The sequence below is a fragment of the Kogia breviceps genome, chromosome 5, assembly GCF_026419965.1.
Source record: "Kogia breviceps isolate mKogBre1 chromosome 5, mKogBre1 haplotype 1, whole genome shotgun sequence".
NCBI classification, from domain to species: domain Eukaryota; kingdom Metazoa; phylum Chordata; class Mammalia; order Artiodactyla; family Physeteridae; genus Kogia; species Kogia breviceps.
Genome location: NC_081314.1, coordinates 25,648,992 through 25,721,080, shown reverse-complemented (window position 1 = coordinate 25,721,080; position 72,089 = coordinate 25,648,992).

Genomic DNA, 72,089 nt, shown 5'->3' with positions numbered 1-72,089 from the left:
TGCCCCGGAAAGGAACTCTGGCACTTGAACTTTTCAAGTGAGCTTTGCCGGCCTCTCCATGAGAGTGTAACCACAAAAAAACACCTTGAAGCTACCTGCGAATGCACAGCTTAGGAGGAAATCTTTACCCGCATGCTACGAATTTGATCTCTTGATGGTACCACGGAAAGGAACACTGGCACTTGTACTTCTCAAGTTAACTTAGCCGGCATCCCCACGAGACTCTATCCACAAAATGAACACCTTCAAGCTGCCTGTGAATGCACAGCTTAGGAGGAAAGCAGTACCCACATGCTACGAATTTGATCTCTTGATGGTGCCCCGGAAAGTTACTCTGGCACTGGTACTGCTCAAGTGAGCTTAGCTGGCATTTCCACGAGACTCTAACCACAAAAGGAACACCTTGAACCTGCCTGCGAATGCACAGTTTAGGAGGAAACCTTACCCGCCTGCTACGAATTTGATGTCTTGAAGGTGCCCCGGAAAGTAACTCTGGCACTTGTACTTCCCAAGTGAGCTTAGCCTGCACCCCAAGAGACTCTATCGACAAAATTCTCACCTTCAACCTGCCTGCGAATGCACAGTGTAGGAGGAAAGCTTTACCCGCCTGCTAAGAATTTGATCTCTTGATGCTGCCCCGGAAAGGAACTCTGGCACTTGTACTTCCCAAGTGAGCTTAGCCGGCATCCCCACGAGACTCTATCCACAAAATGATCACCTTCAACCTGCCTGCGAATGCACAGTGTAGGAGGAAACCTTACCCGCCTACTACGAATTTGGTGTCTTGAAGGTGCCCCGGAAAGTAACTCTGGCACTTGTACTTCCCAAGTGAGCTTAGCCGGCATCCCCACGAGACTCTATCCACAAAATGAACACCTTCAACCTCCCTGCGAATGCACAGTGTAGGAGGAAATCTTTACCCGCATACTACGAATTTGATGCTTTGATGGTGCCCCGGAAATGAACTCTGGCACTTGAACTTCTCAAGTGAGCTTCGACGGCCTCTCCACGAGAGTTTAACCACAAAACAACACCTTGGAGCTACCTGCGAATGCACAGCTTAGGAGGAAAGCTTTACCCGCATGCTACGAATTTGATCTCTTGATGGTGCCCCGGAAAGGAACTCTGGCACTTGTACTTCTCAAGTTAACTTAGCCGGCATCCCCACGAGACTCTATCCAAAAAATGAACACCTTCAAGCTGGCTGCGAATGCACAGCTTAGGAGGAAAGCAGTACCCACATGTTACGAATTTGATCTCTTGATGGTGCCCCGGAAAGGAACTCTGGCACTTGTACTTCTCAAGTGAGCTTAGCCGGCCTCTCCACGAGAGTGTAACCACAAAATCACACCTTGAATCTGCCTGCGAAAGCACAGGTTAGGAGGAAAGCTTTACACGCATGCTACGAATTTGTTCTCTTGATGGTGCCCCGGAAAGGAACTCTGGCACTTGAACTTCTCAAGTGAGCTTAGCCGGCCTCTCCACGAGAGTGTAATCACAAACAAAACACCTTGAAGCTACCTGTGAATGCACAGCTTAGGAAGAAAGCTATACCCGCATGCTACGAATTTGATCACTTGATGGTGCCCCGGAAAGGAACTCTGGCACTTGTACTTCCCAAGTTAACTTAGCCGGCATCTCCACGAGACTCTATCCAAAAAATGAACACCTTCAAGCTGGCTGCGAATGCACAGCTTAGGAGGAAAGCAGTACCCGCATGCTACGAATTTGATCTCTTGATGGTGCCCCGGAAAGTAACTCTGGCACTGGTACTGCTCAAGTGAGCTTAGCTGGCATTTCCACGAGAGTCTAACCACAAAAGGAACACCTTGAACCTGCCTGCGAATGCACAGTTTAGGAGGAAACCTTACCCGCCTGATACGAATTTGATGTCTTGAAGGTGCCCCGGAAAGTAACTCTGGCACTTGAACTTCTCAAGTGTGCTTCGCCGGCCTCTCCACGAGAGTGTAACCACAAAACAACACCTTGAAGCTACCTGCGAATGCACAGATTAGGAAGAAACCTTTACCCGCATGCTACGAATTTGATCTCTTGATGGTGCCCCGGAAAGGAACTCTGGCACTTGTACTTCCCAAGTGAACTTAGCCGGCATCCCCACGAGACTCTATCCAAAAAATGAACACCTTCAAGCTGGCTGCGAATGCACAGCTTAGGAGGAAAGCAGTACCCGCATGCTACGAATTTGATCTCTTGATGGTGACCCGGAAAGGAACTCTGTCACTTGTACTTCTCAAGTGAGCTTAGCTGGCATTTCCACGAGAGTCTAACCACAAAAGGAACACCTTGAACCTGCCTGCGAATGCACAGTGTAGGAGGAAAGCTTTCACCGCATGCTACGAATTTGATCACTTGATAGTGCCCCGGAAAGGAACTCTGGCACTTGTACTTCTCAAGTGAGCCTTGCTGGGCTCTCCACGAGAGTGTAACCACAAAAACACACCTTGAAGCTGCCTGCGAATGCACAGGTTAGGAGGAAAGCTTTACCCGCATGCTACGAATTTGATCCCTTGATGGTGCCCCGGAAAGGAACTCTGGCACTTGTACTTCTCAAGTGACCTTAGCCGGCCTCTCCACGAGAGTGTAACCACAAAAAAACACCTTGAAGCATCCTGCGAATGCACAGATTAGGAGGAAAGCTTTACCCGCATGCTACGAATTTCGTCTCTTGATGGTGCCCCGGAAAGGAACTCTGGCACTTGTACTACCCAAGTTAACTTAGCCGGCATCCCCACGAGACTCTATCCAAAAAATGAACACCTTCAAGCTGCCGGCGAATGCACAGCTTTGGAGGAAAGCTGTACCCGCATGCTACGAATTTGATCTCTTGATGGTGCCCCGGAAAGGAACTCTGGCACGTGTACTTCTCAAGTGAGCTTAGCCGGCCTCTCCACGAGAGTGTAACCACAAAACAACACCTTGAAGTTACCTGCGAATGCACAGCCTAGGAGGAAAGCTTTACCCGCATGCTACGAATTTGATCCCTTGATGGTGCCCCGGAAAGGAACTCTGGCACTTGTACTTCTCAAGTTAACTCAGCCGGCATCCCCACGAGACTCTATCCAAAAAATGAACACCTTCAAGCTGGCTGCGAATGCACAGCTTAGGAGGAAAGCAGTACCTGCATGCTACGAATTTGATATCTTTAAGGTGCACCGGAAAGGAACTCTGGCACTTGTACTTCTCAAGTGAGCTTAGCTGGCTTCTCCACGAGAGTGTAACCACAAAAACACACCTTGAAACTGCCTGCGAATGCACAGGATAGGAGGAAAGCTTTACCCGCATGCTACGAATTTGATCTCTTGATGGTGCCCCAGAAAGGAACTCTGGCACTTGTACTTCTCAAGTGAGCTTAGCCGGCCTCTCCACGAGAGTGTAACCACAAAAAAACACCTTGAAGCTGCCTGCGAATGCACAGATTAGCAGGAAAGCTTTACCCGCATGCTACGAATTTGATCTCTTGATGGTGCCCCGGAACGGAACTCTGGCACTTGTACTTCCCAAGTGAGCTTAGCCGGCATCCCCACGAGACTCTATCCACAAAATGATCACCTTCAACCTGCCTGCGAACGCACAGTGTAGGAGGAAAGCTTTACCCGCATCCTACGAATTTGATGTCTTGAAGGTGCCCCGGAAAGGAACTCTGGCACTTGAACTTCTCAAGTGAGAGTCACCGGCCTCTCCACAAGAGTGTAACCACAAAACAACACCTTGAAGCTACCTGTGAATGCACAGCTTAGGAAGAAAGCTTTACCCGCATGCTACGAATTTGATCTCTTGATGGTGCCCCGGAAAGGAACTCTGGCACTTGTACTTCCCAAGTTAACTTAGCCGGCATCTCCACGAGACTCTATCCAAAAAATGAACACCTTCAAGCTGGCTGCGAATGCACAGCTTAGGAGGAAAGCAGTACCCGCATGCTACGAATTTGATCTCTTGATGGTGCCCCGGAAAGTTACTCTGGCACTGGTCCTGCTCAAGTGAGCTTAGCTGGCATTTCCACGAGAGTCTAACCACAAAAGGAACACCTTGAACCTGCCTGCAAATGCACAGTTTAGGAGGAAACCTTACCCGCCTGCTACGAATTTGATGTCTTGAAGGTGCCCCGGAAAGGAACTCTGGCACTTGTACTTCTCAAGTGAGCTTAGCTGGCATTTCCACGAGAGTCTAACCACAAAAGGAACACCTTGAACCTGCCTGCGAATGCACAGTGTAGGAGGAAAGCTTTACCCGCATGCTACGAATTTGATCACTTGATAGTGCCCCGGAAAGGAACTCTGGCACTTGTACTTCTCAAGTGAACCTTGCTGGGCTCTCCACGAGAGTTTAACCACAAAAACACACCTTGAAGCTGCCTGCGAATGCACAGGTTAGGAGGAAAGCTTTACCCGCATGCTACGAATTTGATCCCTTGATGGTGCCCCGGAAAGGAACTCTGGCACTTGTACTTCTCAAGTGACCTTAGCCGGCCTCTCCACGAGAGTGTAACCACAAAAAAACACCTTGAAGAATCCTGCGAATGCACAGATTAGGAGGAAAGCTTTACCCGCATGCTACGAATTTGGTCTCTTGATGGTGCCCCGGAAAGCAACTCTGGCACTTGTAGTACCCAGGTTAACTTAGCCGGCATCCCAACGAGACTCTATCCAAAAAATGAACACCTTCAAGCTGCCGGCGAATGCACAGCTTAGGAGGAAAGCTGTACCCGCATGCTACGAATTTGATCTCTTGATGGTGCCCCGGAAAGGAACTCTGGCACGTGTACTTCTCAAGTGAGCTTAGCCGGCCTCTCCACGAGAGTGTAACCACAAAACAACACCTTGAAGTTACCTGCGAATGCACAGCCTAGGAGGAAAGCTTTACCCGCATGCTACGAATTTGATCTCTTGATGGTGCCCCGGAAAGGAACTCTGGCACTTGTACTTCTCACGTTAACTTAGCCGGCATCCCCACGAGACTCTATCCAAAAAATGAACACGTTCAAGCTGGCTGCGAATGCACAGCTTAGGAGGAAAGCAGTACCCGCATGCTACGAATTTGATATCTTTAAGGTGCACCGGAAAGGAACTCTGGCACTTGTACTTCTCAAGTGAGCTTAGCTGGCTTCTCCACGAGAGTGTAACCTCAAAAACACACCTTGAAGCTGCCTGCGAATGCACAGGATAGGAGGAAAGCTTTACCCGCATGCTACGAATTTGATCTCTTGATGGTGCCCCAGAAAGGAACTCTGGCACTTGTACTTCTCAAGTGAGCTTAGCCGGCCTCTCCACGAGAGTGTAACCACAAAAAAACACCTTGAAGCTGCCTGCGAATGCACAGATTAGCAGGAAAGCTTTACCCGCATGCTACGAATTTGATCTCTTGATGGTGCCCCGGAACGGAACTCTGGCACTTGTACTTCCCAAGTGAGCTTAGCCGGCATCCCCACGAGACTCTATCCACAAAATGATCACCTTCAACCTGCCTGCGAATGCACAGTGTAGGAGGAAAGCTTTACCCGCATGCTACGAATTTGATGTCTTGAAGGTGCCCCGGAAAGGAACTCTGGCACTTGAACTTCTCAAGTGAGAGTCGCCGGCCTCTCCACAAGAGTGTAACCACAAAACAACACCTTGAAGCTACCTGTGAATGCACAGCTTAGGAAGAAAGCTTTACCCGCATGCTACGAATTTGATCTCTTGATGGTGCCCCGGAAAGGAACTCTGGCACTTGTACTTCCCAAGTTAACTTAGCCGACATCTCCACGAGACTCTATCCAAAAAATGAACACCTTCAAGCTGGCTGCGAATGCACAGCTTAGGAGGAAAGCAGTACCCGCATGCTACGAATTTGATCTCTTGATGGTGCCCCGGAAAGTTACTCTGGCACTGGTCCTGCTCAAATGAGCTTAGCTGGCATTTCCACGAGAGTCTAACCACAAAAGGAACACCTTGAACCTGCCTGCAAATGCACAGTTTAGGAGGAAACCTTACCCGCCTGCTACGAATTTGATGGCTTGAAGGTGCCCCGGAAAGGAACTCTGGCACTTGAACTTCTCAAGTGTGCTTCGCCGGCCTCTCCACGAGAGTGTAACCACAAAACAACACCTTGAAGCTACCAGCGAATGCACAGATTAGGAAGAAACCTTTACCCGCATGCTACGAATTTGATCTCTTGATGGTGCCCCGGAAAGGAACTCTGGCACTTGTACTTCCCAAGTGAACTTAGCCGGCATCCCCACGAGACTCTATCCAAAAAATGAACACCTTCAAGCTGGCTGCGAATGCACAGCTTAGGAGGAAAGCAGTACCCGCATGCTACGAATTTGATCTGTTGATGGTGCCCCGGAAAGTTACTCTGGCACTGGTACTGCTCAAGTGAGCTTAGCTGGCATTTCCACGAGAGTCTAACCACAAAAGGAACACCTTGAACCTGCCTGCGAATGCAAAGTGTAGGAGGAAAGCTTTACCCGCATGCTACGAATTTGATCACTTGATAGTGCCCCGGAAAGGAACTCTGGCACTTGTACTTCTCAAGTGAGCCTAGCTGGCCTCTCCACGAGAGTTTAACCACAAAAACACACCTTGAAGCTGCCTGCGAATGCACAGGTTAGGAGGAAAGCTTTACCCGCATGCTACGAATTTGATCCCTTCATGGTGCCCCGGAAAGGAACTCTGGAACTTGTACTTCTCAAGTGAGCTTAGCCGGCCTCTCCACGAGAGTGTAACCACAAAAAAACACCTTGAAGCTGCCTGCGAATGCACAGATTAGGAGGAAAGCTTTACCCGCATGCTATGAATTTGATCTCTTGATGGTGCCCCGGAAAGGAACTCTGGCACTTGTACTACCCAAGTTAACTTAGCCGGCATCCCCACGAGACTCTATCCAAAAAATGAACACCTTCAAGCTGCCTGCGAATGCACAGCTTAGGAGGAAAGCTGTACCCGCATGCTACGAATTTGATCTCTTGATGGTGCCCCGGAAAGGAACTCTGGCACTTGTACTTCTCAAGTGAGCTTAGCCGGCATCCCCACGAGACTCTATTCACAAAATGATCACCTTCCACCTGCCTGCGAATGCACAGTGTAGGAGGAAAGCTTTACCCGCATGCTACGAATTTGATGTCTTGAAGGTGCCCCGGAAAGGAACTCTGGCACTTGAACTTTTCAAGTGAGCTTTGCCGGCCTCTCCATGAGAGTGTAACCACAAAAAAACACCTTGAAGCTACCTGCGAATGCACAGCTTAGGAGGAAATCTTTACCCGCATGCTACGAATTTGATCTCTTGATGGTACCACGGAAAGGAACACTGGCACTTGTACTTCTCAAGTTAACTTAGCCGGCATCCCCACGAGACTCTTTCCAGAAAATCAACACCTTCAAGCTGCCTGCGAATGCACAGCTTAGGAGAAAAGCAGTACCCGCATGCTACGAATTTGATCTCTTGATGGTGCCCCGGAAAGGAACTCTGGCACTTGTACTTCTCAAGTGAGCTTCGCCGGCCTCTCCACGAGACTGTAATCACAAGAACACACCTTGAAGATGCCTGCGAATGCACAGGTTAGGAGGAAAGCTTTACCCGCATGCTACGAATTTCATCTCTTGATGGTGCCCCGGAACGGAACTCTGGCACTGGTACTGCTCAAGTGAGCTTAGCTGGCATTTCCACGAGAGTCTAACCACAAAAGGAACACCTTGAACCTGCCTGCGAATGCACAGTTTAGGAGGAAACCTTACCCGCCTGCTACGAATTTGATGGCTTGAAGGTGCCCCGGAAAGTAACTCTGGCACTTGTACTTCCCAAGTGAGATTAGCCGGCATCCCCACGAGACTCTATTCACAAAATGATCACCTTCAACCTGCCTGCGAATGCACAGTGTAGGAGGAAAGCTTTACACGCATGCTACGAATTTGATGTCTTGAAGGTGCCCCGGAAAGGAACTCTGGCACTTGAACTTTTCAAGTGAGCTTTGCCGGCCTCTCCATGAGTGTGTAACCACAAAAAAACACCTTGAAGCTACCTGCGAATGCACAGCTTAGGAGGAAATCTTTACCCGCATGCTACGAATTTGATCTCTTGATGGTGCCACGGAAAGGAACACTGGCACTTGTACTTCTCAAGTTAACTTAGCCGGCATCCCCACGAGACTCTTTCCAGAAAATCAACACCTTCAAGCTGCCTGCGAATGCACAGCTTAGGAGAAAAGCAGTACCCGCATGCTACGAATTTGATCCCTTGATGGTGCCCCGGAAAGGAACTCTGGCACTTGTACTTCCCAAGTTAACTTAGCCGACATCTCCACGAGACTCTATCCAAAAAATGAACACCTTCAAGCTGGCTGCGAATGCACAGCTTAGGAGGAAAGCAGTACCCGCATGCTACGAATTTGATCTCTTGATGGTGCCCCGGAAAGTTACTCTGGCACTGGTCCTGCTCAAATGAGCTTAGCTGGCATTTCCACGAGAGTCTAACCACAAAAGGAACACCTTGAACCTGCCTGCAAATGCACAGTTTAGGAGGAAACCTTACCCGCCTGCTACGAATTTGATGGCTTGAAGGTGCCCCGGAAAGGAACTCTGGCACTTGAACTTCTCAAGTGTGCTTCGCCGGCCTCTCCACGAGAGTGTAACCACAAAACAACACCTTGAAGCTACCAGCGAATGCACAGATTAGGAAGAAACCTTTACCCGCATGCTACGAATTTGATCTCTTGATGGTGCACCGGAAAGGAACTCTGGCACTTGTACTTCCCAAGTGAACTTAGCCGGCATCCCCACGAGACTCTATCCAAAAAATGAACACCTTCAAGCTGGCTGCGAATGCACAGCTTAGGAGGAAAGCAGTACCCGCATGCTACGAATTTGATCTCTTGATGGTGCCCCGGAAAGTTACTCTGGCACTGGTACTGCTCAAGTGAGCTTAGCTGGCATTTCCACGAGAGTCTAACCACAAAAGGAACACCTTGAACCTGCCTGCGAATGCAAAGTGTAGGAGGAAAGCTTTACCCGCATGCTACGAATTTGATCACTTGATAGTGCCCCGGAAAGGAACTCTGGCACTTGTACTTCTCAAGTGAGCCTAGCTGGCCTCTCCACGAGAGTTTAACCACAAAAACACACCTTGAAGCTGCCTGCGAATGCACAGGTTAGGAGGAAAGCTTTACCCGCATGCTACGAATTTGATCCCTTCATGGTGCCCCGGAAAGGAACTCTGGAACTTGTACTTCTCAAGTGAGCTTAGCCGGCCTCTCCACGAGAGTGTAACCACAAAAAAACACCTTGAAGCTGCCTGCGAATGCACAGATTAGGAGGAAAGCTTTACCCGCATGCTATGAATTTGATCTCTTGATGGTGCCCCGGAAAGGAACTCTGGCACTTGTACTACCCAAGTTAACTTAGCCGGCATCCCCACGAGACTCTATCCAAAAAATGAACACCTTCAAGCTGCCTGCGAATGCACAGCTTAGGAGGAAAGCTGTACCCGCATGCTACGAATTTGATCTCTTGATGGTGCCCCGGAAAGGAACTCTGGCACTTGTACTTCTCAAGTGAGCTTAGCCGGCCTCTCCACGAGAGTGTAACCACAAAACAACACATTGAAGTTACCTGCGAATGCACAGCTTAGGAGGAAAGCTTTACCCGCATGCTACGAATTTGATCTCTTGATGGTGCCCCGGAAAGGAACTCTGGCACTTGTACTTCTCAAGTTAACTTAGCTGGCATCCCCATGAGACTCTATCCAAAAAATGAACACCTTCAAGCTGCCTGCAAATGCACAGCTTAGGAGGAAAGCAGTACCCGCATGCTACGAATTTGATATCTTTATGGTGCCCCGGAAAGGAACTCTGGCACTTGTACTTATCAAGTGAGCTTAGCTGGCTTCTCCACGAGAGTGTAACCACAAAAACACACCTTGAAGCTGCCTGCGAATGCACAGGATAGGAGGAAAGCTTTACCCGCATGCTACGAATTTGATCTCTTGATGGTGCCCCGGAAAGGAACTCTGGCACTTGTACTTCTCAAGTGAGCTTAGCCGGCCTCTCCACGAGAGTGTAAACACAAAAAAACACCTTGAAGCTGCCTGCGAATGCACAGATTAGCAGGAAAGCTTTACCCGCATGCTACGAATTTGATCTCTTGATGGTGCCCCGGAACGGAACTTTGGCACTTGTACTTCCCAAGTGAGCTTAGCCGGCATCCCCACGAGACTCTATCCACAAAATGATCACCTTCAACCTGCCTGCGAATGCACAGTGTAGGAGGAAAGCTTTACCCGCATGCTACGAATTTGATGTCTTGAAGGTGCCCCGGAAAGGAACTCTGGCACTTGAACTTTTCAAGTGAGAGTCGCCGGCCTCTCCACAAGAGTGTAACCACAAAACAACACCTTGAAGCTACCTGTGAATGCACAGCTTAGGAAGAAAGCTTTACCCGCATGCTACGAATTTGATCTCTTGATGGTGCCCCAGAAAGGAACTCTGGCACTTGTACTTCCCAAGTTAACTTAGCCGGCATCTCCACGAGACTCTATCCAAAAAATGAACACCTTCAAGCTGGCTGCGAATGCACAGCTTAGGAGGAAAGCATTACCCGCATGCTACGAATTTGATCTCTTGATGGTGCCCCGGAAAGTTACTCTGGCACTGGTCCTGCTCAAGTGAGCTTAGCTGGCATTTCCACGAGAGCCTAACCACAAAAGGAACACCTTGAACCTGCCTGCAAATGCACAGTTTAGGTGGAAACCTTACCCGCCTGCTACGAATTTGATGTCTTGAAGGTGCCCCGGAAAGGAACTCTGGCACTTGAACTTCTCAAGTGTGCTTCGCCGGCCTCTCCACGAGAGTGTAACCACAAAACAACACCTTGAAGCTACCTGCGAATGCACAGATTAGGAAGAAACCTTTACCCGCATGCTACGAATTTGATCTCTTGATGGTGCCCCGGAAAGGAACTCTGGCACTTGTACTTCCCAAGTGCACTTAGCCGGCATCCCCACGAGACTCTATCCAAAAAATGAACACCTTCAAGCTGGCTGCGAATGCACAGCTTAGGAGGAAAGCAGTACCCGCATGCTACGAATTTGATCTCTTGATGGTGCCCCGGAAAGTTACTCTGGCACTGGTACTGCTCAAGTGAGCTTAGCTGGCATTTCCACGAGAGTCTAACCACAAAAGGAACACTTTGAACCTGCCTGCGAATGCAAAGTGTAGGAGGAAAGCTTTACCCGCATGCTACGAATTTGATCACTTGATAGTGCCCCGGAAAGGAACTCTGGCACTTGTACTTCTCAAGTGAGCCTAGCTGGCCTCTCCACGAGAGTTTAACCACAAAAACACACCTTGAAGCTGCCTGCGAATGCACAGGTTAGGAGGAAAGCTTTACCCGCATGCTACGAATTTGATCCCTTCATGGTGCCCCGGAAAGGAACTCTGGAACTTGTACTTCCCAAGTGAGCTTAGCCGGCATCCCCACGAGACTCTATTCACAAAATGATCACCTTCCACCTGCCTGCGAATGCACAGTGTAGGAGGAAAGCTTTACCCGCATGCTACGAATTTGATGTCTTGAAGGTGCCCCGGAAAGGAACTCTGGCACTTGAACTTTTCAAGTGAGCTTTGCCGGCCTCTCCATGAGAGTGTAACCACAAAAAAACACCTTGAAGCTACCTGCGAATGCACAGCTTAGGAGGAAATCTTTACCCGCATGCTACGAATTTGATCTCTTGATGGTACCACGGAAAGGAACACTGGCACTTGTACTTCTCAAGTTAACTTAGCCGGCATCCCCACGAGACTCTTTCCAGAAAATCAACACCTTCAAGCTGCCTGCGAATGCACAGCTTAGGAGAAAAGCAGTACCCGCATGCTACGAATTTGATCTCTTGATGGTGCCCCGGAAAGGAACTCTGGCACTTGTACTTCTCAAGTGAGCTTCGCCGGCCTCTCCACGAGACTGTAATCACAAGAACACACCTTGAAGATGCCTGCGAATGCACAGGTTAGGAGGAAAGCTTTACCCGCATGCTACGAATTTCATCTATTGATGGTGCCCCGGAACGGAACTCTGGCACTGGTACTGCTCAAGTGAGCTTAGCTGGCATTTCCACGAGAGTCTAACCACAAAAGGAACACCTTGAACCTGCCTGCGAATGCACAGTTTAGGAGGAAACCTTACCCGCCTGCTACGAATTTGATGGCTTGAAGGTGCCCCGGAAAGGAACTCTGGCACTTGAACTTCTCAAGTGTGCTTCGCCGGCCTCTCCACGAGAGTGTAACCACAAAACAACACCTTGAAGCTACCAGCGAATGCACAGATTAGGAAGAAACCTTTACCCGCATGCTACGAATTTGATCTCTTGATGGTGCCCCGGAAAGGAACTCTGGCACTTGTACTTCCCAAGTGAACTTAGCCGGCATCCCCACGAGACTCTATCCAAAAAATGAACACCTTCAAGCTGGCTGCGAATGCACAGCTTAGGAGGAAAGCAGTACCCGCATGCTACGAATTTGATCTCTTGATGGTGCCCCGGAAAGTTACTCTGGCACTGGTACTGCTCAAGTGAGCTTAGCTGGCATTTCCACGAGAGTCTAACCACAAAAGGAACACCTTGAACCTGCCTGCGAATGCAAAGTGTAGGAGGAAAGCTTTACCCGCATGCTACGAATTTGATCACTTGATAGTGCCCCGGAAAGGAACTCTGGCACTTGTACTTCTCAAGTGAGCCTAGCTGGCCTCTCCACGAGAGTTTAACCACAAAAACACACCTTGAAGCTGCCTGCGAATGCACAGGTTAGGAGGAAAGCTTTACCCGCATGCTACGAATTTGATCCCTTCATGGTGCCCCGGAAAGGAACTCTGGAACTTGTACTTCTCAAGTGAGCTTAGCCGGCCTCTCCACGAGAGTGTAACCACAAAAAAACACCTTGAAGCTGCCTGCGAATGCACAGATTAGGAGGAAAGCTTTACCCGCATGCTATGAATTTGATCTCTTGATGGTGCCCCGGAAAGGAACTCTGGCACTTGTACTACCCAAGTTAACTTAGCCGGCATCCCCACGAGACTCTATCCAAAAAATGAACACCTTCAAGCTGCCTGCGAATGCACAGCTTAGGAGGAAAGCTGTACCCGCATGCTACGAATTTGATCTCTTGATGGTGCCCCGGAAAGGAACTCTGGCACTTGTACTTCTCAAGTGAGCTTAGCCGGCCTCTCCACGAGAGTGTAACCACAAAACAACACATTGAAGTTACCTGCGAATGCACAGCTTAGGAGGAAAGCTTTACCCGCATGCTACGAATTTGATCTCTTGATGGTGCCCCGGAAAGGAACTCTGGCACTTGTACTTCTCAAGTTAACTTAGCTGGCATCCCCACGAGACTCTATCCAAAAAATGAACACCTTCAAGCTGCCTGCAAATGCACAGCTTAGGAGGAAAGCAGTACCCGCATGCTACGAATTTGATATCTTTATGGTGCCCCGGAAAGGAACTCTGGCACTTGTACTTATCAAGTGAGCTTAGCTGGCTTCTCCACGAGAGTGTAACCACAAAAACACACCTTGAAGCTGCCTGCGAATGCACAGGATAGGAGGAAAGCTTTACCCGCATGCTACGAATTTGATCTCTTGATGGTGCCCCGGAAAGGAACTCTGGCACTTGTACTTCTCAAGTGAGCTTAGCCGGCCTCTCCACGAGAGTGTAAACACAAAAAAACACCTTGAAGCTGCCTGCGAATGCACAGATTAGCAGGAAAGCTTTACCCGCATGCTACGAATTTGATCTCTTGATGGTGCCCCGGAACGGAACTTTGGCACTTGTACTTCCCAAGTGAGCTTAGCCGGCATCCCCACGAGACTCTATCCACAAAATGATCACCTTCAACCTGCCTGCGAATGCACAGTGTAGGAGGAAAGCTTTACCCGCATGCTACGAATTTGATGTCTTGAAGGTGCCCCGGAAAGGAACTCTGGCACTTGAACTTTTCAAGTGAGAGTCGCCGGCCTCTCCACAAGAGTGTAACCACAAAACAACACCTTGAAGCTACCTGTGAATGCACAGCTTAGGAAGAAAGCTTTACCCGCATGCTACGAATTTGATCTCTTGATGGTGCCCCAGAAAGGAACTCTGGCACTTGTACTTCCCAAGTTAACTTAGCCGGCATCTCCACGAGACTCTATCCAAAAAATGAACACCTTCAAGCTGGCTGCGAATGCACAGCTTAGGAGGAAAGCAGTACCCGCATGCTACGAATTTGATCTCTTGATGGTGCCCCGGAAAGTTACTCTGGCACTGGTCCTGCTCAAGTGAGCTTAGCTGGCATTTCCACGACAGCCTAACCACAAAAGGAACACCTTGAACCTGCCTGCAAATGCACAGTTTAGGTGGAAACCTTACCCGCCTGCTACGAATTTGATGTCTTGAAGGTGCCCCGGAAAGGAACTCTGGCACTTGAACTTCTCAAGTGTGCTTCGCCGGCCTCTCCACGAGAGTGTAACCACAAAACAACACCTTGAAGCTACCTGCGAATGCACAGATTAGGAAGAAACCTTTACCCGCATGCTACGAATTTGATCTCTTGATGGTGCCCCGGAAAGGAACTCTGGCACTTTTACTTCCCAAGTGCACTTAGCCGGCATCCCCACGAGACTCTATCCAAAAAATGAACACCTTCAAGCTGGCTGCGAATGCACAGCTTAGGAGGAAAGCAGTACCCGCATGCTACGAATTTGATCTCTTGATGGTGCCCCGGAAAGTTACTCTGGCACTGGTACTGCTCAAGTGAGCTTAGCTGGCATTTCCACGAGAGTCTAACCACAAAAGGAACACTTTGAACCTGCCTGCGAATGCAAAGTGTAGGAGGAAAGCTTTACCCGCATGCTACGAATTTGATCACTTGATAGTGCCCCGGAAAGGAACTCTGGCACTTGTACTTCTCAAGTGAGCCTAGCTGGCCTCTCCACGAGAGTTTAACCACAAAAACACACCTTGAAGCTGCCTGCGAATGCACAGGTTAGGAGGAAAGCTTTACCCGCATGCTACGAATTTGATCCCTTCATGGTGCCCCGGAAAGGAACTCTGGAACTTGTACTTCCCAAGTGAGCTTAGCCGGCATCCCCACGAGACTCTATTCACAAAATGATCACCTTCCACCTGCCTGCGAATGCACAGTGTAGGAGGAAAGCTTTACCCGCATGCTACGAATTTGATGTCTTGAAGGTGCCCCGGAAAGGAACTCTGGCACTTGAACTTTTCAAGTGAGCTTTGCCGGCCTCTCCATGAGAGTGTAACCACAAAAAAACACCTTGAAGCTACCTGCGAATGCACAGCTTAGGAGGAAATCTTTACCCGCATGCTACGAATTTGATCTCTTGATGGTACCACGGAAAGGAACACTGGCACTTGTACTTCTCAAGTTAACTTAGCCGGCATCCCCACGAGACTCTTTCCAGAAAATCAACACCTTCAAGCTGCCTGCGAATGCACAGCTTAGGAGAAAAGCAGTACCCGCATGCTACGAATTTGATCTCTTGATGGTGCCCCGGAAAGGAACTCTGGCACTTGTACTTCTCAAGTGAGCTTCGCCGGCCTCTCCACGAGACTGTAATCACAAGAACACACCTTGAAGATGCCTGCGAATGCACAGGTTAGGAGGAAAGCTTTACCCGCATGCTACGAATTTCATCTCTTGATGGTGCCCCGGAACGGAACTCTGGCACTGGTACTGCTCAAGTGAGCTTAGCTGGCATTTCCACGAGAGTCTAACCACAAAAGGAACACCTTGAACCTGCCTGCGAATGCACAGTTTAGGAGGAAACCTTACCCGCCTGCTACGAATTTGATGGCTTGAAGGTGCCCCGGAAAGTAACTCTGGCACTTGTACTTCCCAAGTGAGATTAGCCGGCATCCCCACGAGACTCTATTCACAAAATGATCACCTTCAACCTGCCTGCGAATGCACAGTGTAGGAGGAAAGCTTTACACGCATGCTACGAATTTGATGTCTTGAAGGTGCCCCGGAAAGGAACTCTGGCACTTGAACTTTTCAAGTGAGCTTTGCCGGCCTCTCCATGAGTGTGTAACCACAAAAAAACACCTTGAAGCTACCTGCGAATGCACAGCTTAGGAGGAAATCTTTACCCGCATGCTACGAATTTGATCTCTTGATGGTGCCACGGAAAGGAACACTGGCACTTGTACTTCTCAAGTTAACTTAGCCGGCATCCCCACGAGACTCTTTCCAGAAAATCAACACCTTCAAGCTGCCTGCGAATGCACAGCTTAGGAGAAAAGCAGTACCCGCATGCTACGAATTTGATCTCTTGATGGTGCCCCGGAAAGGAACTCTGGCACTTGTACTTCTCAAGTGAGCTTAGCTGGCCTCTACACGAGACTGTAACCACAAGAACACACCTTGAAGATGCCTGCGAATGCACAGGTTAGGAGGAAAGCTTTACCCGCATGCTACGAATTTCATCTCTTGATGGTGCCCCGGAACGGAACTCTGGCACTTGTACTTCCCAAGTGAGCTTACCCGGCATCCCCACGAGACTCTATCCACAAAATGACCACCTTCAACCTGCCTGCGAATGCACAGCATAGGAGGAAAGCTTTACCCGCATGCTACGAATTTGATCCCTTGATGGTACCCCGGGAAGGAACTCTGGCACTTGTACTACCCAAGTTAACTTAGCCGGCATCCCCACGAGACTCTATCCAAGAAATGAACACCTTCAAGCTGGCTGCGAATGCACAGCTTAGGAGGAAAGCAGTACCCAAATGCTACGAATTTGATCTCTTGATGGTACCCCGGAAAGGAACTCTGGCACTTGTACTTCTCAAGTGAGCTTAGCCGGCCTCTCCACGAGAGTGTAACCACATAACAACAACTTGAAGTTGCCTGCGAATGCACAGGATAGGAGGAAAGCTTTACCCGCATGCTAGGAATTTGATCTCTTGATGGTGCACCGGAAAGGAACTCTGGCACTTGTACTTCCCGAGTGAGCTTAGCCGGCATCCCCACGAGACTCTATCCACAAAAGGAACACCTTGAACCTGCCTGCGAATGCACAGTTTAGGAGGAAACCTTACCCGCCTGCTACGAATTTGATGTCTGGAAGGTGCCCCGGAAAGGAACTCTGGCACTTGTACTTCCCAAGTGAGCTTAGCCGGCATCCCCACGAGACTCTATCCACAACATGATCACCTTCAACCTGCCTGCGAATGCACAGTGTAGGAGGAAAGCTTTACCCGCATGCTACGAATTTGATGTCTTGAAGGTGCCCCGGAAAGCAACGCTGGCACTTGAACTTCTCAAGTGAGCTTCGCCGGCCTCTCCATGAGAGTGTAACCCCAAAACAACACCTTGAAGCTACCTGCGAATGCACAGCTTAGGAGGAAAGCTTTACCCGCATGCTACGAATTTGATGTCTTGATGGTGCCCCGGAAAGAAACTCTGGTACTTGTACTTCTCAAGTTAACCTAGCAGGCATCCCCACGAGAATCTATCCAAAAAATCAACACCTTCAAGCTGCCTGCGAATGCACAGCTTAGGAGAAAAGCTGTACCCGCATGCTACGATTTTGATCTCTTGATGGTGCCCCGGAAAGGAACTCTGGCACTTGTAATTCTCAAGTGAGCTTAGCCGGCCTCTCCACGTGAGTGTAACCACAAAACAACACCTTGAAGTTACCTGCGAATGCACAGCCTAGGAGGAAAGCTTTACCCGCATGCTACGAATTTGATCTCTTGATGGTGCCCCGGAAAGGAACTCTGGCACTTGTACTTCTCAAGTTAACTTAGCCGGAATCCCCACGAGACTCTATCCAAAAAATGAACACCTTCAAGCTGACTGCGAATGCACAGCTTAGGAGGAAAGCAGTACCCGCATGCTACGAATTTGATATCTTTATGGTGCCCCGGAAAGGAACTCTGGCACTTGTACTTCTCAAGTGAGCTTAGCTGGCTTCTCCACGAGAGTGTAACCACAAAAACACACCTTGAAGCTGCCTGCGAATGCACAGGATAGGAGGAAAGCTTTACCCGCATGCTACGAATTTGATCTCCTGATGGTGCCCCGGAAAGGAACTCTGGCACTTGTACTTCTCAAGTGAGCTTAGCCGGCCTCTCCACGAGAGTGTAACCACAAAAAAACACCTTGAAGCTGCCTGCGAATGCACAGATTAGCAGGAAAGCTTTACCCGCATGCTACGAATTTGATCTCTTGATGGTGCCCCGGAACGGAACTCTGGCACTTGTACTTCCCAAGTGAGCTTAGCCGGCATCCCCACGAGACTCTATCCACAAAATGATCACCTTCAACCTGCCTGCGAATGCACAGTGTAGGAGGAAAGCTTTACACGCATGCTACGAATTTGATGTCTTGAAGGTGCCCCGGAAAGGAACTCTGGCACTTGAACTTCTCAAGTGAGAGTCGCCGGCCTCTCCACAAGAGTGTAACCACAAAACAACACCTTGAAGCTACCTGTGAATGCACAGCTTAGGAAGAAAGCTTTACCCGCATGCTACGAATTTGATCTCTTGATGGTGCCCCGGAAAGGAACTCTGGCACTTGTATTTCCCAAGTTAACTTAGCCGGCATCTCCACGAGACTCTATCCAAAAAATGAACACCTTCAAGCTGGCTGCGAATGCACAGCTTAGGAGGAAAGCAGTACCCGCATGCTACGAATTTGATCTCTTGATGGTGCCCCGGAAAGTTACTCTGGCACTAGTACTGCTCAAGTGAGCTTAGCTGGCATTTCCACGAGAGTCTAACCACAAAAGGAACACCTTGAACCTGCCTGCAAATTCACAGTTTAGGAGGAAACCTTACCCGTCTGCTACGAATTTGATGTCTTGAAGGTGCCCCGGAAAGTAACTCTGGCACTTGAACTTCTCAAGTGAGAGTCGCCGGCCTCTCCACGAGAGTGTAACCACAAAAAAACACCTTGAAGCTGCCTGTGAATGCACAGATTAGGAGGAAAGCTTTACCCGCATGCTACGAATTTGATCTCTTGATGGTGCCCCGGAAAGGAACTCTGGCACTTGTACTACCCAAGTTAACTTAGCCGGCATCCCCACGAGACTCTATCCAAAAAATGAACACCTTCAAGTTGCCGGCGAATGCACAGCTTAGGAGGAAAGCTGTACCCGCATGCTACGAATTTGATCTCTTGATGGTGCCCCGGAAAGGAACTCTGGCACTTGTACATCTCAAGTGAGCTTAGCTGGCATTTCCACGAGAGTGTAACCACAAAACAACACCTTGAAGTTACCTGCGAATGCACAGCCTAGGAAGAAAGGTTTACCCGCATGCTACGAATTTGATCACTTGATAGTGCCCCGGAAAGGAACTCTGGCACTTGTACTTCTCAAGTGAGCCTAGCTGGCCTCTCCACGAGAGTTTAACCACAGAAACACACCTTGAAGCTGCCTGCGAATGCACAGGTTAGGAGGAAAGCTTTACTCGCATGCTACGAATTTGATCCCTTGATGGTGCCCCGGAAAGGAACTCTGCCACTTGTACTTCTCAAGTGAGCTTAGCCGGCCTCTCCACGAGAGTGTAACCACAAAAAAACACCTTGAAGCTGCCTGCGAATGCACAGATTAGGAGGAAAGCTTTACCCGCATGCTACGAATTTGATCTCTTTATGGTGCCCCGGAAAGGAACTCTGGCACTTGTACTACCCAAGTTAACTTAGCCGGCATCCCCACGAGACTCTATCCAAAAAATGAACACCTTCAAGCTGCCTGCGAATGCACAGCTTAGGAGGAAAGCTGTACCCGCATGCTACGAATTTGATCTCTTGATGGTGCCCCGGAAAGGAACTCTGGCACTTGTACTTCTCAAGTGAGCTTAGCCGGCCTCTCCACGAGAGTGTAACAACAAAACAACACCTTGAAGTTACCTGCGAATGCACAGCCTAGGAGGAAAGCTTTACCCGCATGCTACGAATTTGATCTCTTGATGGTGCCCTGGAAAGGAACTCTGGCACTTGTACTTCTCAAGTTAACATAGCCGGCATCCCCACGAGACTCTATCCAAAAAATGAACACCTTCAAGCTGGCTGCGAATGCACAGCTTAGGAGGAAAGCAGTATCCGCATGCTATGAATTTGATAACTTTATGGTGCCCCGGAAAGGAACTCTGGCACTTGTACTTCTCAAGTGAGCTTAGCTGGCTTCTCCACGAGAGTGTAACCACAAAATGACCACCTTCAACCTGCCTGCGAATGCACAGCATAGGAGGAAAGCTTTACCCGCATGCTACGAATTTGATCCCTTGATGGTACCCCGGGAAGGAACTCTGGCACTTGTACTACCCAAGTTAACTTAGCCGGCATCCCCACGAGACTCTATCCAAGAAATGAACACCTTCAAGCTGGCTGCGAATGCACAGCTTAGGAGGAAAGCAGTACCCAAATGCTACGAATTTGATCTCTTGATGGTACCCCGGAAAGGAACTCTGGCACTTGTACTTCTCAAGTGAGCTTAGCCGGCCTCTCCACGAGAGTGTAACCACATAACAACAACTTGAAGTTGCCTGCGAATGCACAGGATAGGAGGAAAGCTTTACCCGCATGCTAGGAATTTGATCTCTTGATGGTGCACCGGAAAGGAACTCTGGCACTTGTACTTCCCGAGTGAGCTTAGCCGGCATCCCCACGAGACTCTATCCACAAAAGGAACACCTTGAACCTGCCTGCGAATGCACAGTTTAGGAGGAAACCTTACCCGCCTGCTACGAATTTGATGTCTGGAAGGTGCCCCGGAAAGGAACTCTGGCACTTGTACTTCCCAAGTGAGCTTAGCCGGCATCCCCACGAGACTCTATCCACAACATGATCACCTTCAACCTGCCTGCGAATGCACAGTGTAGGAGGAAAGCTTTACCCGCATGCTACGAATTTGATGTCTTGAAGGTGCCCCGGAAAGCAACGCTGGCACTTGAACTTCTCAAGTGAGCTTCGCCGGCCTCTCCATGAGAGTGTAACCCCAAAACAACACCTTGAAGCTACCTGCGAATGCACAGCTTAGGAGGAAAGCTTTACCCGCATGCTACGAATTTGATGTCTTGATGGTGCCCCGGAAAGAAACTCTGGTACTTGTACTTCTCAAGTTAACCTAGCAGGCATCCCCACGAGAATCTATCCAAAAAATCAACACCTTCAAGCTGCCTGCGAATGCACAGCTTAGGAGAAAAGCTGTACCCGCATGCTACGATTTTGATCTCTTGATGGTGCCCCGGAAAGGAACTCTGGCACTTGTAATTCTCAAGTGAGCTTAGCCGGCCTCTCCACGTGAGTGTAACCACAAAACAACACCTTGAAGTTACCTGCGAATGCACAGCCTAGGAGGAAAGCTTTACCCGCATGCTACGAATTTGATCTCTTGATGGTGCCCCGGAAAGGAACTCTGGCACTTGTACTTCTCAAGTTAACTTAGCCGGAATCCCCACGAGACTCTATCCAAAAAATGAACACCTTCAAGCTGACTGCGAATGCACAGCTTAGGAGGAAAGCAGTACCCGCATGCTACGAATTTGATATCTTTATGGTGCCCCGGAAAGGAACTCTGGCACTTGTACTTCTCAAGTGAGCTTAGCTGGCTTCTCCACGAGAGTGTAACCACAAAAACACACCTTGAAGCTGCCTGCGAATGCACAGGATAGGAGGAAAGCTTTACCCGCATGCTACGAATTTGATCTCCTGATGGTGCCCCGGAAAGGAACTCTGGCACTTGTACTTCTCAAGTGAGCTTAGCCGGCCTCTCCACGAGAGTGTAACCACAAAAAAACACCTTGAAGCTGCCTGCGAATGCACAGATTAGCAGGAAAGCTTTACCCGCATGCTACGAATTTGATCTCTTGATGGTGCCCCGGAACGGAACTCTGGCACTTGTACTTCCCAAGTGAGCTTAGCCGGCATCCCCACGAGACTCTATCCACAAAATGATCACCTTCAACCTGCCTGCGAATGCACAGTGTAGGAGGAAAGCTTTACACGCATGCTACGAATTTGATGTCTTGAAGGTGCCCCGGAAAGGAACTCTGGCACTTGAACTTCTCAAGTGAGAGTCGCCGGCCTCTCCACAAGAGTGTAACCACAAAACAACACCTTGAAGCTACCTGTGAATGCACAGCTTAGGAAGAAAGCTTTACCCGCATGCTACGAATTTGATCTCTTGATGGTGCCCCGGAAAGGAACTCTGGCACTTGTATTTCCCAAGTTAACTTAGCCGGCATCTCCACGAGACTCTATCCAAAAAATGAACACCTTCAAGCTGGCTGCGAATGCACAGCTTAGGAGGAAAGCAGTACCCGCATGCTACGAATTTGATCTCTTGATGGTGCCCCGGAAAGTTACTCTGGCACTAGTACTGCTCAAGTGAGCTTAGCTGGCATTTCCACGAGAGTCTAACCACAAAAGGAACACCTTGAACCTGCCTGCAAATTCACAGTTTAGGAGGAAACCTTACCCGTCTGCTACGAATTTGATGTCTTGAAGGTGCCCCGGAAAGTAACTCTGGCACTTGAACTTCTCAAGTGAGAGTCGCCGGCCTCTCCACGAGAGTGTAACCACAAAAAAACACCTTGAAGCTGCCTGTGAATGCACAGATTAGGAGGAAAGCTTTACCCGCATGCTACGAATTTGATCTCTTGATGGTGCCCCGGAAAGGAACTCTGGCACTTGTACTACCCAAGTTAACTTAGCCGGCATCCCCACGAGACTCTATCCAAAAAATGAACACCTTCAAGTTGCCGGCGAATGCACAGCTTAGGAGGAAAGCTGTACCCGCATGCTACGAATTTGATCTCTTGATGGTGCCCCGGAAAGGAACTCTGGCACTTGTACATCTCAAGTGAGCTTAGCTGGCATTTCCACGAGAGTGTAACCACAAAACAACACCTTGAAGTTACCTGCGAATGCACAGCCTAGGAAGAAAGGTTTACCCGCATGCTACGAATTTGATCACTTGATAGTGCCCCGGAAAGGAACTCTGGCACTTGTACTTCTCAAGTGAGCCTAGCTGGCCTCTCCACGAGAGTTTAACCACAGAAACACACCTTGAAGCTGCCTGCGAATGCACAGGTTAGGAGGAAAGCTTTACTCGCATGCTACGAATTTGATCCCTTGATGGTGCCCCGGAAAGGAACTCTGCCACTTGTACTTCTCAAGTGAGCTTAGCCGGCCTCTCCACGAGAGTGTAACCACAAAAAAACACCTTGAAGCTGCCTGCGAATGCACAGATTAGGAGGAAAGCTTTACCCGCATGCTACGAATTTGATCTCTTTATGGTGCCCCGGAAAGGAACTCTGGCACTTGTACTACCCAAGTTAACTTAGCCGGCATCCCCACGAGACTCTATCCAAAAAATGAACACCTTCAAGCTGCCTGCGAATGCACAGCTTAGGAGGAAAGCTGTACCCGCATGCTACGAATTTGATCTCTTGATGGTGCCCCGGAAAGGAACTCTGGCACTTGTACTTCTCAAGTGAGCTTAGCCGGCCTCTCCACGAGAGTGTAACAACAAAACAACACCTTGAAGTTACCTGCGAATGCACAGCCTAGGAGGAAAGCTTTACCCGCATGCTACGAATTTGATCTCTTGATGGTGCCCTGGAAAGGAACTCTGGCACTTGTACTTCTCAAGTTAACATAGCCGGCATCCCCACGAGACTCTATCCAAAAAATGAACACCTTCAAGCTGGCTGCGAATGCACAGCTTAGGAGGAAAGCAGTATCCGCATGCTATGAATTTGATAACTTTATGGTGCCCCGGAAAGGAACTCTGGCACTTGTACTTCTCAAGTGAGCTTAGCTGGCTTCTCCACGAGAGTGTAACCACAAAAACACACCTTGAAGCTGCCTGCGAATGCACAGGATAGGAGGAAAGCTTTACCCGTATGCTACGAATTTGATCGCTTGATGGTGCCCCGGAAAGGAACTCTGGCACTTGTACTTCTCAAGTGAGCTTAGCCGGCCTCTCCACGAGAGTGTAAACACAAAAAAACACCTTGAAGCTGCCTGCGAATGCACAGATTAGCAGGAAAGCTTTACCCGCATGCTACGAATTTGATCTCTTGATGGTGCCCCGGAACGGAACTCTGGCACTTGTATTTCCCAAGTGAGCTTAGCCGGCATCCCCACGAGACTCTATCCACAAAATGATCACCTTCAACCTGCCTGCGAATGCACAGTGTAGGAGGAAAGCTTTACCCGCATGCTACAAATTTGATGTCTTGAAGGTGCCCCGGAAAGGAACTCTGGCACTTGAACTTCTCAAGTGAGAGTCGCCGGCCTCTCCACGAGAGTGTAACCACAAAACAACGCCTTGAAGCTACCTGTGAATGCACAGCTTAGAAAGAAAGCTTTACCTGCATGCTACGAATTTGATCTCTTGATGGTGCCCCGGAAAGGAACTCTGGCACTTGTACTTCCCAAGTTAACTTAGCCGGCATCTCCACGAGACTCTATCCAAAAAATGAACACCTTCAAGCTGGCTGCGAATGCACAGCTTAGGAGGAAAGCAGTACCCGCATGCTACGAATTTGATCTCTTGATGGTGCCCCGGAAAGTTACTCTGGCACTGGTACTGCTCAAGTGAGCTTAGCTGGCATTTCCACGAGAGTCTAACCACAAAAGGAACACCTTGAACCTGCCTGCGAATGCAAAGTGTAGGAGGAAAGCTTTACCCGCATGCTACGAATTTGATCACTTGATAGTGCCCCAGAAAGGAACTCTGGCACTTGTACTTCTCAAGTGAGCCTAGCTGGCCTCTCCACGAGAGTTTAACCACAAAAACACACCTTGAAGCTGCCTGCGAATGCACAGGTTAGGAGGAAAGCTTTACCCGCATGCTACGAATTTGATCTCTTGATGGTGCCCCGGAAAGGAACTCTGGCACTTGTACTTCTCAAGTTAACTTAGCCGGCATCCCCACGAGACTCTATCCAAAAAATGAACACCTTCAAGCTGGCTGCGAATGCACAGCTTAGGAGGAAAGCAGTACCCGCATGCTACGAATTTGATAACTTTATGGTGCCCCGGAAAGGAACTCTGGCACTTGTACTTCTCAAGTGAGCTTAGCTGGCTTCTCCACGAGAGTGTAACCACAAAAACACACCTTGAAGCTGCCTGCGAATGCACAGGATAGGAGGAAAGCTTTACCCGCATGCTACGAATTTGATCTCTTGATGGTGCCCCAGAAAGGAACTCTGGCACTTGTACTTCTCAAGTGAGCTTAGCCGGCCTCTCCACGAGAGTGTAAACACAAAAAAACACCTTGAAGCTGCCTGCGAATGCACAGATTAGCAGGAAATCTTTACCCGCATGCTACGAATTTGATCTCTTGATGGTGCCCCGGAACGGAACTCTGGCACTTGTACTTCCCAAGTGAGCTTAGCCGGCATCCCCACGAGACTCTATCCACAAAATGATCACCTTCAACCTGCCTGCGAATGCACAGTGTAGGAGGAAAGCTTTACCCGCATGCTACGAATTTGATGTCTTGAAGGTGCCCCGGAAAGGAACTCTGGCACTTGAACTTCTCAAGTGAGAGTCGCCGGCCTCTCCACGAGAGTGTAACCACAAAACAACACCTTGAAGCTACCTGTGAATGCACAGCTTAGGAAGAAAGCTTTACCCGCATGCTACGAATTTGATCTCTTGATGGTGCCCCGGAAAGGAACTCTGGCACTTGTACTTCCCAAGTTAACTTAGCCGGCATCTCCACGAGACTCTATCCAAAAAATGAACACCTTCAAGCTGGCTGCGAATGCACAGCTTAGGAGGAAAGCAGTACCCGCATGCTACGAATTTGATCTCTTGATGGTGCCCCGGAAAGTTACTCTGGCACTGGTACTGCTCAAGTGAGCTTAGCTGGCATTTCCACGAGAGTCTAACCACAAAAGGAACACCTTGAACCTGCCTGCGAATGCAAAGTGTAGGAGGAAAGCTTTACCCGCATGCTACGAATTTGATCACTTGATAGTGCCCCGGAAAGGAACTCTGGCACTTGTACTTCTCAAGTGAGCCTAGCTGGCCTCTCCACGAGAGTTTAACCACAAAAACACACCTTGAAGCTGCTTGCGAATGCACAGGTTAGGAGGAAAGCTTTACCCGCATGCTACGAATTTGATCCCTTGATGGTGCCCCGGAAAGGAATTCTGGAACTTGTACTTCTCAAGTGAGCTTAGCCGGCCTCTCCACGAGAGTGTAACCACAAAAAAACACCTTGAAGCTGCCTGCGAATGCACAGATTAGGAGGAAAGGTTTACCCGCATGCTACGAATTTGATCTCTTGATGGTGCCCCGGAAAGGAACTCTGGCACTTGTACTTCCCAAGTTAACTTAGCCGGCATCTCCACGAGACTCTATCCAAAAAATGAACACCTTCAAGCTGGCTGCGAATGCACAGCTTAGGAGGAAAGCAGTACCCGCATGCTACGAATTTGATCTCTTGATGGTGCCCCGGAAAGTTACTCTGGCACTGGTACTGCTCAAGTGAGCTTAGCTGGCATTTCCACGAGAGTCTAACCACAAAAGGAACACCTTGAACCTGCCTGCGAATGCAAAGTGTAGGAGGAAAGCTTTACCCGCATGCTACGAATTTGATCACTTGATAGTGCCCCGGAAAGGAACTCTGGCACTTGTACTTCTCAAGTGAGCCTAGCTGGCCTCTCCACGAGAGTTTAACCACAAAAACACACCTTGAAGCTGCCTGCGAATGCACAGGTTAGGAGGAAAGCTTTACCCGCATGCTACGAATTTGATCCCTTGATGGTGCCCCGGAAAGGAATTCTGGAACTTGTACTTCTCAAGTGAGCTTAGCCGGGCTCTCCACGAGAGTGTAACCACAAAAAAACACCTTGAAGCTGCCTGCGAATGCACAGATTAGGAGGAAAGCTTTACCCGCATGCTACGAATTTGATCTCTTGATGGTGCCCCGGAAAGGAACTCTGGCACTTGTACTACCCAAGTTAACTTAGCCGGCATCCCCACGAGACTCTATCCAAAAAATGAACACCTTCAAGCTGCCTGCGAATGCACAGCTTAGGAGAAAAGCAGTACCCGCATGCTACGAATTTGATCTCTTGATGGTGCCCCGGAAAGGAACTCTGGCACTTGTACTTCTCAAGTGAGCTTCGCCGGCCTCTCCACGAGACTGTAATCACAAGAACACACCTTGAAGATGCCTGCGAATGCACAGGTTAGGAGGAAAGCTTTACCCGCATGCTACGAATTTCATCTCTTGATGGTGCCCCGGAACGGATCTCTGGCACTGGTACTGCTCAAGTGAGCTTAGCTGGCATTTCCACGAGAGTCTAACCACAAAAGGAACACCTTGAACCTGCCTGCGAATGCACAGTGTAGGAGGAAAGCTTTACACGCATGCTACGAATTTGATGTCTTGAAGGTGCCCCGGAAAGGAACTCTGGCACTTGAACTTTTCAAGTGAGCTTTGCCGGCCTCTCCATGAGTGTGTAACCACAAAAAAACACCTTGAAGCTACCTGCGAATGCACAGCTTAGGAGGAAATCTTTACCCGCATGCTACGAATTTGATCTCTTGATGGTGCCACGGAAAGGAACACTGGCACTTGTACTTCTCAAGTTAACTTAGCCGGCATCCCCACGAGACTCTTTCCAGAAAATCAACACCTTCAAGCTGCCTGCGAATGCACAGCTTAGGAGAAAAGCAGTACCCGCATGCTACGAATTTGATCTCTTGATGGTGCCCCGGAAAGGAACTCTGGCACTTGTACTTCTCAAGTGAGCTTAGCTGGCCTCTACACGAGACTGTAACCACAAGAACACACCTTGAAGATGCCTGCGAATGCACAGGTTAGGAGGAAAGCTTTACCCGCATGCTACGAATTTCATCTCTTGATGGTGCCCCGGAACGGAACTCTGGCACTTGTACTTCCCAAGTGAGCTTACCCGGCATCCCCACGAGACTCTATCCACAAAATGACCACCTTCAACCTGCCTGCGAATGCACAGCATAGGAGGAAAGCTTTACCCGCATGCTACGAATTTGATCCCTTGATGGTACCCCGGGAAGGAACTCTGGCACTTGTACTACCCAAGTTAACTTAGCCGGCATCCCCATGAGACTCTATCCAAGAAATGAACACCTTCAAGCTGGCTGCGAATGCACAGCTTAGGAGGAAAACAGTACCCAAATGCTACGAATTTGATCTCTTGATGGTACCCCGGAAAGGAACTCTGGCACTTGTACTTCTCAAGTGAGCTTAGCCGGCCTCTCCACGAGAGTGTAACCACATAACAACACCTTGAAGTTGCCTGCGAATGCACAGGATAGGAGGAAAGCTTTACCCGCATGCTAGGAATTTGATCTCTTGATGGTGCACCGGAAAGGAACTCTGGCACTTGTACTTCCCGAGTGAGCTTAGCCGGCATCCCCACGAGACTCTATCCACAAAAGGAACACCTTGAACCTGCCTGCGAATGCACAGTTTAGGAGGAAACCTTACCCGCCTGCTACGAATTTGATGTCTGGAAGGTGCCCCGGAAAGGAACTCTGGCACTTGTACTTCCCAAGTGAGCTTAGCCGGCATCCCCACGAGACTCTATCCACAACATGATCACCTTCAACCTGCCTGCGAATGCACAGTGTAGGAGGAAAGCTTTACCCGCATGCTACGAATTTGATCACTTGATAGTGCCCCGGAAAGGAACTCTGGCACTTGTACTTCTCAAGTGAGCCTAGCTGGCCTCTCCACGAGAGTTTAACCACAAAAACACACCTTGAAGCTGCTTGCGAATGCACAGGTTAGGAGGAAAGCTTTACCCGCATGCTACGAATTTGATCCCTTGATGGTGCCCCGGAAAGGAATTCTGGAACTTGTACTTCTCAAGTGAGCTTAGCCGGCCTCTCCACGAGAGTGTAACCACAAAAAAACACCTTGAAGCTGCCTGCGAATGCACAGATTAGGAGGAAAGGTTTACCCGCATGCTACGAATTTGATCTCTTGATGGTGCCCCGGAAAGGAACTCTGGCACTTGTACTTCCCAAGTTAACTTAGCCGGCATCTCCACGAGACTCTATCCAAAAAATGAACACCTTCAAGCTGGCTGCGAATGCACAGCTTAGGAGGAAAGCAGTACCCGCATGCTACGAATTTGATCTCTTGATGGTGCCCCGGAAAGTTACTCTGGCACTGGTACTGCTCAAGTGAGCTTAGCTGGCATTTCCACGAGAGTCTAACCACAAAAGGAACACCTTGAACCTGCCTGCGAATGCAAAGTGTAGGAGGAAAGCTTTACCCGCATGCTACGAATTTGATCACTTGATAGTGCCCCGGAAAGGAACTCTGGCACTTGTACTTCTCAAGTGAGCCTAGCTGGCCTCTCCACGAGAGTTTAACCACAAAAACACACCTTGAAGCTGCCTGCGAATGCACAGGTTAGGAGGAAAGCTTTACCCGCATGCTACGAATTTGATCCCTTGATGGTGCCCCGGAAAGGAATTCTGGAACTTGTAATTCTCAAGTGAGCTTAGCCGGGCTCTCCACGAGAGTGTAACCACAAAAAAACACCTTGAAGCTGCCTGCGAATGCACAGATTAGGAGGAAAGCTTTACCCGCATGCTACGAATTTGATCTCTTGATGGTGCCCCGGAAAGGAACTCTGGCACTTGTACTACCCAAGTTAACTTAGCCGGCATCCCCACGAGACTCTATCCAAAAAATGAACACCTTCAAGCTGCCTGCGAATGCACAGCTTAGGAGAAAAGCAGTACCCGCATGCTACGAATTTGATCTCTTGATGGTGCCCCGGAAAGGAACTCTGGCACTTGTACTTCTCAAGTGAGCTTCGCCGGCCTCTCCACGAGACTGTAATCACAAGAACACACCTTGAAGATGCCTGCGAATGCACAGGTTAGGAGGAAAGCTTTACCCGCATGCTACGAATTTCATCTCTTGATGGTGCCCCGGAACGGATCTCTGGCACTGGTACTGCTCAAGTGAGCTTAGCTGGCATTTCCACGAGAGTCTAACCACAAAAGGAACACCTTGAACCTGTCTGCGAATGCACAGTGTAGGAGGAAAGCTTTACACGCATGCTACGAATTTGATGTCTTGAAGGTGCCCCGGAAAGGAACTCTGGCACTTGAACTTTTCAAGTGAGCTTTGCCGGCCTCTCCATGAGTGTGTAACCACAAAAAAACACCTTGAAGCTACCTGCGAATGCACAGCTTAGGAGGAAATCTTTACCCGCATGCTACGAATTTGATCTCTTGATGGTGCCACGGAAAGGAACACTGGCACTTGTACTTCTCAAGTTAACTTAGCCGGCATCCCCACGAGACTCTTTCCAGAAAATCAACACCTTCAAGCTGCCTGCGAATGCACAGCTTAGGAGAAAAGCAGTACCCGCATGCTACGAATTTGATCTCTTGATGGTGCCCCGGAAAGGAACTCTGGCACTTGTACTTCTCAAGTGAGCTGAGCTGGCCTCTACACGAGACTGTAACCACAAGAAAACACCTTGAAGATGCCTGCGAATGCACAGGTTAGGAGGAAAGCTTTACCCGCATGCTACGAATTTCATCTCTTGATGGTGCCCCGGAACGGAACTCTGGCACTTGTACTTCCCAAGTGAGCTTACCCGGCATCCCCACGAGACTCTATCCACAAAATGACCACCTTCAACCTGCCTGCGAATGCACAGCATAGGAGGAAAGCTTTACCCGCATGCTACGAATTTGATCCCTTGATGGTACCCCGGGAAGGAACTCTGGCACTTGTACTACCCAAGTTAACTTAGCCGGCATCCCCATGAGACTCTATCCAAGAAATGAACACCTTCAAGCTGGCTGCGAATGCACAGCTTAGGAGGAAAACAGTACCCAAATGCTACGAATTTGATCTCTTGATGGTACCCCGGAAAGGAACTCTGGCACTTGTACTTCTCAAGTGAGCTTAGCCGGCCTCTCCACGAGAGTGTAACCACATAACAACACCTTGAAGTTGCCTGCGAATGCACAGGATAGGAGGAAAGCTTTACCCGCATGCTAGGAATTTGATCTCTTGATGGTGCACCGGAAAGGAACTCTGGCACTTGTACTTCCCGAGTGAGCTTAGCCGGCATCCCCACGAGACTCTATCCACAAAAGGAACACCTTGAACCTGCCTGCGAATGCACAGTTTAGGAGGAAACCTTACCCGCCTGCTACGAATTTGATGTCTGGAAGGTGCCCCGGAAAGGAACTCTGGCACTTGTACTTCCCAAGTGAGCTTAGCCGGCATCCCCACGAGACTCTATCCACAACATGATCACCTTCAACCTGCCTGCGAATGCACAGTGTAGGAGGAAAGCTTTACCCGCATGCTACGAATTTGATGTCTTGAAGGTGCCCCGGAAAGCAACGCTGGCACTTGAACTTCTCAAGTGAGCTTCGCCGGCCTCTCCATGAGAGTGTAACCCCAAAACAACACCTTGAAGCTACCTGCGAATGCACAGCTTAGGAGGAAAGCTTTACCCGCATGCTACGAATTTGATGTCTTGATGGTGCCCCGGAAAGAAACTCTGGTACTTGTACTTCTCAAGTTAACCTAGCAGGCATCCCCACGAGAATCTATCCAAAAAATCAACACCTTCAAGCTGCCTGCGAATACACAGCTTAGGAGAAAAGCTGTACCCGCATGCTACGATTTTGATCTCTTGATGGTGCCCCGGAAAGGAACTCTGGCACTTGTAATTCTCAAGTGAGCTTAGCCGGCCTCTCCACGTGAGTGTAACCACAAAACAACACCTTGAAGTTACCTGCGAATGCACAGCCTAGGAGGAAAGCTTTACCCGCATGCTACGAATTTGATCTCTTGATGGTGCCCCGGAAAGGAACTCTGGCACTTGTACTTCTCAAGTTAACTTAGCCGGAATCCCCACGAGACTCTATCCAAAAAATGAACACCTTCAAGCTGACTGCGAATGCACAGCTTAGGAGGAAAGCAGTACCCGCATGCTACGAATTTGATATCTTTATGGTGCCCCGGAAAGGAACTCTGGCACTTGTACTTCTCAAGTGAGCTTAGCTGGCTTCTCCACGAGAGTGTAACCACAAAAACACACCTTGAAGCTGCCTGCGAATGCACAGGATTGGAGGAAAGCTTTACCCGCATGCTACGAATTTGATCTCTTGATGGTGCCCCGGAAAGGAACTCTGGCACTTGTACTTCTCAAGTGAGCTTAGCCGGCCTCTCCACGAGAGTGTAACCACAAAAAAACACCTTGAAGCTGCCTGCGAATGCACAGATTAGCAGGAAATCTTTACCCGCATGCTACGAATTTGATCTCTTGATGGTGCCCCGGAACGGAACTCTGGCACTTGTACTTCCCAAGTGAGCTTAGCCGGCATCCCCACGAGACTCTATCCACAAAATGATCACCTTCAACCTGCCTGCGAATGCACAGTGTAGGAGGAAAGCTTTACACGCATGCTACGAATTTGATGTCTTGAAGGTGCCCCGGAAAGGAACTCTGGCACTTGAACTTCTCAAGTGAGAGTCGCCGGCCTCTCCACAAGAGTGTAACCACAAAACAACACCTTGAAGCTACCTGTGAATGCACAGCTTAGGAAGAAAGCTTTACCCGCATGCTACGAATTTGATCTCTTGATGGTGCCCCGGAAAGGAACTCTGGCACTTGTACTTCCCAAGTTAACTTAGCCGGCATCTCCACGAGACTCTATCCAAAAAATGAACACCTTCAAGCTGGCTGCCAATGCACAGCTTAGGAGGAAAGCAGTACCCGCATGCTACGAATTTGATCTCTTGATGGTGCCCCGGAAAGTTACTCTGGCACTAGTACTGCTCAAGTGAGCTTAGCTGGCATTTCCACGAGAGTCTAACCACAAAAGGAACACCTTGAACCTGCCTGCAAATTCACAGTTTAGGAGGAAACCTTACCCGTCTGCTACGAATTTGATGTCTTGAAGGTGCCCCGGAAAGTAACTCTGGCACTTGAACTTCTCAAGTGAGAGTCGCCGGCCTCTCCACGAGAGTGTAACCACAAAAAAACACCTTGAAGCTGCCTGTGAATGCACAGATTAGGAGGAAAGCTTTACCCGCATGCTACGAATTTGATCTCTTGATGGTGCCCCGGAAAGGAACTCTGGCACTTGTACTACCCAAGTTAACTTAGCCGGCATCCCCACGAGACTCTATCCAAAAAATGAACACCTTCAAGTTGCCGGCGAATGCACAGCTTAGGAGGAAAGCTGTACCCGCATGCTACGAATTTGATCTCTTGATGGTGCCCCGGAAAGGAACTCTGGCACTTGTACTTCTCAAGTGAGCTTAGCCGGCCTCTCCACGAGAGTGTAACCACAAAACAACAACTTGAAGTTACCTGCGAATGCACAGCCTAGGAGGAAAGCTTTACCCGCATGCTACGAATTTGATCTCTTGATGGTGCCCCGGAAAGGAACTCTGGCACTTGTACTTCTCAAGTTAACATAGCCGGCATCCCCACGAGACTCTATCCAAAAAATGAACACCTTCAAGCTGGCTGCGAATGCACAGCTTAGGAGGAAAGCAGTACCCGCATGCTACGAATTTGATATCTTTATGGTGCCCCGGAAAGGAACTCTGGCACTTGTACATCTCAAGTGAGCTTAGCTGGCATTTCCACGAGAGTCTAACCACAAAAGGAACACCTTGAACCTGCCTGCGAATGCACAGTGTAGGAGGAAAGGTTTACCCGCATGCTACGAATTTGATCACTTGATAGTGCCCCGGAAAGGAACTCTGGCACTTGTACTACTCAAGTGAGCCTAGCTGGCCTCTCCACGAGAGTTTAACCACAGAAACACACCTTGAAGCTGCCTGCGAATGCACAGGTTAGGAGGAAAGCTTTACTCGCATGCTACGAATTTGATGTCTTGAAGGTGCCCCGGAAAGGAACTCTGGCACTTGAACTTTTCAAGTGAGCTTTGCCGGCCTCTCCATGAGAGTGTAACCACAAAAAAACACCTTGAAGCTACCTGCGAATGCACAGCTTAGGAGGAAATCTTTACCCGCATGCTACGAATTTGATCTCTTGATGGTACCACGGAAAGGAACACTGGCACTTGTACTTCTCAAGTTAACTTAGCCGGCATCCCCACGAGACTCTTTCCAGAAAATCAACACCTTCAAGCTGCCTGCGAATGCACAGCTTAGGAGAAAAGCAGTACCCGCATGCTACGAATTTGATCTCTTGATGGTGCCCCGGAAAGGAACTCTGGCACTTGTACTTCTCAAGTGAGCTTCGCCGGCCTCTCCACGAGACTGTAATCACAAGAACACACCTTGAAGATGCCTGCGAATGCACAGGTTAGGAGGAAAGCTTTACCCGCATGCTACGAATTTCATCTCTTGATGGTGCCCCGGAACGGAACTCTGGCACTGGTACTGCTCAAGTGAGCTTAGCTGGCATTTCCACGAGAGTCTAACCACAAAAGGAACACCTTGAACCTGCCTGCGAATGCACAGTTTAGGAGGAAACCTTACCCGCCTGCTACGAATTTGATGGCTTGAAGGTGCCCCGGAAAGTAACTCTGGCACTTGTACTTCCCAAGTGAGATTAGCCGGCATCCCCACGAGACTCTATTCACAAAATGATCACCTTCAACCTGCCTGCGAATGCACAGTGTAGGAGGAAAGCTTTACACGCATGCTACGAATTTGATGTCTTGAAGGTGCCCCGGAAAGGAACTCTGGCACTTGAACTTTTCAAGTGAGCTTTGCCGGCCTCTCCATGAGTGTGTAACCACAAAAAAACACCTTGAAGCTACCTGCGAATGCACAGCTTAGGAGGAAATCTTTACCCGCATGCTACGAATTTGATCTCTTGATGGTGCCACGGAAAGGAACACTGGCACTTGTACTTCTCAAGTTAACTTAGCCGGCATCCCCACGAGACTCTTTCCAGAAAATCAACACCTTCAAGCTGCCTGCGAATGCACAGCTTAGGAGAAAAGCAGTACCCGCATGCTACGAATTTGATCCCTTGATGGTGCCCCGGAAAGGAACTCTGGCACTTGTACTTCCCAAGTTAACTTAGCCGACATCTCCACGAGACTCTATCCAAAAAATGAACACCTTCAAGCTGGCTGCGAATGCACAGCTTAGGAGGAAAGCAGTACCCGCATGCTACGAATTTGATCTCTTGATGGTGCCCCGGAAAGTTACTCTGGCACTGGTCCTGCTCAAATGAGCTTAGCTGGCATTTCCACGAGAGTCTAACCACAAAAGGAACACCTTGAACCTGCCTGCAAATGCACAGTTTAGGAGGAAACCTTACCCGCCTGCTACGAATTTGATGGCTTGAAGGTGCCCCGGAAAGGAACTCTGGCACTTGAACTTCTCAAGTGTGCTTCGCCGGCCTCTCCACGAGAGTGTAACCACAAAACAACACCTTGAAGCTACCAGCGAATGCACAGATTAGGAAGAAACCTTTACCCGCATGCTACGAATTTGATCTCTTGATGGTGCCCCGGAAAGGAACTCTGGCACTTGTACTTCCCAAGTGAACTTAGCCGGCATCCCCACGAGACTCTATCCAAAAAATGAACACCTTCAAGCTGGCTGCGAATGCACAGCTTAGGAGGAAAGCAGTACCCGCATGCTACGAATTTGATCTCTTGATGGTGCCCCGGAAAGTTACTCTGGCACTGGTACTGCTCAAGTGAGCTTAGCTGGCATTTCCACGAGAGTCTAACCACAAAAGGAACACCTTGAACCTGCCTGCGAATGCAAAGTGTAGGAGGAAAGCTTTACCCGCATGCTACGAATTTGATCACTTGATAGTGCCCCGGAAAGGAACTCTGGCACTTGTACTTCTCAAGTGAGCCTAGCTGGCCTCTCCACGAGAGTTTAACCACAAAAACACACCTTGAAGCTGCCTGCGAATGCACAGGTTAGGAGGAAAGCTTTACCCGCATGCTACGAATTTGATCCCTTCATGGTGCCCCGGAAAGGAACTCTGGAACTTGTACTTCTCAAGTGAGCTTAGCCGGCCTCTCCACGAGAGTGTAACCACAAAAAAACACCTTGAAGCTGCCTGCGAATGCACAGATTAGGAGGAAAGCTTTACCCGCATGCTATGAATTTGATCTCTTGATGGTGCCCCGGAAAGGAACTCTGGCACTTGTACTACCCAAGTTAACTTAGCCGGCATCCCCACGAGACTCTATCCAAAAAATGAACACCTTCAAGCTGCCTGCGAATGCACAGCTTAGGAGGAAAGCTGTACCCGCATGCTACGAATTTGATCTCTTGATGGTGCCCCGGAAAGGAACTCTGGCACTTGTACTTCTCAAGTGAGCTTAGCCGGCCTCTCCACGAGAGTGTAACCACAAAACAACACATTGAAGTTACCTGCGAATGCACAGCTTAGGAGGAAAGCTTTACCTGCATGCTACGAATTTGATCTCTTGATGGTGCCCCGGAAAGGAACTCTGGCACTTGTACTTCTCAAGTTAACTTAGCTGGCATCCCCACGAGACTCTATCCAAAAAATGAACACCTTCAAGCTGCCTGCAAATGCACAGCTTAGGAGGAAAGCAGTACCCGCATGCTACGAATTTGATATCTTTATGGTGCCCCGGAAAGGAACTCTGGCACTTGTACTTATCAAGTGAGCTTAGCTGGCTTCTCCACGAGAGTGTAACCACAAAAACACACCTTGAAGCTGCCTGCGAATGCACAGGATAGGAGGAAAGCTTTACCCGCATGCTACGAATTTGATCTCTTGATGGTGCCCCGGAAAGGAACTCTGGCACTTGTACTTCTCAATTGAGCTTAGCCGGCCTCTCCACGAGAGTGTAAACACAAAAAAACACCTTGAAGCTGCCTGCGAATGCACAGATTAGCAGGAAAGCTTTACCCGCATGCTACGAATTTGATCTCTTGATGGTGCCCCGGAACGGAACTTTGGCACTTGTACTTCCCAAGTGAGCTTAGCCGGCATCCCCACGAGACTCTATCCACAAAATGATCACCTTCAACCTGCCTGCGAATGCACAGTGTAGGAGGAAAGCTTTACCCGCATGCTACGAATTTGATGTCTTGAAGGTGCCCCGGAAAGGAACTCTGGCACTTGAACTTTTCAAGTGAGAGTCGCCGGCCTCTCCACAAGAGTGTAACCACAAAACAACACCTTGAAGCTACCTGTGAATGCACAGCTTAGGAAGAAAGCTTTACCCGCATGCTACGAATTTGATCTCTTGATGGTGCCCCAGAAAGGAACTCTGGCACTTGTACTTCCCAAGTTAACTTAGCCGGCATCTCCACGAGACTCTATCCAAAAAATGAACACCTTCAAGCTGGCTGCGAATGCACAGCTTAGGAGGAAAGCAGTACCCGCATGCTACGAATTTGATCTCTTGATGGTGCCCCGGAAAGTTACTCTGGCACTGGTCCTGCTCAAGTGAGCTTAGCTGGCATTTCCACGAGAGCCTAACCACAAAAGGAACACCTTGAACCTGCCTGCAAATGCACAGTTTAGGTGGAAACCTTACCCGCCTGCTACGAATTTGATGTCTTGAAGGTGCCCCGGAAAGGAACTCTGGCACTTGAACTTCTCAAGTGTGCTTCGCCGGCCTCTCCACGAGAGTGTAACCACAAAACAACACCTTGAAGCTACCTGCGAATGCACAGATTAGGAAGAAACCTTTACCCGCATGCTACGAATTTGATCTCTTGATGGTGCCCCGGAAAGGAACTCTGGCACTTGTACTTCCCAAGTGCACTTAGCCGGCATCCCCACGAGACTCTATCCAAAAAATGAACACCTTCAAGCTGGCTGTGAATGCACAGCTTAGGAGGAAAGCAGTACCCGCATGCTACGAATTTGATCTCTTGATGGTGCCCCGGAAAGTTACTCTGGCACTGGTACTGCTCAAGTGAGCTTAGCTGGCATTTCCACGAGAGTCTAACCACAAAAGGAACACTTTGAACCTGCCTGCGAATGCAAAGTGTAGGAGGAAAGCTTTACCCGCATGCTACGAATTTGATCACTTGATAGTGCCCCGGAAAGGAACTCTGGCACTTGTACTTCTCAAGTGAGCCTAGCTGGCCTCTCCACGAGAGTTTAACCACAAAAACACACCTTGAAGCTGCCTGCGAATGCACAGGTTAGGAGGAAAGCTTTACCCGCATGCTACGAATTTGATCCCTTCATGGTGCCCCGGAAAGGAACTCTGGAACTTGTACTTCCCAAGTGAGCTTAGCCGGCATCCCCACGAGACTCTATTCACAAAATGATCACCTTCAACCTGCCTGAGAATGCACAGTGTAGGAGGAAAGCTTTACCCGCATGCTACGAATTTGATGTCTTGAAGGTGCCCCGGAAAGGAACTCTGGCACTTGAACTTTTCAAGTGAGCTTTGCCGGCCTCTCCATGAGAGTGTAACCACAAAAAAACACCTTGAAGCTACCTGCGAATGCACAGCTTAGGAGGAAATCTTTACCCGCATGCTACGAATTTGATCTCTTGATGGTACCACGGAAAGGAACATTGGCACTTGTACTTCTCAAGTTAACTTAGCCGGCATCCCCACGAGACTCTTTCCAGAAAATCAACACCTTCAAGCTGCCTGCGAATGCACAGCTTAGGAGAAAAGCAGTACCCGCATGCTACGAATTTGATCTCTTGATGGTGCCCCGGAAAGGAACTCTGGCACTTGTACTTCTCAAGTGAGCTTCGCCGGCCTCTCCACGAGACTGTAATCACAAGAACACACCTTGAAGATGCCTGCGAATGCACAGGTTAGGAGGAAAGCTTTACCCGCATGCTACGAATTTCATCTCTTGATGGTGCCCCGGAACGGAACTCTGGCACTGGTACTGCTCAAGTGAGCTTAGCTGGCATTTCCACGAGAGTCTAACCACAAAAGGAACACCTTGAACCTGCCTGCGAATGCACAGTTTAGGAGGAAACCTTACCCGCCTGCTACGAATTTGATGGCTTGAAGGTGCCCCGGAAAGTAACTCTGGCACTTGTACTTCCCAAGTGAGATTAGCCGGCATCCCCACGAGACTCTATTCACAAAATGATCACCTTCAACCTGCCTGCGAATGCACAGTGTAGGAGGAAAGCTTTACACGCATGCTACGAATTTGATGTCTTGAAGGTGCCCCGGAAAGGAACTCTGGCACTTGAACTTTTCAAGTGAGCTTTGCCGGCCTCTCCATGAGTGTGTAACCACAAAAAAACACCTTGAAGCTACCTGCGAATGCACAGCTTAGGAGGAAATCTTTACCCGCATGCTACGAATTTGATCTCTTGATGGTGCCACGGAAAGGAACACTGGCACTTGTACTTCTCAAGTTAACTTAGCCGGCATCCCCACGAGACTCTTTCCAGAAAATCAACACCTTCAAGCTGCCTGCGAATGCACAGCTTAGGAGAAAAGCAGTACCCGCATGCTACGAATTTGATCTCTTGATGGTGCCCCGGAAAGGAACTCTGGCACTTGTACTTCTCAAGTGAGCTTAGCTGGCCTCTACACGAGACTGTAACCACAAGAACACACCTTGAAGATGCCTGCGAATGCACAGGTTAGGAGGAAAGCTTTACCCGCATGCTACGAATTTCATCTCTTGATGGTGCCCCGGAACGGAACTCTGGCACTTGTACTTCCCAAGTGAGCTTACCCGGCATCCCCACGAGACTCTATCCACAAAATGACCACCTTCAACCTGCCTGCGAATGCACAGCATAGGAGGAAAGCTTTACCCGCATGCTACGAATTTGATCCCTTGATGGTACCCCGGGAAGGAACTCTGGCACTTGTACTACCCAAGTTAACTTAGCCGGCATCCCCACGAGACTCTATCCAAGAAATGAACACCTTCAAGCTGGCTGCGAATGCACAGCTTAGGAGGAAAGCAGTACCCAAATGCTACGAATTTGATCTCTTGATGGTACCCCGGAAAGGAACTCTGGCACTTGTACTTCTCAAGTGAGCTTAGCCGGCCTCTCCACGAGAGTGTAACCACATAACAACAACTTGAAGTTGCCTGCGAATGCACAGGATAGGAGGAAAGCTTTACCCGCATGCTAGGAATTTGATCTCTTGATGGTGCACCGGAAAGGAACTCTGGCACTTGTACTTCCCGAGTGAGCTTAGCCGGCATCCCCACGAGACTCTATCCACAAAAGGAACACCTTGAACCTGCCTGCGAATGCACAGTTTAGGAGGAAACCTTACCCGCCTGCTACGAATTTGATGTCTGGAAGGTGCCCCGGAAAGGAACTCTGGCACTTGTACTTCCCAAGTGAGCTTAGCCGGCATCCCCACGAGACTCTATCCACAACATGATCACCTTCAACCTGCCTGCGAATGCACAGTGTAGGAGGAAAGCTTTACCCGCATGCTACGAATTTGATGTCTTGAAGGTGCCCCGGAAAGCAACGCTGGCACTTGAACTTCTCAAGTGAGCTTCGCCGGCCTCTCCATGAGAGTGTAACCCCAAAACAACACCTTGAAGCTACCTGCGAATGCACAGCTTAGGAGGAAAGCTTTACCCGCATGCTACGAATTTGATGTCTTGATGGTGCCCCGGAAAGAAACTCTGGTACTTGTACTTCTCAAGTTAACCTAGCAGGCATCCCCACGAGAATCTATCCAAAAAATCAACACCTTCAAGCTGCCTGCGAATGCACAGCTTAGGAGGAAAGCTGTACCCGCATGCTACGATTTTGATCTCTTGATGGTGCCCCGGAAAGGAACTCTGGCACTTGTAATTCTCAAGTGAGCTTAGCCGGCCTCTCCACGTGAGTGTAACCACAAAACAACACCTTGAAGTTACCTGCGAATGCACAGCCTAGGAGGAAAGCTTTACCCGCATGCTACGAATTTGATCTCTTGATGGTGCCCCGGAAAGGAACTCTGGCACTTGTACTTCTCAAGTTAACTTAGCCGGAATCCCCACGAGACTCTATCCAAAAAATGAACACCTTCAAGCTGACTGCGAATGCACAGCTTAGGAGGAAAGCAGTACCCGCATGCTACGAATTTGATATCTTTATGGTGCCCCGGAAAGGAACTCTGGCACTTGTACTTCTCAAGTGAGCTTAGCTGGCTTCTCCACGAGAGTGTAACCACAAAAACACACCTTGAAGCTGCCTGCGAATGCACAGGATAGGAGGAAAGCTTTACCCGCATGCTACGAATTTGATCTCTTGATGGTGCCCCGGAAAGGAACTCTGGCACTTGTACTTCTCAAGTGAGATTAGCCGGCCTCTCCACGAGAGTGTAACCACAAAAAAACACCTTGAAGCTGCCTGCGAATGCACAGATTAGCAGGAAAGCTTTACCCGCATGCTACGAATTTGATCTCTTGATGGTGCCCCGGAACGGAACTCTGGCACTTGTACTTCCCAAGTGAGCTTAGCCGGCATCCCCACGAGACTCTATCCACAAAATGATCACCTTCAACCTGCCTGCGAATGCACAGTGTAGGAGGAAAGCTTTACACGCATGCTACGAATTTGATGTCTTGAAGGTGCCCCGGAAAGGAACTCTGGCACTTGAACTTCTCAAGTGAGAGTCGCCGGCCTCTCCACAAGAGTGTAACCACAAAACAACACCTTGAAGCTACCTGTGAATGCACAGCTTAGGAAGAAAGCTTTACCCGCATGCTACGAATTTGATCTCTTGATGGTGCCCCGGAAAGGAACTCTGGCACTTGTATTTCCCAAGTTAACTTAGCCGGCATCTCCACGAGACTCTATCCAAAAAATGAACACCTTCAAGCTGGCTGCGAATGCACAGCTTAGGAGGAAAGCAGTACCCGCATGCTACGAATTTGATCTCTTGATGGTGCCCCGGAAAGTTACTCTGGCACTAGTACTGCTCAAGTGAGCTTAGCTGGCATTTCCACGAGAGTCTAACCACAAAAGGAACACCTTGAACCTGCCTGCAAATTCACAGTTTAGGAGGAAACCTTACCCGTCTGCTACGAATTTGATGTCTTGAAGGTGCCCCGGAAAGTAACTCTGGCACATGAACTTCTCAAGTGAGAGTCGCCGGCCTCTCCACGAGAGTGTAACCACAAAAAAACACCTTGAAGCTGCCTGTGAATGCACAGATTAGGAGGAAAGCTTTACCCGCATGCTACGAATTTGATCTCTTGATGGTGCCCCGGAAAGGAACTCTGGCACTTGTACTACCCAAGTTAACTTAGCCGGCATCCCCACGAGACTCTATCCAAAAAATGAACACCTTCAAGTTGCCGGCGAATGCACAGCTTAGGAGGAAAGCTGTACCCGCATGCTACGAATTTGATCTCTTGATGGTGCCCCGGAAAGGAACTCTGGCACTTGTACATCTCAAGTGAGCTTAGCTGGCATTTCCACGAGAGTGTAACCACAAAACAACACCTTGAAGTTACCTGCGAATGCACAGCCTAGGAGGAAAGGTTTACCCGCATGCTACGAATTTGATCACTTGATAGTGCCCCGGAAAGGAACTCTGGCACTTGTACTTCTCAAGTGAGCCTAGCTGGCCTCTCCACGAGAGTTTAACCACAGAAACACACCTTGAAGCTGCCTGCGAATGCACAGGTTAGGAGGAAAGCTTTACTCGCATGCTACGAATTTGATCCCTTGATGGTGCCCCGGAAAGGAACTCTGCCACTTGTACTTCTCAAGTGAGCTTAGCCGGCCTCTCCACGAGAGTGTAACCACAAAAAAACACCTTGAAGCTGCCTGCGAATGCACAGATTAGGAGGAAAGCTTTACCCGCATGGTACGAATTTGATCTCTTGATGGTGCCCCGGAAAGGAACTCTGGCACTTGTACTACCCAAGTTAACTTAGCCGGCATCCCCACGAGACTCTATCCAAAAAATGAACACCTTCAAGCTGCCTGCGAATGCACAGCTTAGGAGGAAAGCTGTACCCGCATGCTACGAATTTGATCTCTTGATGGTGCCCCGGAAAGGAACTCTGGCACTTGTACTTCTCAAGTGAGCTTAGCCGGCCTCTCCACGAGAGTGTAACCACAAAACAACACCTTGAAGTTACCTGCGAATGCACAGCCTAGGAGGAAAGCTTTACCCGCATGCTACGAATTTGATCTCTTGATGGTGCCCCGGAAAGGAACTCTGGCACTTGTACTTCTCAAGTTAACATAGCCGGCATCCCCACGAGACTCTATCCAAAAAATGAACACCTTCAAGCTGGCTGCGAATGCACAGCTTAGGAGGAAAGCAGTATCCGCATGCTATGAATTTGATAACTTTATGGTGCCCCGGAAAGGAACTCTGGCACTTGTACTTCTCAAGTGAGCTTAGCTGGCTTCTCCACGAGAGTGTAACCACAAAAACACACCTTGAAGCTGCCTGCGAATGCACAGGATAGGAGGAAAGCTTTACCCGTATGCTACGAATTTGATCGCTTGATGGTGCCCCGGAAAGGAACTCTGGCACTTGTACTTCTCAAGTGAGCTTAGCCGGCCTCTCCACGAGAGTGTAAACACAAAAAAACACCTTGAAGCTGCCTGCGAATGCACAGATTAGCAGGAAAGCTTTACCCGCATGCTACGAATTTGATCTCTTGATGGTGCCCCGGAACGGAACTCTGGCACTTGTATTTCCCAAGTGAGCTTAGCCGGCATCCCCACGAGACTCTATCCACAAAATGATCACCTTCAACCTGCCTGCGAATGCACAGTGTAGGAGGAAAGCTTTACCCGCATGCTACGAATTTGATGTCTTGAAGGTGCCCCGGAAAGGAACTCTGGCACTTGAACTTCTCAAGTGAGAGTCGCCGGCCTCTCCACGAGAGTGTAACCACAAAACAACGCCTTGAAGCTACCTGTGAATGCACAGCTTAGAAAGAAAGCTTTACCTGCATGCTACGAATTTGATCTCTTGATGGTGCCCCGGAAAGGAACTCTGGCACTTGTACTTCCCAAGTTAACTTAGCCGGCATCTCCACGAGACTCTATCCAAAAAATGAACACCTTCAAGCTGGCTGCGAATGCACAGCTTAGGAGGAAAGCAGTACCCGCATGCTACGAATTTGATCTCTTGATGGTGCCCCGGAAAGTTACTCTGGCACTGGTACTGCTCAAGTGAGCTTAGCTGGCATTTCCACGAGAGTCTAACCACAAAAGGAACACCTTGAACCTGCCTGCGAATGCAAAGTGTAGGAGGAAAGCTTTACCCGCATGCTACGAATTTGATCACTTGATAGTGCCCCAGAAAGAAACTCTGGCACTTGTACTTCTCAAGTGAGCCTAGCTGGCCTCTCCACGAGAGTTTAACCACAAAAACACACCTTGAAGCTGCCTGCGAATGCACAGGTTAGGAGGAAAGCTTTACCCGCATGCTACGAATTTGATCTCTTGATGGTGCCCCGGAAAGGAACTCTGGCACTTGTACTTCTCAAGTTAACTTAGCCGGCATCCCCACGAGACTCTATCCAAAAAATGAACACCTTCAAGCTGGCTGCGAATGCACAGCTTAGGAGGAAAGCAGTACCCGCATGCTACGAATTTGATAACTTTATGGTGCCCCGGAAAGGAACTCTGGCACTTGTACTTCTCAAGTGAGCTTAGCTGGCTTCTCCACGAGAGTGTAACCACAAAAACACACCTTGAAGCTGCCTGCGAATGCACAGGATAGGAGGAAAGCTTTACCCGCATGCTACGAATTTGATCTCTTGATGGTGCCCCAGAAAGGAACTCTGGCACTTGTACTTCTCAAGTGAGCTTAGCCGGCCTCTCCACGAGAGTGTAAACACAAAAAAACACCTTGAAGCTGCCTGCGAATGCACAGATTAGCAGGAAATCTTTACCCGCATGCTACGAATTTGATCTCTTGATGGTGCCCCGGAACGGAACTCTGGCACTTGTACTTCCCAAGTGAGCTTAGCCGGCATCCCCACGAGACTCTATCCACAAAATGATCACCTTCAACCTGCCTGCGAATGCACAGTGTAGGAGGAAAGCTTTACCCGCATGCTACGAATTTGATGTCTTGAAGGTGCCCCGGAAAGGAACTCTGGCACTTGAACTTCTCAAGTGAGAGTCGCCGGCCTCTCCACGAGAGTGTAACCACAAAACAACACCTTGAAGCTACCTGTGAATGCACAGCTTAGGAAGAAAGCTTTACCCGCATGCTACGAATTTGATCTCTTGATGGTGCCCCGGAAAGGAACTCTGGCACTTGTACTTCCCAAGTTAACTTAGCCGGCATCTCCACGAGACTCTATCCAAAAAATGAACACCTTCAAGCTGGCTGCGAATGCACAGCTTAGGAGGAAAGCAGTACCCGCATGCTACGAATTTGATCTCTTGATGGTGCCCCGGAAAGTTACTCTGGCACTGGTACTGCTCAAGTGAGCTTAGCTGGCATTTCCACGAGAGTCTAACCACAAAAGGAACACCTTGAACCTGCCTGCGAATGCAAAGTGTAGGAGGAAAGCTTTACCCGCATGCTACGAATTTGATCACTTGATAGTGCCCCGGAAAGGAACTCTGGCACTTGTACTTCTCAAGTGAGCCTAGCTGGCCTCTCCACGAGAGTTTAACCACAAAAACACACCTTGAAGCTGCTTGCGAATGCACAGGTTAGGAGGAAAGCTTTACCCGCATGCTACGAATTTGATCCCTTGATGGTGCCCCGGAACGGAATTCTGGAACTTGTACTTCTCAAGTGAGCTTAGCCGGCCTCTCCACGAGAGTGTAACCACAAAAAAACACCTTGAAGCTGCCTGCGAATGCACAGATTAGGAGGAAAGGTTTACCCGCATGCTACGAATTTGATCTCTTGATGGTGCCCCGGAAAGGAACTCTGGCACTTGTACTTCCCAAGTTAACTTAGCCGGCATCTCCACGAGACTCTATCCAAAAAATGAACACCTTCAAGCTGGCTGCGAATGCACAGCTTAGGAGGAAAGCAGTACCCGCATGCTACGAATTTGATCTCTTGATGGTGCCCCGGAAAGTTACTCTGGCACTGGTACTGCTCAAGTGAGCTTAGCTGGCATTTCCACGAGAGTCTAACCACAAAAGGAACACCTTGAACCTGCCTGCGAATGCAAAGTGTAGGAGGAAAGCTTTACCCGCATGCTACGAATTTGATCACTTGATAGTGCCCCGGAAAGGAACTCTGGCACTTGTACTTCTCAAGTGAGCCTAGCTGGCCTCTCCACGAGAGTTTAACCACAAAAACACACCTTGAAGCTGCCTGCGAATGCACAGGTTAGGAGGAAAGCTTTACCCGCATGCTACGAATTTGATCCCTTGATGGTGCCCCGGAAAGGAATTCTGGAACTTGTACTTCTCAAGTGAGCTTAGCCGGGCTCTCCACGAGAGTGTAACCACAAAAAAACACCTTGAAGCTGCCTGCGAATGCACAGATTAGGAGGAAAGCTTTACCCGCATGCTACGAATTTGATCTCTTGATGGTGCCCCGGAAAGGAACTCTGGCACTTGTACTACCCAAGTTAACTTAGCCGGCATCCCCACGAGACTCTATCCAAAAAATGAACACCTTCAAGCTGCCTGCGAATGCACAGCTTAGGAGAAAAGCAGTACCCGCATGCTACGAATTTGATCTCTTGATGGTGCCCCGGAAAGGAACTCTGGCACTTGTACTTCTCAAGTGAGCTTCGCCGGCCTCTCCACGAGACTGTAATCACAAGAACACACCTTGAAGATGCCTGCGAATGCACAGGTTAGGAGGAAAGCTTTACCCGCATGCTACGAATTTCATCTCTTGATGGTGCCCCGGAACGGATCTCTGGCACTGGTACTGCTCAAGTGAGCTTAGCTGGCATTTCCACGAGAGTCTAACCACAAAAGGAACACCTTGAACCTGCCTGCGAATGCACAGTGTAGGAGGAAAGCTTTACACGCATGCTACGAATTTGATGTCTTGAAGGTGCCCCGGAAAGGAACTCTGGCACTTGAACTTTTCAAGTGAGCTTTGCCGGCCTCTCCATGAGTGTGTAACCACAAAAAAACACCTTGAAGCTACCTGCGAATGCACAGCTTAGGAGGAAATCTTTACCCGCATGCTACGAATTTGATCTCTTGATGGTGCCACGGAAAGGAACACTGGCACTTGTACTTCTCAAGTTAACTTAGCCGGCATCCCCACGAGACTCTTTCCAGAAAATCAACACCTTCAAGCTGCCTGCGAATGCACAGCTTAGGAGAAAAGCAGTACCCGCATGCTACGAATTTGATCTCTTGATGGTGCCCCGGAAAGGAACTCTGGCACTTGTACTTCTCAAGTGAGCTTAGCTGGCCTCTACACGAGACTGTAACCACAAGAACACACCTTGAAGATGCCTGCGAATGCACAGGTTAGGAGGAAAGCTTTACCCGCATGCTACGAATTTCATCTCTTGATGGTGCCCCGGAACGGAACTCTGGCACTTGTACTTCCCAAGTGAGCTTACCCGGCATCCCCACGAGACTCTATCCACAAAATGACCACCTTCAACCTGCCTGCGAATGCACAGCATAGGAGGAAAGCTTTACCCGCATGCTACGAATTTGATCCCTTGATGGTACCCCGGGAAGGAACTCTGGCACTTGTACTACCCAAGTTAACTTAGCCGGCATCCCCACGAGACTCTATCCAAGAAATGAACACCTTCAAGCTGGCTGCGAATGCACAGCTTAGGAGGAAAACAGTACCCAAATGCTACGAATTTGATCTCTTGATGGTACCCCGGAAAGGAACTCTGGCACTTGTACTTCTCAAGTGAGCTTAGCCGGCCTCTCCACGAGAGTGTAACCACATAACAACACCTTGAAGTTGCCTGCGAATGCACAGGATAGGAGGAAAGCTTTACCCGCATGCTAGGAATTTGATCTCTTGATGGTGCACCGGAAAGGAACTCTGGCACTTGTACTTCCCGAGTGAGCTTAGCCGGCATCCCCACGAGACTCTATCCACAAAAGGAACACCTTGAACCTGCCTGCGAATGCACAGTTTAGGAGGAAACCTTACCCGCCTGCTACGAATTTGATGTCTGGAAGGTGCCCCGGAAAGGAACTCTGGCACTTGTACTTCCCAAGTGAGCTTAGCCGGCATCCCCACGAGACTCTATCCACAACATGATCACCTTCAACCTGCCTGCGAATGCACAGTGTAGGAGGAAAGCTTTACCCGCATGCTACGAATTTGATGTCTTGAAGGTGCCCCGGAAAGCAACGCTGGCACTTGAACTTCTCAAGTGAGCTTCGCCGGCCTCTCCATGAGAGTGTAACCCCAAAACAACACCTTGAAGCTACCTGCGAATGCACAGCTTAGGAGGAAAGCTTTACCCGCATGCTACGAATTTGATGTCTTGATGGTGCCCCGGAAAGAAACTCTGGTACTTGTACTTCTCAAGTTAACCTAGCAGGCATCCCCACGAGAATCTATCCAAAAAATCAACACCTTCAAGCTGCCTGCGAATACACAGCTTAGGAGAAAAGCTGTACCCGCATGCTACGATTTTGATCTCTTGATGGTGCCCCGGAAAGGAACTCTGGCACTTGTAATTCTCAAGTGAGCTTAGCCGGCCTCTCCACGTGAGTGTAACCACAAAACAACACCTTGAAGTTACCTGCGAATGCACAGCCTAGGAGGAAAGCTTTACCCGCATGCTACGAATTTGATCTCTTGATGGTGCCCCGGAAAGGAACTCTGGCACTTGTACTTCTCAAGTTAACTTAGCCGGAATCCCCACGAGACTCTATCCAAAAAATGAACACCTTCAAGCTGACTGCGAATGCACAGCTTAGGAGGAAAGCAGTACCCGCATGCTACGAATTTGATATCTTTATGGTGCCCCGGAAAGGAACTCTGGCACTTGTACTTCTCAAGTGAGCTTAGCTGGCTTCTCCACGAGAGTGTAACCACAAAAACACACCTTGAAGCTGCCTGCGAATGCACAGGATTGGAGGAAAGCTTTACCCGCATGCTACGAATTTGATCTCTTGATGGTGCCCCGGAAAGGAACTCTGGCACTTGTACTTCTCAAGTGAGCTTAGCCGGCCTCTCCACGAGAGTGTAACCACAAAAAAACACCTTGAAGCTGCCTGCGAATGCACAGATTAGCAGGAAATCTTTACCCGCATGCTACGAATTTGATCTCTTGATGGTGCCCCGGAACGGAACTCTGGCACTTGTACTTCCCAAGTGAGCTTAGCCGGCATCCCCACGAGACTCTATCCACAAAATGATCACCTTCAACCTGCCTGCGAATGCACAGTGTAGGAGGAAAGCTTTACACGCATGCTACGAATTTGATGTCTTGAAGGTGCCCCGGAAAGGAACTCTGGCACTTGAACTTCTCAAGTGAGAGTCGCCGGCCTCTCCACAAGAGTGTAACCACAAAACAACACCTTGAAGCTACCTGTGAATGCACAGCTTAGGAAGAAAGCTTTACCCGCATGCTACGAATTTGATCTCTTGATGGTGCCCCGGAAAGGAACTCTGGCACTTGTACTTCCCAAGTTAACTTAGCCGGCATCTCCACGAGACTCTATCCAAAAAATGAACACCTTCAAGCTGGCTGCGAATGCACAGCTTAGGAGGAAAGCAGTACCCGCATGCTACGAATTTGATCTCTTGATGGTGCCCCGGAAAGTTACTCTGGCACTAGTACTGCTCAAGTGAGCTTAGCTGGCATTTCCACGAGAGTCTAACCACAAAAGGAACACCTTGAACCTGCCTGCAAATTCACAGTTTAGGAGGAAACCTTACCCGTCTGCTACGAATTTGATGTCTTGAAGGTGCCCCGGAAAGTAACTCTGGCACTTGAACTTCTCAAGTGAGAGTCGCCGGCCTCTCCACGAGAGTGTAACCACAAAAAAACACCTTGAAGCTGCCTGTGAATGCACAGATTAGGAGGAAAGCTTTACCCGCATGCTACGAATTTGATCTCTTGATGGTGCCCCGGAAAGGAACTCTGGCACTTGTACTACCCAAGTTAACTTAGCCGGCATCCCCACGAGACTCTATCCAAAAAATGAACACCTTCAAGTTGCCGGCGAATGCACAGCTTAGGAGGAAAGCTGTACCCGCATGCTACGAATTTGATCTCTTGATGGTGCCCCGGAAAGGAACTCTGGCACTTGTACTTCTCAAGTGAGCTTAGCCGGCCTCTCCACGAGAGTGTAACCACAAAACAACAACTTGAAGTTACCTGCGAATGCACAGCCTAGGAGGAAAGCTTTACCCGCATGCTACGAATTTGATCTCTTGATGGTGCCCCGGAAAGGAACTCTGGCACTTGTACTTCTCAAGTTAACATAGCCGGCATCCCCACGAGACTCTATCCAAAAAATGAACACCTTCAAGCTGGCTGCGAATGCACAGCTTAGGAGGAAAGCAGTACCCGCATGCTACGAATTTGATATCTTTATGGTGCCCCGGAAAGGAACTCTGGCACTTGTACATCTCAAGTGAGCTTAGCTGGCATTTCCACGAGAGTCTAACCACAAAAGGAACACCTTGAACCTGCCTGCGAATGCACAGTGTAGGAGGAAAGGTTTACCCGCATGCTACGAATTTGATCACTTGATAGTGCCCCGGAAAGGAACTCTGGCACTTGTACTACTCAAGTGAGCCTAGCTGGCCTCTCCACGAGAGTTTAACCACAGAAACACACCTTGAAGCTGCCTGCGAATGCACAGGTTAGGAGGAAAGCTTTACTCGCATGCTACGAATTTGATCCCTTGATGGTGCCCCGGAAAGGAACTCTGCCACTTGTACTTCTCAAGTGAGCTTAGCCGGCCTCTCCACGAGAGTGTAACCACAAAAAAACACCTTGAAGCTGCCTGCGAATGCACAGATTAGGAGGAAAGCTTTACCCGCATGCTACGAATTTGATCTCTTTATGGTGCCCCGGAAAGGAACTCTGGCACTTGTACTACCCAAGTTAACTTAGCCGGCATCCCCACGAGACTCTATCCAAAAAATGAACACCTTCAAGCTGCCTGCGAATGCACAGCTTAGGAGGAAAGCTGTACCCGCATGCTACGAATTTGATCTCTTGATGGTGCCCCGGAAAGGAACTCTGGCACTTGTACTTCTCAAGTGAGCTTAGCCGGCCTCTCCACGAGAGTGTAACCACAAAACAACACCTTGAAGTTACCTGCGAATGCACAGCCTAGGAGGAAAGCTTTACCCGCATGCTACGAATTTGATCTCTTGATGGTGCCCCGGAAAGGAACTCTGGCACTTGTACTTCTCAAGTTAACATAGCCGGCATCCCCACGAGACTCTATCCAAAAAATGAACACCTTCAAGCTGGCTGCGAATGCACAGCTTAGGAGGAAAGCAGTATCCGCATGCTATGAATTTGATAACTTTATGGTGCCCCGGAAAGGAACTCTGGCACTTGTACTTCTCAAGTGAGCTTAGCTGGCTTCTCCACGAGAGTGTAACCACAAAAACACACCTTGAAGCTGCCTGCGAATGCACAGGATAGGAGGAAAGCTTTACCCGTATGCTACGAATTTGATCGCTTGATGGTGCCCCGGAAAGGAACTCTGGCACTTGTACTTCTCAAGTGAGCTTAGCCGGCCTCTCCACGAGAGTGTAAACACAAAAAAACACCTTGAAGCTGCCTGCGAATGCACAGATTAGCAGGAAAGCTTTACCCGCATGCTACGAATTTGATCTCTTGATGGTGCCCCGGAACGGAACTCTGGCACTTGTACTTCCCAAGTGAGCTTAGCCGGCATCCCCACGAGACTCTATCCACAAAATGATCACCTTCAACCTGCCTGCGAATGCACAGTGTAGGAGGAAAGCTTTACCCGCATGCTACGAATTTGATGTCTTGAAGGTGCCCCGGAAAGGAACTCTGGCACTTGAACTTCTCAAGTGAGAGTCGCCGGCCTCTCCACGAGAGTGTAACCACAAAACAACGCCTTGAAGCTACCTGTGAATGCACAGCTTAGAAAGAAAGCTTTACCTGCATGCTACGAATTTGATCTCTTGATGGTGCCCCGGAAAGGAACTCTGGCACTTGTACTTCCCAAGTTAACTTAGCCGGCATCTCCACGAGACTCTATCCAAAAAATGAACACCTTCAAGCTGGCTGCGAATGCACAGCTTAGGAGGAAAGCAGTACCCGCATGCTACGAATTTGATCTCTTGATGGTGCCCCGGAAAGTTACTCTGGCACTGGTACTGCTCAAGTGAGCTTAGCTGGCATTTCCACGAGAGTCTAACCAGAAAAGGAACACCTTGAACCTGCCTGCGAATGCAAAGTGTAGGAGGAAAGCTTTACCCGCATGCTACGAATTTGATCACTTGATAGTGCCCCAGAAAGGAACTCTGGCACTTGTACTTCTCAAGTGAGCCTAGCTGGCCTCTCCACGAGAGTTTAACCACAAAAACACACCTTGAAGCTGCCTGCGAATGCACAGGTTAGGAGGAAAGCTTTACCCGCATGCTACGAATTTGATCTCTTGATGGTGCCCCGGAAAGGAACTCTGGCACTTGTACTTCTCAAGTTAACTTAGCCGGCATCCCCACGAGACTCTATCCAAAAAATGAACACCTTCAAGCTGGCTGCGAATGCACAGCTTAGGAGGAAAGCAGTACCCGCATGCTACGAATTTGATAACTTTATGGTGCCCCGGAAAGGAACTCTGGCACTTGTACTTCTCAAGTGAGCTTAGCTGGCTTCTCCACGAGAGTGTAACCACAAAAACAAACCTTGAAGCTGCCTGCGAATGCACAGGATAGGAGGAAAGCTTTACCCGCATGCTACGAATTTGATCTCTTGATGGTGCCCCGGAAAGGAACTCTGGCACTTGTACTTCTCAAGTGAGCTTAGCCGGCCTCTCCACGAGAGTGTAAACACAAAAAAACACCTTGAAGCTGCCTGCGAATGCACAGATTAGCAGGAAATCTTTACCCGCATGCTACGAATTTGATCTCTTGATGGTGCCCCGGAACGGAACTCTGGCACTTGTACTTCCCAAGTGAGCTTAGCCGGCATCCCCACGAGACTCTATCCACAAAATGATCACCTTCAACCTGCCTGCGAATGCACAGTGTAGGAGGAAAGCTTTACCCGCATGCTACGAATTTGATGTCTTGAAGGTGCCCCGGAAAGGAACTCTGGCACTTGAACTTCTCAAGTGAGAGTCGCCGGCCTCTCCACGAGAGTGTAACCACAAAACAACACCTTGAAGCTACCTGTGAATGCACAGCTTAGGAAGAAAGCTTTACCCGCATGCTACGAATTTGATCTCTTGATGGTGCCCCGGAAAGGAACTCTGGCACTTGTACTTCCCAAGTTAACTTAGCCGGCATCTCCACGAGACTCTATCCAAAAAATGAACACCTTAAAGCTGGCTGCGAATGCACAGCTTAGGAGGAAAGCAGTACCCGCATGCTACGAATTTGATCTCTTGATGGTGCCCCGGAAAGTTACTCTGGCACTGGTACTGCTCAAGTGAGCTTAGCTGGCATTTCCACGAGAGTCTAACCACAAAAGGAACACCTTGAACCTGCCTGCGAATGCAAAGTGTAGAAGGAAAGCTTTACCCGCATGCTACGAATTTGATCACTTGATAGTGCCCCGGAAAGGAACTCTGGCACTTGTACTTCTCAAGTGAGCCTAGCTGGCCTCTCCACGAGAGTTTAACCATAAAAACACACCTTGAAGCTGCCTGCGAATGCACAGGTTAGGAGGAAAGCTTTACCCGCATGCTACGAATTTGATCCCTTGATGGTGCCCCGGAAAGGAATTCTGGAACTTGTACTTCTCAAGTGAGCTTAGCCGGCCTCTCCACGAGAGTGTAACCACAAAAAAACACCTTGAAGCTGCCTGCGAATGCACAGATTAGGAGGAAAGCTTTACCCGCATGCTACGAATTTGATCTCTTGATGGTGCCCCGGAAAGGAACTCTGGCACTTGTACTACCCAAGTTAACTTAGCCGGCATCCCCACGAGACTCTATCCAAAAAATGAACACCTTCAAGCTGCCTGCGAATGCACAGCTTAGGAGGAAAGCTGTACCCGCATGCTACGAATTTGATCTCTTGATGGTGCCCCGGAAAGGAACTCTGGCACTTGTACTTCTCAAGTGAGCTTAGCCGGCCTCTCCACGAGAGTGTAACCACAAAACAACACCTTGAAGTTACCTGCGAATGCACAGCTTAGGAGGAAATCTTTACCCGCATGCTACGAATTTGATCTCTTGATGGTGCCCCGGAAAGGAACTCTGGCACTTGTACTTCTCAAGTTAACTTAGGCGGCATCCCCACGAGACTCTATCCAAAAAATGAACACCTTCAAGCTGCCTGCAAATGCACAGCTTAGGAGGAAAGCAGTACCCGCATGCTACGAATTATTTATCTTTATGGTGCCCCGGAAAGGAACTCTGGCACTTGTACTTCTCAAGTGAGCTTAGCTGGCTTCTCCACGAGAGTGTAACCACAAAAACACACCTTGAAGCTGCCTGCGAATGCACAGGATAGGAGGAAAGCTTTACCCGCATGCTACGAATTTGATCTCTTGATGGTGCCCCGGAAAGGAACTCTGGCACTGGTACTGCTCAAGTGAGCTTAGCTGGCATTTCCACGAGAGTCTAACCACAAAAGGAACACCTTGAACCTGCCTGCGAATGCACAGTTTAGGAGGAAACCTTACCCGCCTGCTACGAATTTGATGGCTTGAAGGTGCCCCGGAAAGTAACTCTGGCACTTGTACTTCCCAAGTGAGCTTAGCCGGCATCCCCACGAGACTCTATCCACAAAATGATCACCTTCAACCTGCCTGCGAATGTACAGTGTAGGAGGAAAGCTTTACCCGCATGCTACGAATTTGATGTCTTGAAGGTGCCCCGGAAAGGAACTCTGGCACTTGAACTTTTCAAGTGAGCTTTGCCGGCCTCTCCATGAGAGTGTAACCACAAAAAAACACCTTGAAGCTACCTGCGAATGCACAGCTTAGGAGGAAATCTTTACCCGCATGCTACGAATTTGGTCTCTTGATGGTGCCACGGAAAGGAACTCTGGCACTTGTACATCTCAAGTGAGCTTAGCTGGCATTTCCACGAGAGTCTAACCACAAAAGGAACACCTTGAACCTGCCTGCGAATGCACAGTGTAGGAGGAAAGGTTTACCCGCATGCTACGAATTTGATCACTTGATAGTGCCCCGGAAAGGAACTCTGGCACTTGTACTTCTCAAGTGAGCCTAGCTGGCCTCTCCACGAGAGTTTAACCACAGAAACACACCTTGAAGCTGCCTGCGAATGCACAGGTTAGGAGGAAAGCTTTACTCGCATGCTACGAATTTGATCCCTTGATGGTGCCCCGGAAAGGAACTCTGCCACTTGTACTTCTCAAGTGAGCTTAGCCGGCCTCTCCACGAGAGTGTAACCACAAAAAAACACCTTGAAGCTGCCTGCGAATGCACAGATTAGGAGGAAAGCTTTACCCGCATGCTACGAATTTGATCTCTTTATGGTGCCCCGGAAAGGAACTCTGGCACTTGTACTACCCAATTTAACTTAGCCGGCATCCCCACGAGACTCTATCCAAAAAATGAACACCTTCAAGCTGCCTGCGAATGCACAGCTTAGGAGGAAAGCTGTACCCGCATGCTACGAATTTGATCTCTTGATGGTGCCCCGGAAAGGAACTCTGGCACTTGTACTTCTCAAGTGAGCTTAGCCGGCCTCTCCACGAGAGTGTAACCACAAAACAACACCTTGAAGTTACCTGCGAATGCACAGCCTAGGAGGAAAGCTTTACCCGCATGCTACGAATTTGATCTCTTGATGGTGCCCCGGAAAGGAACTCTGGCACTTGTACTTCTCAAGTTAACATAGCCGGCATCCCCACGAGACTCTATCCAAAAAATGAACACCTTCAAGCTGGCTGCGAATGCACAGCTTAGGAGGAAAGCAGTATCCGCATGCTATGAATTTGATAACTTTATGGTGCCCCGGAAAGGAACTCTGGCACTTGTACTTCTCAAGTGAGCTTAGCTGGCTTCTCCACGAGAGTGTAACCACAAAAACACACCTTGAAGCTGCCTGCGAATGCACAGGATAGGAGGAAAGCTTTACCCGTATGCTACGAATTTGATCGCTTGATGGTGCCCCGGAAAGGAACTCTGGCACTTGTACTTCTCAAGTGAGCTTAGCCGGCCTCTCCACGAGAGTGTAAACACAAAAAAACACCTTGAAGCTGCCTGCGAATGCACAGATTAGCAGGAAAGCTTTACCCGCATGCTACGAATTTGATCTCTTGATGGTGCCCCGGAACGGAACTCTGGCACTTGTACTTCCCAAGTGAGCTTAGCCGGCATCCCCACGAGACTCTATCCACAAAATGATCACCTTCAACCTGCCTGCGAATGCACAGTGTAGGAGGAAAACTTTACCCGCATGCTACGAATTTGATGTCTTGAAGGTGCCCCGGAAAGGAACTCTGGCACTTGAACTTCTCAAGTGAGAGTCGCCGGCCTCTCCACGAGAGTGTAACCACAAAACAACGCCTTGAAGCTACCTGTGAATGCACAGCTTAGAAAGAAAGCTTTACCTGCATGCTACGAATTTGATCTCTTGATGGTGCCCCGGAAAGGAACTCTGGCACTTGTACTTCCCAAGTTAACTTACCCGGCATCTCCACGAGACTCTATCCAAAAAATGAACACCTTCAAGCTGGCTGCGAATGCACAGCTTAGGAGGAAAGCAGTACCCGCATGCTACGAATTTGATCTCTTGATGGTGCCCCGGAAAGTTACTCTGGCACTGGTACTGCTCAAGTGAGCTTAGCTGGCATTTCCACGAGAGTCTAACCACAAAAGGAACACCTTGAACCTGCCTGCGAATGCAAAGTGTAGGAGGAAAGCTTTACCCGCATGCTACGAATTTGATCACTTGATAGTGCCCCAGAAAGGAACTCTGGCACTTGTACTTCTCAAGTGAGCCTAGCTGGCCTCTCCACGAGAGTTTAACCACAAAAACACACCTTGAAGCTGCCTGCGAATGCACAGGTTAGGAGGAAAGCTTTACCCGCATGCTACGAATTTGATCTCTTGATGGTGCCCCGGAAAGGAACTCTGGCACTTGTACTTCTCAAGTTAACTTAGCCGGCATCCCCACGAGACTCTATCCAAAACATGAACACCTTCAAGCTGGCTGCGAATGCACAGCTTAGGAGGAAAGCAGTACCCGCATGCTACGAATTTGATAACTTTATGGTGCCCCGGAAAGGAACTCTGGCACTTGTACTTCTCAAGTGAGCTTAGCTGGCTTCTCCACGAGAGTGTAACCACAAAAACAAACCTTGAAGCTGCCTGCGAATGCACAGGATAGGAGGAAAGCTTTACCCGCATGCTACGAATTTGATCTCTTGATGGTGCCCCGGAAAGGAACTCTGGCACTTGTACTTCTCAAGTGAGCTTAGCCGGCCTCTCCACGAGAGTGTAAACACAAAAAAACACCTTGAAGCTGCCTGCGAATGCACAGATTAGCAGGAAATCTTTACCCGCATGCTACGAATTTGATCTCTTGATGGTGCCCCGGAATGGAACTCTGGCACTTGTACTTCCCAAGTGAGCTTAGCCGGCATCCCCACGAGACTCTATCCACAAAATGATCACCTTCAACCTGCCTGCGAATGCACAGTGTAGGAGGAAAGCTTTACCCGCATGCTACGAATTTGATGTCTTGAAGGTGCCCCGGAAAGGAACTCTGGCACTTGAACTTCTCAAGTGAGAGTCGCCGGCCTCTCCACGAGAGTGTAACCACAAAACAACACCTTGAAGCTACCTGTGAATGCACAGCTTAGGAAGAAAGCTTTACCCGCATGCTACGAATTTGATCTCTTGATGGTGCCCCGGAAAGGAACTCTGGCACTTGTACTTCCCAAGTTAACTTAGCCGGCATCTCCACGAGACTCTATCCAAAAAATGAACACCTTAAAGCTGGCTGCGAATGCACAGCTTAGGAGGAAAGCAGTACCCGCATGCTACGAATTTGATCTCTTGATGGTGCCCCAGAAAGTTACTCTGGCACTGGTACTGCTCAAGTGAGCTTAGCTGGCATTTCCACGAGAGTCTAACCACAAAAGGAACACCTTGAACCTGCCTGCGAATGCAAAGTGTAGGAGGAAAGCTTTACCCGCATGCTACGAATTTGATCACTTGATAGTGCCCCGGAAAGGAACTCTGGCACTTGTACTTCTCAAGTGAGCCTAGCTGGCCTCTCCACGAGAGTTTAACCACAAAAACACACCTTGAAGCTGCTTGCGAATGCACAGGTTAGGAGGAAAGCTTTACCCGCATGCTACGAATTTGATCCCTTGATGGTGCCCCGGAAAGGAATTCTGGAACTTGTACTTCTCAAGTGAGCTTAGCCGGCCTCTCCACGAGAGTGTAACCACAAAAAAACACCTTGAAGCTGCCTGCGAATGCACAGATTAGGAGGAAAGTTTTACCCGCATGCTACGAATTTGATCTCTTGATGGTGCCCCGGAAAGGAACTCTGGCACTTGTACTTCCCAAGTTAACTTAGCCGGCATCTCCACGAGACTCTATCCAAAAAATGAACACCTTCAAGCTGGCTGCGAATGCACAGCTTAGGAGGAAAGCAGTACCCGCATGCTACGAATTTGATCTCTTGATGGTGCCCCGGAAAGTTACTCTGGCACTGGTACTGCTCAAGTGAGCTTAGCTGGCATTTCCACGAGAGTCTAACCACAAAAGGAACACCTTGAACCTGCCTGCGAATGCAAAGTGTAGGAGGAAAGCTTTACCCGCATGCTACGAATTTGATCACTTGATAGTGCCCCGGAAAGGAACTCTGGCACTTGTACTTCTCAAGTGAGCCTAGCTGGCCTCTCCACGAGAGTTTAACCACAAAAAAACACCTTGAAGCTGCCTGCGAATGCACAGGTTAGGAGGAAAGCTTTACCCGCATGCTACGAATTTGATCCCTTGATGGTGCCCCGGAAAGGAATTCTGGAACTTGTACTTCTCAAGTGAGCTTAGCCGGGCTCTCCACGAGAGTGTAACCACAAAAAAACACCTTGAAGCTGCCTGCGAATGCACAGATTAGGAGGAAAGCTTTACCCGCATGCTACGAATTTGATCTCTTGATGGTGCCCCGGAAAGGAACTCTGGCACTTGTACTACCCAAGTTAACTTAGCCGGCATCCCCACGAGACTCTATCCAAAAAATGAACACCTTCAAGCTGCCTGCGAATGCACAGCTTAGGAGAAAAGCAGTACCCGCATGCTACGAATTTGATCTCTTGATGGTGCCCCGGAAAGGAACTCTGGCACTTGTACTTCTCAAGTGAGCTTCGCCGGCCTCTCCACGAGACTGTAATCACAAGAACACACCTTGAAGATGCCTGCGAATGCACAGGTTAGGAGGAAAGCTTTACCCGCATGCTACGAATTTCATCTCTTGATGGTGCCCCGGAACGGATCTCTGGCACTGGTACTGCTCAAGTGAGCTTAGCTGGCATTTCCACGAGAGTCTAACCACAAAAGGAACACCTTGAACCTGCCTGCGAATGCACAGTGTAGGAGGAAAGCTTTACACGCATGCTACGAATTTGATGTCTTGAAGGTGCCCCGGAAAGGAACTCTGGCACTTGAACTTTTCAAGTGAGCTTTGCCGGCCTCTCCATGAGTGTGTAACCACAAAAAAACACCTTGAAGCTACCTGCGAATGCACAGCTTAGGAGGAAATCTTTACCCGCATGCTACGAATTTGATCTCTTGATGGTGCCACGGAAAGGAACACTGGCACTTGTACTTCTCAAGTTAACTTAGCCGGCATCCCCACGAGACTCTTTCCAGAAAATCAACACCTTCAAGCTGCCTGCGAATGCACAGCTTAGGAGAAAAGCAGTACCCGCATGCTACGAATTTGATCTCTTGATGGTGCCCCGGAAAGGAACTCTGGCACTTGTACTTCTCAAGTGAGCTTAGCTGGCCTCTACACGAGACTGTAACCACAAGAACACACCTTGAAGATGCCTGCGAATGCACAGGTTAGGAGGAAAGCTTTACCCGCATGCTACGAATTTCATCTCTTGATGGTGCCCCGGAACGGAACTCTGGCACTTGTACTTCCCAAGTGAGCTTACCCGGCATCCCCACGAGACTCTATCCACAAAATGACCACCTTCAACCTGCCTGCGAATGCACAGCATAGGAGGAAAGCTTTACCCGCATGCTACGAATTTGATCCCTTGATGGTACCCCGGGAAGGAACTCTGGCACTTGTACTACCCAAGTTAACTTAGCCGGCATCCCCACGAGACTCTATCCAAGAAATGAACACCTTCAAGCTGGCTGCGAATGCACAGCTTAGGAGGAAAACAGTACCCAAATGCTACGAATTTGATCTCTTGATGGTACCCCGGAAAGGAACTCTGGCACTTGTACTTCTCAAGTGAGCTTAGCCGGCCTCTCCACGAGAGTGTAACCACATAACAACACCTTGAAGTTGCCTGCGAATGCACAGGATAGGAGGAAAGCTTTACCCGCATGCTAGGAATTTGATCTCTTGATGGTGCACCGGAAAGGAACTCTGGCACTTGTACTTCCCGAGTGAGCTTAGCCGGCATCCCCACGAGACTCTATCCACAAAAGGAACACCTTGAACCTGCCTGCGAATGCACAGTTTAGGAGGAAACCTTACCCGCCTGCTACGAATTTGATGTCTGGAAGGTGCCCCGGAAAGGAACTCTGGCACTTGTACTTCCCAAGTGAGCTTAGCCGGCATCCCCACGAGACTCTATCCACAACATGATCACCTTCAACCTGCCTGCGAATGCACAGTGTAGGAGGAAAGCTTTACCCGCATGCTACGAATTTGATGTCTTGAAGGTGCCCCGGAAAGCAACGCTGGCACTTGAACTTCTCAAGTGAGCTTCGCCGGCCTCTCCATGAGAGTGTAACCCCAAAACAACACCTTGAAGCTACCTGCGAATGCACAGCTTAGGAGGAAAGCTTTACCCGCATGCTACGAATTTGATATCTTGATGGTGCCCCGGAAAGAAACTCTGGTACTTGTACTTCTCAAGTTAACCTAGCAGGCATCCCCACGAGAATCTATCCAAAAAATCAACACCTTCAAGCTGCCTGCGAATACACAGCTTAGGAGAAAAGCTGTACCCGCATGCTACGATTTTGATCTCTTGATGGTGCCCCGGAAAGGAACTCTGGCACTTGTAATTCTCAAGTGAGCTTAGCCGGCCTCTCCACGTGAGTGTAACCACAAAACAACACCTTGAAGTTACCTGCGAATGCACAGCCTAGGAGGAAAGCTTTACCCGCATGCTACGAATTTGATCTCTTGATGGTGCCCCGGAAAGGAACTCTGGCACTTGTACTTCTCAAGTTAACTTAGCCGGAATCCCCACGAGACTCTATCCAAAAAATGAACACCTTCAAGCTGACTGCGAATGCACAGCTTAGGAGGAAAGCAGTACCCGCATGCTACGAATTTGATATCTTTATGGTGCCCCGGAAAGGAACTCTGGCACTTGTACTTCTCAAGTGAGCTTAGCTGGCTTCTCCACGAGAGTGTAACCACAAAAACACACCTTGAAGCTGCCTGCGAATGCACAGGATTGGAGGAAAGCTTTACCCGCATGCTACGAATTTGATCTCTTGATGGTGCCCCGGAAAGGAACTCTGGCACTTGTACTTCTCAAGTGAGCTTAGCCGGCCTCTCCACGAGAGTGTAACCACAAAAAAACACCTTGAAGCTGCCTGCGAATGCACAGATTAGCAGGAAATCTTTACCCGCATGCTACGAATTTGATCTCTTGATGGTGCCCCGGAACGGAACTCTGGCACTTGTACTTCCCAAGTGAGCTTAGCCGGCATCCCCACGAGACTCTATCCACAAAATGATCACCTTCAACCTGCCTGCGAATGCACAGTGTAGGAGGAAAGCTTTACACGCATGCTACGAATTTGATGTCTTGAAGGTGCCCCGGAAAGGAACTCTGGCACTTGAACTTCTCAAGTGAGAGTCGCCGGCCTCTCCACAAGAGTGTAACCACAAAACAACACCTTGAAGCTACCTGTGAATGCACAGCTTAGGAAGAAAGCTTTACCCGCATGCTACGAATTTGATCTCTTGATGGTGCCCCGGAAAGGAACTCTGGCACTTGTACTTCCCAAGTTAACTTAGCCGGCATCTCCACGAGACTCTATCCAAAAAATGAACACCTTCAAGCTGGCTGCGAATGCACAGCTTAGGAGGAAAGCAGTACCCGCATGCTACGAATTTGATCTCTTGATGGTGCCCCGGAAAGTTACTCTGGCACTAGTACTGCTCAAGTGAGCTTAGCTGGCATTTCCACGAGAGTCTAACCACAAAAGGAACACCTTGAACCTGCCTGCAAATTCACAGTTTAGGAGGAAACCTTACCCGTCTGCTACGAATTTGATGTCTTGAAGGTGCCCCGGAAAGTAACTCTGGCACTTGAACTTCTCAAGTGAGAGTCGCCGGCCTCTCCACGAGAGTGTAACCACAAAAAAACACCTTGAAGCTGCCTGTGAATGCACAGATTAGGAGGAAAGCTTTACCCGCATGCTACGAATTTGATCTCTTGATGGTGCCCCGGAAAGGAACTCTGGCACTTGTACTACCCAAGTTAACTTAGCCGGCATCCCCACGAGACTCTATCCAAAAAATGAACACCTTCAAGTTGCCGGCGAATGCACAGCTTAGGAGGAAAGCTGTACCCGCATGCTACGAATTTGATCTCTTGATGGTGCCCCGGAAAGGAACTCTGGCACTTGTACTTCTCAAGTGAGCTTAGCCGGCCTCTCCACGAGAGTGTAACCACAAAACAACAACTTGAAGTTACCTGCGAATGCACAGCCTAGGAGGAAAGCTTTACCCGCATGCTACGAATTTGATCTCTTGATGGTGCCCCGGAAAGGAACTCTGGCACTTGTACTTCTCAAGTTAACATAAACGGCATCCCCACGAGACTCTATCCAAAAAATGAACACCTTCAAGCTGGCTGCGAATGCACAGCTTAGGAGGAAAGCAGTACCCGCATGCTACGAATTTGATATCTTTATGGTGCCCCGGAAAGGAACTCTGGCACTTGTACATCTCAAGTGAGCTTAGCTGGCATTTCCACGAGAGTCTAACCACAAAAGGAACACCTTGAACCTGCCTGCGAATGCACAGTGTAGGAGGAAAGGTTTACCCGCATGCTACGAATTTGATCACTTGATAGTGCCCCGGAAAGGAACTCTGGCACTTGTACTACTCAAGTGAGCCTAGCTGGCCTCTCCACGAGAGTTTAACCACAGAAACACTCCTTGAAGCTGCCTGCGAATGCACAGGTTAGGAGGAAAGCTTTACTCGCATGCTACGAATTTGATCCCTTGATGGTGCCCCGGAAAGGAACTCTGCCACTTGTACTTCTCAAGTGAGCTTAGCCGGCCTCTCCACGAGAGTGTAACCACAAAAAAACACCTTGAAGCTGCCTGCGAATGCACAGATTAGGAGGAAAGCTTTACCCGCATGCTACGAATTTGATCTCTTTATGGTGCCCCGGAAAGGAACTCTGGCACTTGTACTACCCAAGTTAACTTAGCCGGCATCCCCACGAGACTCTATCCAAAAAATGAACACCTTCAAGCTGCCTGCGAATGCACAGCTTAGGAGGAAAGCTGTACCCGCATGCTACGAATTTGATCTCTTGATGGTGCCCCGGAAAGGAACTCTGGCACTTGTACTTCTCAAGTGAGCTTAGCCGGCCTCTCCACGAGAGTGTAACCACAAAACAACACCTTGAAGTTACCTGCGAATGCACAGCCTAGGAGGAAAGCTTTACCCGCATGCTACGAATTTGATCTCTTGATGGTGCCCCGGAAAGGAACTCTGGCACTTGTACTTCTCAAGTTAACATAGCCGGCATCCCCACGAGACTCTATCCAAAAAATGAACACCTTCAAGCTGGCTGCGAATGCACAGCTTAGGAGGAAAGCAGTATCCGCATGCTATGAATTTGATAACTTTATGGTGCCCCGGAAAGGAACTCTGGCACTTGTACTTCTCAAGTGAGCTTAGCTGGCTTCTCCACGAGAGTGTAACCACAAAAACACACCTTGAAGCTGCCTGCGAATGCACAGGATAGGAGGAAAGCTTTACCCGTATGCTACGAATTTGATCGCTTGATGGTGCCCCGGAAAGGAACTCTGGCACTTGTACTTCTCAAGTGAGCTTAGCCGGCCTCTCCACGAGAGTGTAAACACAAAAAAACACCTTGAAGCTGCCTGCGAATGCACAGATTAGCAGGAAAGCTTTACCCGCATGCTACGAATTTGATCTCTTGATGGTGCCCCGGAACGGAACTCTGGCACTTGTACTTCCCAAGTGAGCTTAGCCGGCATCCCCACGAGACTCTATCCACAAAATGATCACCTTCAACCTGCCTGCGAATGCACAGTGTAGGAGGAAAACTTTACCCGCATGCTACGAATTTGATGTCTTGAAGGTGCCCCGGAAAGGAACTCTGGCACTTGAACTTCTCAAGTGAGAGTCGCCGGCCTCTCCACGAGAGTGTAACCACAAAACAACGCCTTGAAGCTACCTGTGAATGCACAGCTTAGAAAGAAAGCTTTACCTGCATGCTACGAATTTGATCTCTTGATGGTGCCCCGGAAAGGAACTCTGGCACTTGTACTTCCCAAGTTAACTTAGCCGGCATCTCCACGAGACTCTATCCAAAAAATGAACACCTTCAAGCTGGCTGCGAATGCACAGCTTAGGAGGAAAGCAGTACCCGCATGCTACGAATTTGATCTCTTGATGGTGCCCCGGAAAGTTACTCTGGCACTGGTACTGCTCAAGTGAGCTTAGCTGGCATTTCCACGAGAGTCTAACCACAAAAGGAACACCTTGAACCTGCCTGCGAATGCAAAGTGTAGGAGGAAAGCTTTACCCGCATGCTACGAATTTGATCACTTGATAGTGCCCCAGAAAGGAACTCTGGCACTTGTACTTCTCAAGTGAGCCTAGCTGGCCTCTCCACGAGAGTTTAACCACAAAAACACACCTTGAAGCTGCCTGCGAATGCACAGGTTAGGAGGAAAGCTTTACCCGCATGCTACGAATTTGATCTCTTGATGGTGCCCCGGAAAGGAACTCTGGCACTTGTACTTCTCAAGTTAACTTAGCCGGCATCCCCACGAGACTCTATCCAAAACATGAACACCTTCAAGCTGGCTGCGAATGCACAGCTTAGGAGTAAAGCAGTACCCGCATGCTACGAATTTGATAACTTTATGGTGCCCCGGAAAGGAACTCTGGCACTTGTACTTCTCAAGTGAGCTTAGCTGGCTTCTCCACGAGAGTGTAACCACAAAAACAAACCTTGAAGCTGCCTGCGAATGCACAGGATAGGAGGAAAGCTTTACCCGCATGCTACGAATTTGATCTCTTGATGGTGCCCCGGAAAGGAACTCTGGCACTTGTACTTCTCAAGTGAGCTTAGCCGGCCTCTCCACGAGAGTGTAAACACAAAAAAACACCTTGAAGCTGCCTGCGAATGCACAGATTAGCAGGAAATCTTTACCCGCATGCTACGAATTTGATCTCTTGATGGTGCCCCGGAACGGAACTCTGGCACTTGTACTTCCCAAGTGAGCTTAGCCGGCATCCCCACGAGACTCTATCCACAAAATGATCACCTTCAACCTGCCTGCGAATGCACAGTGTAGGAGGAAAGCTTTACCCGCATGCTACGAATTTGATGTCTTGAAGGTGCCCCGGAAAGGAACTCTGGCACTTGAACTTCTCAAGTGAGAGTCGCCGGCCTCTCCACGAGAGTGTAACCACAAAACAACACCTTGAAGCTACCTGTGAATGCACAGCTTAGGAAGAAAGCTTTACCCGCATGCTACGAATTTGATCTCTTGATGGTGCCCCGGAAAGGAACTCTGGCACTTGTACTTCCCAAGTTAACTTAGCCGGCATCTCCACGAGACTCTATCCAAAAAATGAACACCTTAAAGCTGGCTGCGAATGCACAGCTTAGGAGGAAAGCAGTACCCGCATGCTACGAATTTGATCTCTTGATGGTGCCCCAGAAAGTTACTCTGGCACTGGTACTGCTCAAGTGAGCTTAGCTGGCATTTCCACGAGAGTCTAACCACAAAAGGAACACCTTGAACCTGCCTGCGAATGCAAAGTGTAGGAGGAAAGCTTTACCCGCATGCTACGAATTTGATCACTTGATAGTGCCCCGGAAAGGAACTCTGGCACTTGTACTTCTCAAGTGAGCCTAGCTGGCCTCTCCACGAGAGTTTAACCATAAAAACACACCTTGAAGCTGCCTGCGAATGCACAGGTTAGGAGGAAAGCTTTACCCGCATGCTACGAATTTGATCCCTTGATGGTGCCCCGGAAAGGAATTCTGGAACTTGTACTTCTCAAGTGAGCTTAGCCGGCCTCTCCACGAGAGTGTAACCACAAAAAAACACCTTGAAGCTGCCTGCGAATGCACAGATTAGGAGGAAAGCTTTACCCGCATGCTACGAATTTGATCTCTTGATGGTGCCCCGGAAAGGAACTCTGGCACTTGTACTACCCAAGTTAACTTAGCCGGCATCCCCACGAGACTCTATCCAAAAAATGAACACCTTCAAGCTGCCTGCGAATGCACAGCTTAGGAGGAAAGCTGTACCCGCATGCTACGAATTTGATCTCTTGATGGTGCCCCGGAAAGGAACTCTGGCACTTGTACTTCTCAAGTGAGCTTAGCCGGCCTCTCCACGAGAGTGTAACCACAAAACAACACCTTGAAGTTACCTGCGAATGCACAGCTTAGGAGGAAATCTTTACCCGCATGCTACGAATTTGATCTCTTGATGGTGCCCCGGAAAGGAACTCTGGCACTTGTACTTCTCAAGTTAACTTAGGCGGCATCCCCACGAGACTCTATCCAAAAAATGAACACCTTCAAGCTGCCTGCAAATGCACAGCTTAGGAGGAAAGCAGTACCCGCATGCTACGAATTATTTATCTTTATGGTGCCCCGGAAAGGAACTCTGGCACTTGTACTTCTCAAGTGAGCTTAGCTGGCTTCTCCACGAGAGTGTAACCACAAAAACACACCTTGAAGCTGCCTGCGAATGCACAGGATAGGAGGAAAGCTTTACCCGCATGCTACGAATTTGATCTCTTGATGGTGCCCCGGAAAGGAACTCTGGCACTGGTACTGCTCAAGTGAGCTTAGCTGGCATTTCCACGAGAGTCTAACCACAAAAGGAACACCTTGAACCTGCCTGCGAATGCACAGTTTAGGAGGAAACCTTACCCGCCTGCTACGAATTTGATGGCTTGAAGGTGCCCCGGAAAGTAACTCTGGCACTTGTACTTCCCAAGTGAGCTTAGCCGGCATCCCCACGAGACTCTATCCACAAAATGATCACCTTCAACCTGCCTGCGAATGTACAGTGTAGGAGGAAAGCTTTACCCGCATGCTACGAATTTGATGTCTTGAAGGTGCCCCGGAAAGGAACTCTGGCACTTGAACTTTTCAAGTGAGCTTTGCCGGCCTCTCCATGAGAGTGTAACCACAAAAAAACACCTTGAAGCTACCTGCGAATGCACAGCTTAGGAGGAAATCTTTACCCGCATGCTACGAATTTGATCTCTTGATGGTGCCACGGAAAGGAACTCTGGCACTTGTACATCTCAAGTGAGCTTAGCTGGCATTTCCACGAGAGTCTAACCACAAAAGGAACACCTTGAACCTGCCTGCGAATGCACAGTGTAGGAGGAAAGGTTTACCCGCATGCTACGAATTTGATCACTTGATAGTGCCCCGGAAAGGAACTCTGGCACTTGTACTTCTCAAGTGAGCCTAGCTGGCCTCTCCACGAGAGTTTAACCACAGAAACACACCTTGAAGCTGCCTGCGAATGCACAGGTTAGGAGGAAAGCTTTACTCGCATGCTACGAATTTGATCCCTTGATGGTGCCCCGGAAAGGAACTCTGCCACTTGTACTTCTCAAGTGAGCTTAGCCGGCCTCTCCACGAGAGTGTAACCACAAAAAAACACCTTGAAGCTGCCTGCGAATGCACAGATTAGGAGGAAAGCTTTACCCGCATGCTACGAATTTGATCTCTTTATGGTGCCCCGGAAAGGAACTCTGGCACTTGTACTACCCAAGTTAACTTAGCCGGCATCCCCACGAGACTCTATCCAAAAAATGAACACCTTCAAGCTGCCTGCGAATGCACAGCTTAGGAGGAAAGCTGTACCCGCATGCTACGAATTTGATCTCTTGATGGTGCCCCGGAAAGGAACTCTGGCACATGTACTTCTCAAGTGAGCTTAGCCGGCCTCTCCACGAGAGTGTAACCACAAAACAACACCTTGAAGTTACCTGCGAATGCACAGCCTAGGAGGAAAGCTTTACCCGCATGCTACGAATTTGATCTCTTGATGGTGCCCCGGAAAGGAACTCTGGCACTTGTACTTCTCAAGTTAACATAGCCGGCATCCCCACGAGACTCTATCCAAAAAATGAACACCTTCAAGCTGGCTGCGAATGCACAGCTTAGGAGGAAAGCAGTATCCGCATGCTATGAATTTGATAACTTTATGGTGCCCCGGAAAGGAACTCTGGCACTTGTACTTCTCAAGTGAGCTTAGCTGGCTTCTCCACGAGAGTGTAACCACAAAAACACACCTTGAAGCTGCCTGCGAATGCACAGGATAGGAGGAAAGCTTTACCCGTATGCTACGAATTTGATCGCTTGATGGTGCCCCGGAAAGGAACTCTGGCACTTGTACTTCTCAAGTGAGCTTAGCCGGCCTCTCCACGAGAGTGTAAACACAAAAAAACACCTTGAAGCTGCCTGCGAATGCACAGATTAGCAGGAAAGCTTTACCCGCATGCTACGAATTTGATCTCTTGATGGTGCCCCGGAACGGAACTCTGGCACTTGTACTTCCCAAGTGAGCTTAGCCGGCATCCCCACGAGACTCTATCCACAAAATGATCACCTTCAACCTGCCTGCGAATGCACAGTGTAGGAGGAAAGCTTTACCCGCATGCTACGAATTTGATGTCTTGAAGTTGCCCCGGAAAGGAACTCTGGCACTTGAACTTCTCAAGTGAGAGTCGCCGGCCTCTCCACGAGAGTGTAACCACAAAACAACGCCTTGAAGCTACCTGTGAATGCACAGCTTAGAAAGAAAGCTTTACCTGCATGCTACGAATTTGATCTCTTGATGGTGCCCCGGAAAGGAACTCTGGCACTTGTACTTCCCAAGTTAACTTAGCCGGCATCTCCACGAGACTCTATCCAAAAAATGAACACCTTCAAGCTGGCTGCGAATGCACAGCTTAGGAGGAAAGCAGTACCCGCATGCTACGAATTTGATCTCTTGATGGTGCCCCGGAAAGTTACTCTGGCACTGGTACTGCTCAAGTGAGCTTAGCTGGCATTTCCACGAGAGTCTAACCACAAAAGGAACACCTTGAACCTGCCTGCGAATGCAAAGTGTAGGAGGAAAGCTTTACCCACATGCTACGAATTTGATCACTTGATAGTGCCCCAGAAAGGAACTCTGGCACTTGTACTTCTCAAGTGAGCCTAGCTGGCCTCTCCACGAGAGTTTAACCACAAAAACACACCTTGAAGCTGCCTGCGAATGCACAGGTTAGGAGGAAAGCTTTACCCGCATGCTACGAATTTGATCTCTTGATGGTGCCCCGGAAAGGAACTCTGGCACTTGTACTTCTCAAGTTAACTTAGCCGGCATCCCCACGAGACTCTATCCAAAACATGAACACCTTCAAGCTGGCTGCGAATGCACAGCTTAGGAGGAAAGCAGTACCCGCATGCTACGAATTTGATAACTTTATGGTGCCCCGGAAAGGAACTCTGGCACTTGTACTTCTCAAGTGAGCTTAGCTGGCTTCTCCACGAGAGTGTAACCACAAAAACAAACCTTGAAGCTGCCTGCGAATGCACAGGATAGGAGGAAAGCTTTACCCGCATGCTACGAATTTGATCTCTTGATGGTGCCCCGGAAAGGAACTCTGGCACTTGTACTTCTCAAGTGAGCTTAGCCGGCCTCTCCACGAGAGTGTAAACACAAAAAAACACCTTGAAGCTGCCTGCGAATGCACAGATTAGCAGGAAATCTTTACCCGCATGCTACGAATTTGATCTCTTGATGGTGCCCCGGAACGGAACTCTGGCACTTGTACTTCCCAAGTGAGCTTAGCCGGCATCCCCACGAGACTCTATCCACAAAATGATCACCTTCAACCTGCCTGCGAATGCACAGTGTAGGAGGAAAGCTTTACCCGCATGCTACGAATTTGATGTCTTGAAGGTGCCCCGGAAAGGAACTCTGGCACTTGAACTTCTCAGGTGAGAGTCGCCGGCCTCTCCACGAGAGTGTAACCACAAAACAACACCTTGAAGCTACCTGTGAATGCACAGCTTAGGAAGAAAGCTTTACCCGCATGCTACGAATTTGATCTCTTGATGGTGCCCCGGAAAGGAACTCTGGCACTTGTACTTCCCAAGTTAACTTAGCCGGCATCTCCACGAGACTCTATCCAAAAAATGAACACCTTCAAGCTGGCTGCGAATGCACAGCTTAGGAGGAAAGCAGTACCCGCATGCTACGAATTTGATCTCTTGATGGTGCCCCGGAAAGTTACTCTGGCACTGGTACTGCTCAAGTGAGCTTAGCTGGCATTTCCACGAGAGTCTAACCACAAAAGGAACACCTTGAACCTGCCTGCGAATGCAAAGTGTAGGAGGAAAGCTTTACCCGCATGCTACGAATTTGATCACTTGATAGTGCCCCGGAAAGGAACTCTGGCACTTGTACTTCTCAAGTTAACTTAGCCGGCATCCCCACGAGACTCTATCCAAAAAATGAACACCTTCAAGATGGCTGCGAATGCACAGCTTAGGAGGAAAGCAGTACCCGCATGCTACGAATTTGATCTCTTTATGGTGCCCCGGAAAGGAACTCTGGCACTTGTACATCTCAAGTGAGCTTAGCTGGCATTTCCACGAGAGTCTAACCACAAAAGGAACACCTTGAACCTGCCTGCGAATGCACAGTGCAGGAGGAAAGGTTTACCCGCATGCTACGAATTTGATCACTTGATAGTGCCCCGGAAAGGAACTCTGGCACTTGTACTTCTCAAGTGAGCCTAGCTGGCCTCTCCACAAGAGTTTAACCACAGAAACACACCTTGAAGCTGCCTGCGAATGCACAGGTTAGGAGGAAAGCTTTACTCGCATGCTACGAATTTGATCGCTTGATGGTGCCCCGGAAAGGAACTCTGCCACTTGTACTTCTCAAGTGAGCTTAGCCGGCCTCTCCACGAGAGTGTAACCACAAAAAAACACCTTGAAGCTGCCTGCGAATGCACAGATTAGGAGGAAAGCTTTACCCGCATGCTACGAATTTGATCTCTTGATGGTGCCCCGGAAAGGAACTCTGGCACTTGTACTACCCAAGTTAACTTAGCCGGCATCCCCACGAGACTCTATCCAAAAAATGAACACCTTCAAGCTGCCTGCGAATGCACAGCTTAGGAGGAAAGCTGTACCCGCATGCTACGAATTTGATCTCTTGATGGTGCCCCGGAAAGGAACTCTGGCACTTGTACTTCTCAAGTGAGCTTAGCCGGCCTCTCCACGAGAGTGTAACCACAAAACAACACCTTGAAGTTACCTGCGAATGCACAGCCTAGGAGGAAAGCTTTACCCGCATGCTACGAATTTGATCTCTTGATGGTGCCCCGGAAAGGAACTCTGGCCCTTGTACTTCTCAAGTTAACTTAGCCGGCATCCCCACGAGACTCTATCCAAAAAATGAACACCTTCAAGCTGGCTGCGAATGCACAGCTTAGGAGGAAAGCAGTACCCGCATGCTATGAATTTGATAACTTTATGGTGCCCCGGAAAGGAACTCTGGCACTTGTACTTCTCAAGTGAGCTTAGCTGGCTTCTCCACGAGAGTGTAACCACAAAAACACACCTTGAACCTGCCTGCGAATGCACAGGATACGAGGAAAGCTTTACCCGCATGCTACGAATTTGATCA